General features: G+C 44.9%; 9 protein-coding genes across 10 annotated transcripts in view; 6 read left to right on the forward strand and 3 right to left on the reverse strand.

The window, feature by feature from the left end:
* pvalb9 (parvalbumin 9) overlaps positions 1 to 219 on the forward strand; it is a gene marked incomplete at both ends in the record, with an annotated part of 2,194 nt that extends 1,975 nt beyond the window's left edge. Inside the window, one exon of the mRNA XM_084485721.1 lies at positions 194 to 219. Coding sequence (XP_084341847.1) covers positions 194 to 219 — 26 coding nt within the window. The remainder of the gene's footprint in view (positions 1 to 193) is intronic.
* A 1,791-nt stretch (positions 220 to 2,010) lies between these two features.
* ccz1 (CCZ1 vacuolar protein trafficking and biogenesis associated) lies at positions 2,011 to 12,900 on the forward strand. The gene is made up of 17 exons (XM_084485690.1): positions 2,011 to 2,147; positions 2,538 to 2,609; positions 2,695 to 2,791; positions 4,048 to 4,145; positions 5,207 to 5,300; positions 5,850 to 5,930; positions 6,024 to 6,071; positions 6,612 to 6,695; positions 7,445 to 7,620; positions 7,943 to 8,024; positions 8,217 to 8,278; positions 9,155 to 9,266; positions 9,629 to 9,662; positions 9,879 to 9,996; positions 11,088 to 11,246; positions 12,064 to 12,191; positions 12,377 to 12,900. Exons 2-17 carry the CDS (start codon positions 2,596 to 2,598, stop codon positions 12,430 to 12,432), a joined length of 1,443 nt encoding a protein of 480 aa, XP_084341816.1. The 5' UTR covers positions 2,011 to 2,147; positions 2,538 to 2,595; the 3' UTR covers positions 12,433 to 12,900.
* A 1,972-nt stretch (positions 12,901 to 14,872) lies between these two features.
* Positions 14,873 to 22,395, forward strand: dlgap5 (discs, large homolog-associated protein 5). The gene is made up of 19 exons (XM_084485679.1): positions 14,873 to 14,921; positions 15,249 to 15,502; positions 15,909 to 16,096; positions 16,288 to 16,356; positions 16,470 to 16,518; positions 17,120 to 17,203; positions 17,381 to 17,470; positions 17,599 to 17,676; positions 17,826 to 17,857; positions 17,961 to 18,187; positions 18,346 to 18,510; positions 19,314 to 19,402; positions 19,624 to 19,784; positions 19,896 to 20,000; positions 20,124 to 20,403; positions 20,560 to 21,506; positions 21,692 to 21,872; positions 22,087 to 22,130; positions 22,244 to 22,395. Exons 2-19 carry the CDS (start codon positions 15,268 to 15,270, stop codon positions 22,352 to 22,354), a joined length of 3,135 nt encoding a protein of 1,044 aa, XP_084341805.1. The 5' UTR covers positions 14,873 to 14,921; positions 15,249 to 15,267; the 3' UTR covers positions 22,355 to 22,395.
* A 6,856-nt stretch (positions 22,396 to 29,251) lies between these two features.
* pms2 (PMS1 homolog 2, mismatch repair system component) lies at positions 29,252 to 34,826 on the reverse strand. Its single transcript, XM_084485723.1, has 15 exons — positions 34,686 to 34,826; positions 34,306 to 34,445; positions 34,103 to 34,189; positions 33,907 to 34,009; positions 33,534 to 33,717; positions 33,146 to 33,313; positions 32,681 to 32,778; positions 32,495 to 32,594; positions 32,329 to 32,413; positions 32,081 to 32,236; positions 30,646 to 31,537; positions 30,204 to 30,371; positions 30,007 to 30,107; positions 29,672 to 29,841; positions 29,252 to 29,426 (listed from the first exon to the last, which is right to left on the reverse strand). The coding sequence occupies exons 1-15, from the start codon at positions 34,697 to 34,699 to the stop codon at positions 29,283 to 29,285; spliced, it is 2,610 nt and encodes an 869-aa protein (XP_084341849.1). The 5' UTR covers positions 34,700 to 34,826; the 3' UTR covers positions 29,252 to 29,282.
* Positions 34,827 to 35,364: 538 nt separating this feature from the next.
* Positions 35,365 to 46,522, forward strand: eif2ak1 (eukaryotic translation initiation factor 2-alpha kinase 1). Of its 2 annotated transcripts, none has more exons than XM_084485681.1 (15): positions 35,365 to 35,728; positions 36,766 to 36,933; positions 37,691 to 37,827; positions 38,068 to 38,111; positions 38,204 to 38,303; positions 38,495 to 38,575; positions 38,692 to 38,785; positions 39,010 to 39,058; positions 39,144 to 39,540; positions 40,040 to 40,148; positions 40,396 to 40,502; positions 43,641 to 43,761; positions 43,995 to 44,074; positions 44,657 to 44,890; positions 45,895 to 46,522. In XM_084485681.1, exons 1-15 carry the CDS (start codon positions 35,551 to 35,553, stop codon positions 46,021 to 46,023), a joined length of 2,028 nt encoding a protein of 675 aa, XP_084341807.1. In that variant the 5' UTR covers positions 35,365 to 35,550; the 3' UTR covers positions 46,024 to 46,522. The 2 variants fall into 2 exon arrangements, with proteins under 2 accessions (XP_084341807.1, XP_084341808.1); XM_084485682.1 differs by lacking the exon at positions 35,365 to 35,728 and adding an exon at positions 36,325 to 36,456.
* On the reverse strand, positions 40,588 to 42,997 carry LOC311366922 (ankyrin repeat domain-containing protein 61-like). Its single transcript, XM_084485702.1, is given in 5 exon segments — positions 40,588 to 41,305; positions 41,619 to 41,819; positions 41,904 to 42,075; positions 42,681 to 42,703; positions 42,705 to 42,997. Coding segments are annotated over 5 exon segments (1,182 nt in total). The 5' UTR covers positions 42,876 to 42,997; the 3' UTR covers positions 40,588 to 40,690.
* A 161-nt stretch (positions 46,523 to 46,683) lies between the features above and the next one.
* On the forward strand, positions 46,684 to 60,095 carry usp42 (ubiquitin specific peptidase 42). The gene is made up of 18 exons (XM_084485677.1): positions 46,684 to 46,753; positions 48,579 to 48,828; positions 49,681 to 49,890; positions 50,174 to 50,284; positions 50,538 to 50,637; positions 51,232 to 51,299; positions 51,623 to 51,693; positions 51,860 to 51,942; positions 52,055 to 52,166; positions 52,295 to 52,435; positions 52,831 to 52,931; positions 53,206 to 53,365; positions 53,480 to 54,208; positions 54,336 to 54,409; positions 55,800 to 56,972; positions 57,177 to 57,469; positions 57,717 to 57,817; positions 57,921 to 60,095. The coding sequence occupies exons 2-17, from the start codon at positions 48,588 to 48,590 to the stop codon at positions 57,788 to 57,790; spliced, it is 3,741 nt and encodes a 1,246-aa protein (XP_084341803.1). The 5' UTR covers positions 46,684 to 46,753; positions 48,579 to 48,587; the 3' UTR covers positions 57,791 to 57,817; positions 57,921 to 60,095.
* Positions 60,096 to 63,294: 3,199 nt separating this feature from the next.
* LOC311366919 (tubulin alpha-1A chain-like) lies at positions 63,295 to 66,441 on the forward strand (the record flags this gene model as incomplete). The annotated part of the gene is made up of 3 exons (XM_084485698.1): positions 63,295 to 63,512; positions 65,228 to 65,376; positions 65,461 to 66,441. Exons 1-3 carry the CDS (start codon positions 63,392 to 63,394, stop codon positions 66,439 to 66,441), a joined length of 1,251 nt encoding a protein of 416 aa, XP_084341824.1. The 5' UTR covers positions 63,295 to 63,391.
* A 2,036-nt stretch (positions 66,442 to 68,477) lies between these two features.
* Positions 68,478 to 68,872, reverse strand: part of cyth3a (cytohesin 3a) — a 26,436-nt gene continuing 26,041 nt past the window's right edge. Inside the window, exon 12 of the mRNA XM_084485576.1 lies at positions 68,478 to 68,872. This exon is cut by the window's right edge and continues 1,254 nt beyond it. The gene's annotated coding sequence lies outside the window, so the exon portion shown is untranslated.

A 68,872-nucleotide genomic window follows, 5' to 3' on the forward strand; every position in this document is an offset into this window, starting at 1 on the left:
GTGTTGTACAGACTGTGTCTATTAAATCCTATGAAATACAAAAGTTTAATTACTAAATAATTTTCATGTTTTTAGGAAATGATGGATATACTTTCCATATTTCCATGGTTAATGTTGACACTACATTTTGTTGTACATATGGGGATGCTGCTGTAGATACTTTCAGGCCTAATTGAATGTGTTCGTATTTCAGAGTTCCAGACCATGGTCCAGTCCTGAGGACCCTGAAGACTGATGACCTTGCAACAACCAGCTACTCTTCGCATTCCACTCCGTCAACCTCTACAACCCTTCCCACTTTCATTTATCACACCATCGCAATATGCTTGGAATCTGTTTTAGGTCATTATCTGTCTGTTTAAAAACAAACATCCAGCCACAATGTGCTGTTTTCCTCTATGTTCACATGCCCCCACAATGGTTATAATGAATAAAATTACCAAATAAAAAGGTAAAAATATACTGCCTCTCTCTGATGGTTTATTTGAAGTGCGGTATTAGAACACTAAGTTGTGGTTCCCAATGGTTCCCATTCAGATGCATAGTGGATGGTTTAAAACATTTATAAACACTAGAATATGAACGCTCTTCAAGTGCACATATGACACTTTCTTTTTTTTAGAGGTGAGACGACTCTTTGACACAAATAAGCAGGGGTTAATTGTTTGTGGCCAATCACATACATTCCAAATACAATGCCTTCTGCTACAAAGGACAGTTTAAGAACACTACACTGGCACAGAAAGAACATAAAGCTAACTTTTTGATTGGCGGCTGCTTTCTGCTGTTAAAAACCTCACTGTGCAGCCATAGCGTTGGGTCTGGTTATAGGACTATTAACGCTGATCTGCATCGGTCAGTGTAGAATTATATAAAAAATGTTAAATTAAAGCACTACTTGACCGACTTTCAACCTTTGTATCATTACAACGTTGGTACTATATGCAAATGAACAATGTTAAAACTTTTGTCCAAAACAAACAGGTTGACTTCTGCTGCCAAATGAGTGAGGAGATCTGTTCAGAGGCAACCTGGAGTTAAACAAGTTAAACATTGTTATTTTGTATCTATGAGCCTACCCTCATTGTTCTGTTACAAAGCAAGTTGGAAATCAGGGAAGTTGTCCAGGGAAGTTGTACTATTCTTCCTTTTGGGTACTCACTTACTAAATGTATGAGATGTGTGTCGACATACAGCGCTGCATGACTACCACCATCCACCGGATGGATGAATGGAAGGATGAAAGGAAGGACTGAAGGATGGATTATGGAAGATAAATCAACGGATAAATGATAGATGGATAGATGTATAAGCAAACAGATGGATGGAGAGATGGAGGACATATGGAGAATGGACATCTCAATGACTTGAGTTCCCATAATACAAAACAAATCTCAGTGGGAAATTATCAGAAAATTGTCATAACACATGAGTTTTTTTCTCATCTATGAAAGTGAGGGAATCTGAAAAAGAAGCTATGCACATGGAGTGTGTTACCGTAACAAATGACAGGGGCCTCTCGTGTGGCACAGGGTTATTCCCTCTAGAGTTTCTGTCAGGTGAGCTTCAGGAGCAGTTTGAGATCCAGTTACCATTGAAAAACATAAGGGAACTGTTAGGGAATTTATGAATCTAAGTATACCTATGCAGGCTTTGAACATGTTTTTAGCATACATTTTGAATATTTTTCCATCTACCATCTACTTGATTTTTTTTCTTTGACTGGGGTTAATACTGTGGCTACCCAAAGCGAAATATTTCAGATTTCTTTTAATATCAGACATGAAATCAACAGAATGATTACTACTACTACCTGTCAGTTAAGCAGGTAGTGAATAAAAGTTCCAAAAAATATATAATATTTAAGTATGAATATATCAAACCTGCACTTCGATAAAGACATTTTAAATACTTTAAGTATTTTCTACTGATGTTGATTTTCATCTTTAATTCTCTAACGTGGAACTACAATGCTGTGAAATCAAATTCCATCCGGGTGAAATAGCTTGTTGCACCCGGCTGTCAAAAGCAGGAAGTATACGGAATATGCTACCTCCACAGTGTTATCATTGTTTAAACTTTCAATCTTATGTTTGCAATTTATTATTGTGCGTATATTAATGTCTCATGCTTTCACACACTTTAAGGTGAGTTGAATATGCCGCTCTGTTGTCATTTTCATATCTTGAGAAATGTCGGAAAACGAAACCATACAATGAAAGTACTTCTAGCATAGCTAGCTAGCATCACAAATTGAGAACCGAACGCCGGGTAATTGCTAGCTCCAATTGGTTTTCAATTTCTCGTTTGCATTTTGAAAGATAAAACTGCTCTGTAAAGTCTCCCTGCGCCACCGCCGATGATAGTTTATCTACAGGTTTTAATGCAGGGTTTTGTTTATTGCTTGCACTTTGCTGGGGACATAACAAAAACTAAATGGCGTGTTACGGAGACACTGTTATTGTTCCAAATCATGTGGTCCTATTTCTGTTTTATGCAGCATCTAGTAAAGCGTTTTGTGTGCCTTATCCCCCAAGGCGCACGGCATGCTAACCAGGTTCTTGGAGGTGCAGACAACGATCCCAAGTCACACTAATGCTGATTGTCAGGTAAAGAGACTTCCTTGGATCACACTGGATGTCGTGTTTTAGGGACCGGTTGTATTTTCATTACATGACTCCTTCTGTGTTACAGTCCAAGAATGGCTGCAGTAACGCAAGAGAAACAGTACACTCCTTCTCTTCTTAGCTTTTTCGTATATAATCCTTCGTTTGGACCACGGGAAGGAGAGGTGAGTGCTAATCTCAAACAAGACACATCACCTGTGTTTGCTTTGTTTTTGGTTCAATTCTATCTGCTTTAAGGCGGGCACACACCAAGACGACTGCCCGATCGTCGCCAGAAAATGGAGTCGGGCTATTAATCTCACAGACTCGGTCAAAAGAGTGTGAAATACACACCTAGACAACTACAGGTGACGGCGTACGTTCTGCGCTTGCGCGAGATGTAATGTCTCCAAAACAGCAGGCGGCGCTAATCTGTATTGTGCTCCAAAAAAAGAACGAAAACCGGAAATACCATGACCTCTCTCAGCAACCGCGAACAGCGACGGTCTATCCACCACCATGCTGATGAATTGTTCCTCGATTTCGTCGGTCCACATGGTCAAAGAATTCAATATGAACTATCAAAACGATGCCAAACAATGAGTTGAGAGAGTGTGTCGCCATTGTCTGCGCTTTCACTGTTTGTATGTTTACCATCCTTACTTCTGGGCTTCACTGATTCGCTAGTCAAGGGCTAGCCCTCCACCAATCAGATTGGTAAAGACTGAACGACTGTAGTGGCCGATTACACATGTTGAATCGGCTGAAAAGAATGCCGACAATCTTATCGACGGCCGACTTCACCAAACAGACCAAAGAGACTCATGTCACCGACCTCACCAAGACTCACGACGCCCAGATTTTCGGCGCGGTGTGTGGCCCCCTTTAGGGTTCAGACCAAATCATTTTGTGAACTACATGCACACCCTCAAGGCAGTTTTGTACAGCTCTAGAAAGGGCCAAACGACAGCGATCAGTCTCTCTTCCATCTTCACAGTTGCTCGATAAACAGCGGAATGCTAATGTCACATGGTCGTATACAGATTCTTCTTCCCGCGGTCGTCTTTCGGTCTAATCTCCGGTTTACGTGATTGTCACCACAGCGTGACGTCAGATTGCGTTTCTCCATGAGTAGATTCTGTTTCAACTGTTCACAGCAAACCGGCTGCGTCTTTATTTGCATCCCTGTGCAGCCTTCTCCACTGCCGCAGCTGACACACACTTCCCCCATTCAAATGAATGGTCGAACTGCCGTTTTCACCCGGACGCCTGAACAGATCTGCATGAGCCCTGAGTCTTAAGCGTTGGGGACTAACACAGGACCCCTGCTTTGCCTCCTTAACTTTTCCATTTGCTTAGGTCTTTAACTAAGTTTTAAATTAAGCTTGTATGCTAAGGGATAGCATAGAATGTGACTGTGTCTTATCACTCATGTGTTCAGGAAGAGAAGAAGATCCTGTTCTACCACCCCAGTGAGGTGGAGAAGAACGAGAAGATCCGAAATGTGGGCCTCTGTGAGGCCATTGTACAGTTCACCAGGTAGACAAGGTTTACTTTAAGGATAGACTGAAATGTGGGCCTCTGTGAGGCCATTGTACAGTTCACCAGGTAGACAAGGTTTACTTACGGATAGACTGACCGATCAATTGTACAATTCTAACCCTACTCAGTTTAGTAAACTGTGAGCTGGTGTCTTTGCAGTGTGAGAAGATGGCTTGTTTTGAAGGCAATGGTTTGTTGTGGGGTTGTGGGGTCTTTATGACCGAGGAATTTGTTTCTATATAATGCCCTCTGCAGCTGTTGATTTTAATTTTTAGCTTAATTTAAAGGATAATTCCGGTACTTAGAACATTGAGCCCCATTTCTGGTTTGTCTAGGATGAAATAGAGTGGTTGAAACCGAAATTTTGACTATTGGTCCTGTCTCGGGTATTTGGCTCATTTAGAATCGCCCCTGCCTGCCTCGGTTCTCCGTCTCGACAGTAGTGCTAGATCCGAACGAAAAGACTACAACCAAACGTAAACAGCCCCCCTTTCCGTTTGAGGCCAACGAGCAATGAGCCTTCCAACAGAAATCAATGGGATTTACAAAATGCGATAAATGTGCAATAAAACAGGACAGAAACTGTATTCCGCTACGATACTTGATTTGGAACATCAACAAACACCACTAACCACTTGGTGAGTTGCACATTTCTGAAAAACGTTTAGGGTTGCTTTTAAGGAAATGCACATAGCCAACCATTCTAAAGCAGGCAGGGGCGATTCTAAATTAGCCAAATACCCGAGACAGGACCAATAGTCAAAATTTTGGTGTCAACCACTCTATTTCATCCTAGACAAACCAGAAAGGGGGCTCAATGTTCAAAATACATGAATTGTCCTTTAACATGTCACTTACTATACAGTAAATGTAGCACTCTGCATTTAAAGTCGACTCATTTTTCTCATAAGCAATGGTCTCGAGCAAGATGTTTAACCATTATCTTCTCAAGTAGAGATGTCCTGGTTGCCTGAGTAGTTGCAGCAACTAGACTTTAATAATAAGTCAAATACTCAGTAAACTAATCATTCATAACAACCATCCAATACGTCTGCCAGAACCTTCTGTCCCACGAAGCCGGCTAAATCCCTACATACTCAGAAAAACCGCCAGTTCTTCTTTGAGGCCGAAGACAGCTACTGGATTGTTATGGTATGGAACAACATTTGTGTGTTTGTGTGTAATACTCAATGCTCAACTGAGCATTGCATTAACTCTCCCAGGGTTGGGGGTTTGACTACAGCCACCCATTCTAATGATGTATGCGCAAGGTTGGTTATAGTTATAGTTTAGCAGTTTCATTGGTTTTTCTTTTTATTTATTTTCTGACTTACTTTTCAATTTCACTTTGATCATAATTCGTTTTTAAAGCAGGTTTGCTAGTTTTTGTTTCGTTTTTAGTTTTGGAAAATGCTTAGTTTTACTTTTTTTTGGTAGGTGAGTTTCAAAAGGTCAGAGAGCCTTGTGTAATAAAAAAAACAGAAACAAAACATCATACCATTTCGAAGTGTTCACTGAGGACTAATGAAAAACCATCCATCAAAGATCGCTCATTTTACTGAGGCAACGGCTCCCTTTAACCATAATGTCTGATCTAGTGAATATGAATACTCTAACTCTATTAAAATATTGTGAGTGGGTGATTTAGTTCTCATGTTTTCCTCTAACCCACTATTGCTTTTATTTGCATGGGTCCCTCAGATTGTGAAGAACCCGATGGTAGAAAAACCGAACAAAGACGGAAAACCTCCCACAATAGAATACCAAGAAGAGGAGGTTCTCGTAAGTCTATCTCGATTATAATAACATATTGTAAAATGGTTGTTCTTTGTCTTGGTTTTCAATGATTAATACGTTTCTATTTGTGCCTTGCAGGACACCGTTTATGGTGCAGTGTTGAGGCAATGCTACAGCATGTACAAGGTGAGCACCGTCCTCACATCCTCTTACTTCAACTAATCTCATACGCTCACAGATTTTCTATGCATAGTTTACAGTTCAGATAAATAAGATTGTCGGTGCCAGAAAATAAGTTATGGTTATGGGTTGTTGTATATTGTGGACCTGTCCAGCCCTCAATATTCTTACATTGACTTGACATTCAATATACCAAATTTAATTGATTAAACTGTCAGCCAGAAAGTACTGTGTTTGATAATATATGTCCACCCTGTAGGCACCTTTGAGCAAGATGCCTGACTCCTACCTGCTCCTTAGGAACCTGTAACTGTACCCCCCCATCCTAACCCCTACCTGCACTGTGATGATCTGTATCCATTATCTAATCCCTACATGCCCTGTAATGATTTGTATCTGAACCCACTATCTAACCCCTACATGCCCTGTCATGATCTGTATCTGTACCATCTTTCTAACCAATACCTGCACATAAAAGACCTGTATCATAGGTCCCTTAGGATAAATGTTCACTAAACAACGTGTGCTTATGGTGTTCTTCTGCAGCTATTTAACGGCACCTTTGGCAGAGCCATGGAGGCAGGAGGGGTTGAGCTACTAATCCCGAAACTGGAGAAGTTCTTCTACAGGGTAGGCAGTTCTGTTTGGCTGAATCCATATGTTCTGTGTCCTGCTGGGTAGTTTCCACTGTGCTTACTATATTTATGTTAACATGTATGTTCTCTCCTGGGAGTTCAGGAGAAAACACAAACTGTTGTTAGAGAGGTGTGGATGAACTCACAATGCTTGGAAATTACCAGGCGGGAGTCGTTAATCTACTAATTGCAATTATATAAACATATCTAAATATACATGACTGGTTTAAAGTTAATCCTTCTTTGTCATAATTTTTTAATTTGGACTATTTGTGGCGACTCTATCCGGGGAGCTCGTCATGAGATTAGTTTACTGGTGTAGCTGCAGTGAATAGCGGCCAATATTTAATTTCTAATTAGGACGGAGAGGCTCCGGTGTGGTTATAGGCTCCCGGGGACATCCCCCCTCTCTCTCCTGAATGTAACCCAAAGACAGAAAGAGAAAGCCCCGCCGCCGTCTTATCCCGGGATATGTGTCCTGGCCTCTTCTTGTCTGTCATGACGATGGTGCGTTTCTAGAAGGGTCCGTGCCAGCGTGCACTACTGTTCTGCACTGTCCTTATTGAGTTGTAAGCAAACACTGGCGGGTAAACCGAAACCTTTCTCTTTTCCTTCTCCTGTGTGTGCGTGTGTGGAGGTCATCTCCTATTTTCTGTGCCTGTGTTAATGCCGGGGCCGCAACTAATGTTTGTGTGTGTGTGTGTGTGTCTGTGTGTGTGTGACTGAACCGGCTCGGGTATCCAGTATCTGCAGACGCTCCACCTGCAGTCATGTGACCTGCTTGATGTGTTCGGCGGCATCAGCTTCTTCCCACTGGACAAGATGACCTACCTGAAGATCCAGTCCTTTGTCAACCGCGTGGAAGAGAACCTCCGCTTGGTCAAATACACCGCCTTCCTTTACAATGACCAGCTCATCTGGTAAAGGAGGATTGTACTCAATGTACTTTTATGGTCAGGAGGGGAGAGAGGGACAGGGAAGTGGGTTGAGGGGAGTGACATTTAGTCCCTGACCGCAGCAGTGGGGTATCAAACCTGAGTCGCTACCAGATGTATTGCCTACATGCTTAGGGCACTAAAGTAAAAATGAATTTACTGTCAACTGTGTTGTCATGTTATTTGACTGGCATACAATTGAATTGTATTTGCTTTGTGTATTCTTGTGAAAAATAAGAACTAAGCTACTATGCTAGTGGCTACCATCAACGGGGTATTACTGATGTGTGTTTCTGGTTCTTTCTAGGAGTGGACTAGAGCAGGATGACATGAGGATCTTGTACAAGTATCTCACCACATCCCTCTTCCCCAGGCATTCTGAACCTGAGGTAAGAGGAGAGGGGGACGTGGTGGCCATGTGATCTGCAGTCAGTACTGTATATGCACAGCACTTGGCTATAAGCCAAGTCATCCACTTTAAAAGGGGAAATGTTCACGTGCAAGTTTTACTCGTATCAGTTAACCATTCGAACCTTCGAAAACGTGACCTCCATCCTTTCCTCTGGTCTTGCTCTCCCCAGCTGGCCGGCAGGGACTCTGCTCTCAGGCCAGAGGTCTCAGGGAACTTGCTGCACTATGGACGGTGAGTGCTAGCCCACACCCTCGCCCTGCTTGGACTGGCCCACATTTGGTGCTCTGTGTCTGGGAAGGAATTACCAGAGATGTGGGATCATGACTTGACAGTGGACCCATGACATGCCTCTCGTGTCATGTGATATTGGGACCATGGCATTGATTACAGTGCAGGAAATTACATTTGAACAACGTGAAAGAAATCCTTTTGACGCTATGGCCATAGCATCCAATGTCCAGGTTACCTGTGGCGTATACATGTTGCTGGGTCTGTGCTTCAGCTTGGATCTGTTTTCGCTTGAAAGGTTGTCAGGTTTCATAGTGGGTGGACTGATTCAATTAAAGACATGAGTTTACCTTGAACATACTAAAGGGTCTTTAATTTTGGCCTGGGGCTGACCTTTAATCCTATTTTCTCATAGAAAATCCTTATTGTCCTTGGACAGCTGACAGAAAATCTTCTTTAGACTCACCTCAGTAAAATATACAAGTATCTATACAAGTATCTTTAGTCTAGTATCTCTCGAAGAGGTCAAGAAGCAGTGGAAATCAATGTTTTAGTTTCTGTTTGAAAGTCTTTATGTTTGAGTTGGGCTATTTTGAATAACCTCAGACATGTAAGCTTTGCTTCATGTGCCTGATGTGACTGAACTTCCCACAGTAAATATATCTGAGATCAACTAATACGCTACATCAACATACTGTAAAATCGTGTTATTATGGTGGTCACACACACACACACACACACACACACACACACACACACACACACACACACACACACACACACACACACACACACACACACACACACACACACACACACACACACACACACACAGATTTACAAATGATTTTTCTATTGATCATCCATTATGCTGCACAGGTTCCTTACGGGTCCCGCCAACCTCAAGGATCCAGAGGCCAAATTCCGGTTCCCCAGGATATTTGTCCACACAGAGGACGGCTCGGAGGAGCTGCACCTGATTGTTTACAAGGTGAGGCGCTCAAGTTATTAGGTTTTCCCCAGGGTCACGCAGTCCATTTAATCTGTGGCTTTCACCTGCAGCCAGTGTTTTTAATGCTTTAAACCAGCAGGTGCTAAAGTATTTTTGTATATATTTAATGGATGAGATTTCATAATCTGTCGTGTTTTACGGATTTGCTGTTCAGCCCCTAAACTGCACATTCAGGATGAACGTTTTCCTGCTGCTTTATGAAATTGTATGGATTGTGAGGAATTAAGGGAATGGTGGAATTTTTAAATAATGAGCTATGTTTTGCAATATCAGATGCAATTTCCGTAAATGTAAATGGGTCATGTGTGTATTTAACATGCAAATGTTTCTCCCTGCTCCAGGCGATGAGCGCGGCTGTTTGTTTCATGATCAGTGGTAGGCACACAAAACTATCCCCATTTACTACACCTTATTTAATTTATGTAATTTATTTACCTGTTCAAATATACAAAATACAATTCTTACTCAAACAATAAAAACATATTTTTAAAACATCAAATTCATGTTCAAAGCTTATTATTTGTTTGTTTATGTCTCTCCCCCACCATATCAAATCTGCTCATCCCCCGTAACCTTTTTGTCCTCTCCCAGCTTCGGTGGAGCTGACCCGGGACTTCTGCGAGCGGCTGGACGCGCTGGTGGGACCACAGCTCACCCTGCTGGCGTCAGACATCTGTGAGCAGTTCACCCTCAACCGCCGGATATCAGGGTCAGTGGAGGACAGCCGGGCCGCAGTGTCACCGAGACCACGGCGGCTCTATCGTTACCGGTTCACTATTTAGTTATTTAGCAGACGCTTTTGGCCAAACACGACTGGCCGTGACTTTGGATACGTGGCATTAGGGGGGGGGGGCAGCTGGAGATCAGGCCTCCTGGTCACAGAGGCCTACAGGTTAGGCAACGGGGTCGTCGTGCGAAGGTCAGATTTTTACACAAAGCTACCGCGGTTGTCCTGTGCATGTTGTTGGTGAGAGGAAAACATCGGATTAACATCAGAGTGCTGAGGTCATTTATTTTTTAAGCAAGGTGTTATTCTTTTTTTTTTGTGGTTCATTGATATTGGATGGAATTTGACAAAGGTGGATGCTAGCTCAGTGCATGCCTTATTAACCCTTTCCTTTTGATTAATTTCTCATAGGACCAACATCTAAAATCAAATGTATTCTTGTTTCGCACCACAGAGATGGGAGCCGCCCTATGTGTATAATACCTCCCTGCCTTCCTTATGAGTGTTTGGTTTCTGGCTGGACATGTGCCGAGTGCTCTCCTCCTTGAACAGGAGGAGAGACTCCGTTGCCATCTGATATTGTCATGGTGGCACTGCTTTAGAGAGGAGGGGTAACCCAATAACAGGCTGGGCCACCCGTGTGATACACTGGCACACCTACTCTCTGTTTACCACCGCAGATCGCTCTGAGATTAGCCCACGGCGGTAACCCAAGAGCGAGAGTCTCCGCTCAGTACGTCTTCCTCTGTTTTAATCATGCTCGCTGTGGAGCCAGCATGAGGTCTACTACGTCGCCACCTGTCTATGACCAAGGGCTAAGCCAGCTGTTAAAACGCACACGCACGCATGCACACACGCACCGTAAACGCATACAGGACAACAATGACACTTTTGACTGTTGGCAATGTTGTAGATTTGTTTGTCGACTGTCACTTGTGTGTCAGTGTAGGAGATCTAAAAAGTTGTGCACATTTGTGAGTGCTATTTGTTTGCTGAGTGTCATGTGAATACATTTGTGTAGGCACAGCACCTTCTGTCCTCACCCAACCTGTTTGCGTCCTGCCACCTTTCAGGCCAGACAAGGAGCCACAGTTCAAGTTCATCTACTTCAACCACATGAACCTGGCGGAGAAGAGCACCATCCACATGAGGAAGACGGCCAGCGTGTCCCTCACCTCCGTGCACCCCGACCTCATGAAGATCCTGGGGGACATCAACTGTGACTTCGCCAGGTAGCTTCCTCCCCTTGGAATGCCCTCGCTTCCATTTAGAGCGACGTACTTTACTATTAACATCAAGTCATTTTGCAGGACTGTTTTTCCTGAGGATAGAAGGGGTTGAGATTGTGGAGATTGGGGGAACTTCAAAGCTGGAACTTTTCGGCCAGGGGGTCAAACACCATAATCATCCAATCATTGTAATGAAAAAATCCTTAAAGACTCTGCTGCAAAGCACTATATTCTGGGACATTACCAGATTGGAACTCTCACAGCCATAGCCCCAGTCAGGAGATAGTCCCCATGATTAAATGTTCTTATCTTTTGATTTCGGTTTTTTTTTTTTTGTTAATTTACGTACAGCACTGTGTGAGGCAGTCACCAGACCTACAGAGTCATGGGATAACTACATTTGTTCTGTTTGTGGCTTTCAGCCCCTGCAGCTATTTTTGTAATATGCTACAACATTATACTGAATATACTATGTCATTACAGAATCCATAGTCTTCTATAAGACAGATACAGTAGCAGTAGCAGTGTTGTAAACACAGAAAATTAATATTGAAGACAAATATTTTAAAAACCTCTTAAAATATATCTTTTTGTTGTAGTCCCACTTTATGACGGGTTATCCTCAATCTTATAAATTTAGGTAAAGCATTAATCCAAAGCGACTTACAATAAGTGAAGTTTGTCACATTATCAAATTGCTTCAAATGCTACTTTAGGAACGAGAGATAGGATGTCTATTTAATAATTTAAAAAAATACTCAATTGGAATAAAAATATGCTTAATATAAACCTGTTCACCTTCTTCCCCTTTTCCTCCCAGAGTGGACGAGGATGAGGAGGTCATCGTCAAAGCCATGACTGACTACTGGGTAGTGGGGAAGAAATCGGACCAGAGAGAGCTATACGTCATCCTCAATCAGAAAAACGCCAATCTGATCGAGGTCAACGGTAGGTCTGACATGAAAACACCCAACAGCAGATGTACAATACATCACTCATCTGACCTACACGCAATGTGGACAATTTGTGTTTCATTATTGCAACCACACCACACAATCTGCCCCTAGTAGCCTAACCTTGCTTTTAATCTGCCTTTTCCCCTCCTTTTTTCCCCCTCGCCCATCCCACTATAGAGGAAGTTAAGAGGCTTTGTGCGACACAGTTCAACAATATATTCTTCCTGGACTGAAGGGAGGGATTATGAAGATGAATTCAGGATGCAATGGAGTGCAGGCATTTGGACAGATGCAATGAGCTGTGTCCATGGAGAGACTGGGCCTATCTTTCTGAACTACAGGTGCAGGGTAATGCAATAACTGTTGAAGAAAAAGAAAAAAGGTTTTCACACAATAATTGTTCTTGTCCAGGATTTGTATTGAACTTTTACTGTACACCCTCATTCCCCATTTACTTTCTTTGTACATATGTGTTCCTGCATCCAAGTTGCAAATGTTCATTTTGATTTCTTATGAATGAACTAATTGGTTAATTCCGATTTCTATGTACTTTTATCAGTCAAAGATGTATTTAAAAATAAGAGGCACACAAAATGTGTTTCCTCTAGATCCATTGATTTTTGTATAGTTTTAAATAAAATGGCATGTCAAAAGATATCGTGCTTTGTATAAAGCTGCCCTAACTTTAAATAAATTATGGAATTTAGAATTTTATTCTGTGTACGATTTTTTTTTTTTTTTTTTTTATTGAATACATAATCTCACACCTAGTGACATTCTAGTTATGTAAAAACATCTGTATTCCATGTAGTCCCCGCTTAAATCTGATACAATCTACACAACTACACTGCACATCGGTCTTTGAGGCCCTCTGGTCAGCATCGGCTCATTATATACAGTGCCTTGTGAAAGTATTCATACCCCTTGACCTTTTCCACATTTTGTCACATTACAACCACACTCGTAGATTTATTTTATTGGGTTTTCATGTGACAAACCAACACAAAGGGGCGCATAATTGTGAAGTGGAATGAAAATTAAACATGGTTTTCAACTTTTCTTTTATAAATAAAAAACCGAAAAGTGTGGCTTGCGAAAGTATTGAGCCCCCCCTGAGTCAATACTTTGTAGAACCACCTTCAATGCAATTGTCTTTTGGGATATGTCTCTACCAGCTTTGCACATCTAGAGACTGACATTTTTGTCCATTCTTTGCAAAATAGCTTGAGCTTCAGATTCAGCGTCAGATTAGATGGAGAGAGTTTGTGAACAGCAATTTAAGTCTTTCCAGATATTCTCAATTGTATTTAGGTCTGGACCTTGATTGGGGCATTCTAACACATGACTATGCTTTGGTCTAAACCAATCCATTGTAGATCTGGGTGTATGTTCAGGGTAGTTGTCCTGCTGAAAGGTGAACCTCCGCCCCAGTCTCAAGTCTTTTGCAGACTAACAGGTTTTCTGCCCTGTACTTGGCTCCATCCATCTTCCCATCAACTCTGACCAGCTTCCCTGTCCCTGCTGAAGAAAAGCATTCCCACAGCATGATGCTGCCACCACCATGTTTCATGGTGGAGATGGTGTGTTCAGGGTGATGTGTAGTGTTACATTGCATTTTGCATTAAGGCCAAGTTTGGTCTCATCTGACCTAAGCACCTTCCTCCAACCCTTGCCACAAACCATGCGGGGGACACAGCATAGTCAGATGAGAAGTTTTTGGCCTAAATGCAAAATGCAATGTGTGGCGGAAAACTAATACTACACATGACCCTGAACACACCATCCCCACCATGAAACATGGTGGTGGCAGCATCATGCTGTGGGGATGCTTTTCTTCAGCAGGGACAGGGAAGCTGGTCAGAGTTGATGGGAAGATGGATGGAGCCAAGTACAGGGCAGAAAACCTGTTAGTCTGCAAGACTTGAGACTGGGGTGGAGGTTCACCTTTCATGCACGTCTCGGACAATGAAATTAGGCAATACCCCCTAAACTGGCCTGTTTCATTATACAACGTGAACAACTGCATGAATTATACTTCGTACACGGACCCTTGCAGCTGTAATTGCAGCGATAGGTGTTTCTACAAAGTATTGATTCAGGAAGGCTGAATACTCTTGCACGCAACACTTTTCAGTTTTTTATTTATAAAAAAAATGAAAACCATGTTTCATTTTCATTCCACTTCACAATTATGCGTCCCTTTGTGTTGGTATATCACATGAAATTCCAATAAAATAAATGTACGCAACGTGACAAAATGTGGAAATGTTCAAGGGGTATGAATACTTTTGCAAGGCACTGTAATTGTTTTCAGCTCAAGTTTGCAATGGTTTATGAGTAGTTCCTTCACTCGTACACAAAATAATACAGTCGTGTACCTTTGCCTTTATTCCGTTTTCTATTTTTTTCCCCCCAAATCCAATGTTTTATGGCCACGACTAGCCAGACGGATGATTGGCTTGGTCCAGCCTTAAAACTCTTTATTTAATGATTTTCTGATTAGTCAATGGAGAAAATGAATGGGGAATTTACTTCCATAACAGAACTGTTAAAAAAGGGGGCGGTCACTGCTGCGCTCTATTGGTTTTTGTTTTTGTCACGTGGACTTGCCAGCCAGCCAATCGTACACGAAAATAATTTTGAAAATAACCCGCCATGTTGGTTTTACTCGTTAGAGTGTTGGTGTTGTTGACGTCGCGGTCGTAAGTTTTACAGGTTACAGGTAAGAATGACGATTAAAGTCTTTATACAAATGTTCTGTCTAATTCAATGCTTCTTAATAAACAAACATAAACCCGTTCCAAATATGTTATGTTCCATATAATGTTTTGCGGAGGTTTTGTACCTTGAATAACGATAAACGAGGGAATAAAGCTAAATGCTGTTAGCTTAGCAGGAAACAAAAATAGACATAGACAAAACATAAGTCCCTGTAAATATATGTTAAGATATAGGAATACACTCCACTGTGCAATAGCTTAAACTGAACCAGACATGTGCCATAATATATGGGTATACCACAACTTAACCCTGTTTCATGCTCTTCCAGGTAACGTTAGGTTGTCATCATGGAGTCCCGCTTTGCTACGCTGCGCCAGCGAGACAGCAGCGTGTCCATGCTGAGGGTCAAAGTGTCCCGTAGGCTTTCGCATAGTCAGAAGGAGAACAGGGAAAAGGTTGTTAATTCTCGGAGGCAGATGGAAAAGCTGTCTGAAATGGACCAAAGCAGCATAATGGATGCTTCCGTTGTGACGAGAAACATGTCAGTCATTCAGGAGAAATCGGTCTTGAAAGCTGTGAAAAGTAAGTATTGGTGGGATGTCTCCTCTGGCTCTATAACATTCTTATATATATATATATATTCGTTATATAGGCATTTCCCTTCCATGGAACAATGGTTTGTACTTTAAGTGATGCTTACTTGCTAAAACATGTTTTTCAACATTCTTTGAATTATTGCCTTTGGACTTAGTTTCCCCCCAACTTTCACTTACATAAAATATATTGCTGGATTATAAAAAAGAAAAGCCCTTGTATATCACTTTCAATTTGCTAGGGTCAGTCAGGTTAAGTCTGTATTGGCCGCTGACACTTTTGTACTCTTTGTTGAAGGGTTTCATCTGTCCTTCTGTCTAAAAGGGCAGTTTTCTTCTTCACATTGCAGTATTTCTGTCACCTCAACTCTGCACCTCCTTGGTTCCCCTTTTAGCTGATGCAGGACTGGATCGACTGAAACAGCTGGAGCGCTGGAAGGAGAGGAAAACACTGGAGAAGGAGAAGAGTAAGAGGGAAAAGGAGCGAAAGGACGTCTTCAAAACTGGCGTGTACCATCCAAAGGACACCTTTGCCTGTGTGACTCTGCCTCAGGTCCCGAAGAGCAAAGCAAGACCCAAAGAGGTAGGACAAGGTCCAGGTCCAAGGGGCATTTACAGATGTGGGGACATTCGATCCGGGTTTGGATAACGTTATTAATCCTCGGGGAAAGTAGTTTGTGTTCCAGTCTCTCTGATCAAGATGGAGGACTGTACAAATAGAAAACAAAGTTGTTGTGGTTAACAACAACTTGGTTAATTCTGTCCTTCCTTCAGGTAGTGGTCAACGTGAGCCAGACCTCCAGAGTTACCCGTTCTGGGAAACGCCAGCCGCAGCCTCAAAAGGTACTTGAAGTGTCAGAAGTCAATTTATCCATTCATCATCCTATGATTCATGTGTTTGTAGCACTGGTTGTCACACAATTAAGACTTTTTTTCCTCTTAATTCTTTCCTCCAGACTCTGCCGCCACAGAAAGAACCTGAAAAGGTCCATTCAGTGAAAAAAGGTATATTGTAATAAAGTAATTACATGGGTAATAGAATAGAATAGGTCTTTATTTGTCATTGTCACATGTACAACAAAATTCAAAGTGCTCTCTAGTCAGTGCAACATTTAAGAGTCTATAAAAATATATATAATTTAAAATAATAGTGTTACTAGTTTAAATAACATATAGCAGCATACATAAACACACCCATTTCTACATACCCAGTCACACATAAGAAAAACAGTATGAACACACAGTCAGACTGTGTGTAATGAAGCTCACTTTACAAGTAATCTAGAAGTGTCACTCTCAAAAGTTGAAAAATCCCAGGCCTCTATTTAAGGTGATTTTTATCATGGCTCTTCGTGTAAAACGGTCGTTTTGTACAACATTCAGAAAAAGACCTGCCTATTTGTGTGACATTCAGGGAAAGTAAATGTGCATTAAATAAACATTGTCATTCCTAATTCGGGTGGGAGGAGATGAAATAGTCATAGGTGACGATAATGGAGTAAAAGCATTGATTTAGATTTACAGTAAAGCCAACATCAAATGGTCTTGGGCAGTATTTTTAATAATTCTCAATATATTTCATAAATATCTTCATTTTCTGTCCCAGTGGAGCCTTCTGTGGGGCGGACCACCAGAAGCCGTGTGGCGGGAACACAACCTGTGCCGGTGTCGACCAGAGCTAAAGCCACAGGTAAACGAAAGATCAACGCAGAGTTTGTTAATGTTTAAAAAAGTTTTAAAAAGACATACATCATCATCATCATTCATATTTATTGTGGCTCCAGTTGATCAAAAGAATGATCGTTTTATAATGGCGCATTCTTTGACCGCTTAACTCCTCCTTCCTCTCCATCTCGTGTGCCTGTAGCGGAGCCGGTCGGTCGAGCGATGTCCACCAGGTCAGCCAGGGGCCCACCTGTAGCTTCAATACCCAAGGCTAAAGACAAGCACACTGCCGGTACGGGCTGCATCACTGGAGATGTGGTGCCAGTTTTAAAATCCATGTTTTAACTTGTGGTCTTTATTAAATCTTTTGTTTATAACGTTAACAAAATGATGATGTTTTGTATTCTTTTGTATGTCAAGATGCAAGCCTGGTCAGTGGAACACGGAACATTTTAAAGAAAGCAGAGCTTTTATCTGGGAAAGCAAGTACAAATAAAGGTACTGACTGTTTAACATCACTATCTATACCGCACTTTCTTTAATGGCTATACCACAATATACCTGGAATGTTCTCATTTTCAACCTTGCCCCAATGAACTTTTGGAATGTGATTTGATGTATGATTTGCTGTTTGTTCTTTATTTCAGTGACATTTGAAGAGCAACCCATTTTAACCAAGGTAAGCATTTTGGGTTCCTGCAGTTGCATTTATTAACCTTTTTTCGGTTTTACATTGATTGTCTGGATACCTGGATCCTAGTTTTCCTTCATGTTCCCTATAGGAGTCTGATTCAAGGGAACCAGAACAGGAGGACGGCCCTCCAACCGACATTCCCATGGAGGAGGAAGAGGAGAGGGTGGTGAAGGATGTACCGGCTGGCCCACTTCCTGTCGAGGCCCCGTCTACCTTCGCCCCTCAGGGCTTTTTATTCCAGGCTCCCGTGGGCCTGTCAAGCTTCAAGTTTGAGCCCCTCACTCCACGCTCTGCAGACTCCTTCCTCAGGCCCAGGTCGGTCAGAGTTGGTTAACATGGCAACTCTTTTGTTGCTGTATTGAAGTACAAGTCCTTGCTGCTTCTATTTAGTATTACTTTTTTCCTCTTTTTTTTAAAAATACAATTTCGGTACCTTTTTTTATTTTTTTTAATTTTTCTTCTGTCATCTCCAGTCCCAGCCTTAATTTCCCTCCAGTTCCCGCCTTTAACTTCGAGCTCCAGGCTGAGCCGAGCAGCTTCCTCCCCCTCCACTCCCCGCCTCATACCTCTCCAGCCCTGGCCCCCCAGCCGGACCCCATCAGCCCCCAAGCGCCAGTGCACGATGTGCCCTACTTCCGGTAAGATAATTGTTTATCTTTTTGATGTTATCTGTATACCAGTTTTTTTCTACTATCGTGTTATGCATGGTAGCAGCAGCTAGTTAGTAAACACATATGTAGAGCAAATTAAACATGAGCTCGCTGATTCTTCTACTTCGCAGGCTAGTTATGACGTGCTTTTCAAAAAATGACTGTGAAAGGGGTCTGTTAAGAGCTTGTATTGTACCGCCAGGAAAGGACTTCACGGCTGATGCAGAATAACTTATTTTTGGGACACTTCTTGACAGCAAAATATTTGGTTTGATTTAAGAGTATGTTCATGGGAAGATACAGGCAGCAATTTGCCATGCTTACATTCAATGAGACAATGGGTGTACATGATTACATGATAAACTTTCACATCCTGGGTAGTAGCAACAAAGGAATCAAAGGTGAGGGAGTGACCATCGTTGAGATTTTAGGATTGGCCATGGCTGAAGTCAGCTAAGTTAATTTGCAATACTCTATGGGTGAAGTGGACCTGTCTGGAAGGCTGCAAGGCAGTTAAAATAACATGCACAACAAAGGAGTCAGTCGATTGGCATGGCCTCAGTATCAGTAAAGTAAAACGTCTTTCAACTAGCGAGAGCAAGGGAGGTATCTCTTGGTCAAAGGAGAATGAACCAATTCCTATTCAATTGACTAGTAGTAGTAATAGTATAAACAAGGTTTATTCAATTTGTAAATAATTGTGTATTATTTTTACGATTCAATATTCCTGACTAACATGAATGAAAATGCAACGGTCTTGTTGTTGATCTTTTATCTTTTTAACTTTTAAGACTCCAAATGGTGTTGGAGACCGAAAAGCTGACTGGCCTGTCAGCGCTCTGGGAGCCCAGGGTGCAGGACGAGACCATCCCAGAAGAGAGTATGTCTGACTGCATGCGTTTTCTTTTTAGTGTTCTACCTTTTTTTTTTATTCATCTATCTTTAATTAAATCCCCACATGTCCTTATTGTGTGTGTGTGTGTGTGTGTGTGTGTGTGTGTGTGTGTGTGTGTGTGTGTGTGTGTGTGTGTGTGTGTGTGTGTGTGTGTGTGTGTGTGTGTGTGTGTGTGTGTGTGTGTGTGTGTGTGTGTGTGTGTTTAGTGCGGGACAGCATGCGCACAGTGGTGGGCCAGGCCAGGCTTCTCATGAAGGAGCGTTTCGGCCAGTTCCGTGGACTGGTGGACGACTGCGAGCTGGGCAGAGGGGAGAGGATCACCAGCTGCATGGACCTTGAGGGCTTCTGGGAGATGGTTTATTACCAGGTCAGAGGCCAACGTTTTGACATCACATGGTCTAGTGAAGAAACTACTGCACCATTCTAACGGATTATACTTTTGAAAGCGTGACATGAAGCAATCCTTCCTCTTTCTTAGGTGGTGGATGTAGAGAAAAAGTTTGCTGCCCTCAAGGAGGCGGAGGCCAGGAATTGGGTGGAGGAGCTGAAGCCCGCCGCACCCCGACCGAAAAAAATGGTCAAGGTCAGTAGGGTCTCCCCGAATCCTTCATCGTCACAAAAAAAGCAACCAGCACCCACTTGTTTGGTTGTAAAATATGCAATGTATTGTTACAACTGTGACAATTTCCCGTTTCCCCATGGACAGAAACCCCCCACCACTGCCCCTTCGGCCCCAAAGCCAGCGGGAGCCATGGCAGCGGGCAGGTCGCGCCTGGCCGCCGCAAAGGCCGCCATGAAGGCCGCCATGATGGCAAAGAAGCAGGCCGCAGAGGCAGCCAACACCTCACAGTCTGCTGGGAACGCCGTAGAGGATGAGGGCTCCCTCCCCCAGGAAGCCAAACCCCAGGCCGCCGAGCCCCCGGGGCCGGAGACGGTGCTTTTCCACGGGGGCTTCTTCCAGGTGGAGAGCCCCGCCAAGCTTCCAGGTAACGTGCCGCTTGAACTCGGATGTACACCTCACTGTTGAGGGAATGCCGGGTCAGTTCTCCCCTGTCCTGTGCCTCCCCTCCATTCTGCTCCACATTTGAGAATGTCCGAAGCCTTATCAACCATTCTCTTCTTTATTCCGGTCCGTCCTGCAGGCTCAACCAAGAAACCCCTCCGTCTGAGTTGTGCGGTCCCGCCTCGGCCCTCCTCTCAGCACTTTATGCTCAAGTGCGCCACCCCCACCAGAGCCACCAACTCCACCCCCGCCAGAGCCACCAACTCCACCCCCGCCAGAGCCACTAACTCCACCCCTGCAAGAGCCACTACCACCACCACCAACACCAGTCCTGTCAGAGACACCACCACCCCTGTCAGAGCCACCAGAGCCATCACCAGCCCTGCCAGAGACGCCATCACCAGCCCTGCCAGAGACGCCACCACCAGCCCTGCCAGAGACGCCACCTCTACCCCAGCCAGAGCCAGCAGAGCCGCCACCAGAGCCACCCCAGCCAGAGCCGCCACCACCCCAGCCAGAGACACCACCTCTACCCCAGCCAGAGCCAGCAGAGCCGCCACCAGAGCCACCCCTGCAAGGGACACCACCGCCCCAGCCAGTAACACCAACACCACCCCTGCCAGAGAAACCCCAGCCAGAGCCACCCCTGCCAGAACCACTACCACCACCCCTGCCAGAGCCACCCCATCCAGAGCCACTACCTCCACCCCCGCCAGAACCACCACCACCACCCCAGCCAGAGTCACCCGCAGAACACAGTTAACCTCCTGCTCAACCCCCGCCGACTTACTCCCCTGCAGCCCCCCCGGGGCGCAGAGCCAAGACGAACCTCTGGAAGCTAACGTCATAGCTAGCGCAGCGCATTCCCCAGCTAGCGCAGCGCAATCCCCAGCTAGTGCACCGTCATCTCCAGTGAGCCATGTCCTCGAGGGCCGCTCTCTGAGCTTCAGCCTCTCCCCCTGCTCAGGTGACACCACCACAGTGTTGGCTACAGACCCCAGCCACCCTTCTCTTTCATCCCTCCAAAGGATCCACATTGAGGGGCAGGAATCTATATGTGACACTCCGGACAACTCTGTTTTGGAGGTAAATGGTGTATAAAATATGTATTCATGTTATTGACCCTATATGGGATATCTATTGGGAATCTGGAACGTCTTTCCCTTCAGCTTCAGTCCTGTGTCTAATAAGGGTTCTCTCGGCTGTTTATTTTGCTGGGAAATGATCTTGTGTGGATTTTCTTCTTTTTTTCTCTTTTCATTTCTTTCCAGAATGTTCCTGGGCTGGACTTTGAGCGCTACCTCCAGCCCAGTGAGGAATGCAGCCCGTTTCCCGGGCCCGTCGCCATGGAGACGTTATCACCCATGGCGGTAGACATGGAGATGGGCAGTCCCATGGCGGCCGGCTCCGGGGACCTGCTCCCTCAGAAGGAAGCTTTGTCGACCCCTGCAGGTAACCGCTGGTAACGGGCCCGCCTGGCACCTGAACTTTACAGCTCTGTCACACAAGAGTAGGACATTTTAAAATGGAATCTAATGGGTTTATTTGTATTCATTTTTTTTTTTAAGAACCTTATTGTTTAGAGAACGTTTCGGAGAGCCATTCTATGTCCACTCTGTGTCTCTGACTGGCTTACCCCTTGTTGGGATCTTCACTCTCCCTACAGGCCTGCACGCGGTGACTTCAGATCTCACCCCACAGTATAAACAGGTTAATGTCCGCTCCACTGTGCTTTCACTGGTTTTCATTGTCCTCTTAAGATGTATGTTGGGAAAGGTGATGAGTGTCCTGACTGGTTTGGTTTGTTGTGGTTGTTTTCCCAGGCCCTGCCGGCCCAGTCAGACCTGCTCCTCTTCACCCCTGACCTCCGGGACAGAATTAGGGCATCCATGTGTCCCAGGGATCTCATGGTCTTTACTCCTCCCAAGGCATGAGCAAAAAGATTTTTTTTTTATGGGTGATTTTATGTTTTATTTTATTTGTATACCCAACATATTTTATTACTTTTTTGTTTCAATAAAATATCACAACTTTTAACTGAGTGATCACTGGTCTTTATTTGTTTAGTTATATTCAAGCACATTTTGAGTATTTCATGGCAGGGGAAACATGGTGCATAGAATAAGATACAGATGTAATGTAACTAAAGACCCTCTTTGAATATGAGCTGCTTGTTCTTCTTGCCTGTGGCTGTGGGGGCCAGAGATGAGCTGGAGCCCACTGGGGTCAGGGCCCCTGGGGAGGGGCCGTTCACCTCGTCCTCATCCTCTTCCTCCCTTTGCCTCTTCTCTTCCTCCCTTTGCCTCTTCTCTTCCTCCCTTCGCCTTCTCTCCTCCTCTTCTGCCTTGAGCTCTTTTATTTGCCTGGAGGACAGGAGTTTAAAATGGGCTTTTATATAGAAGTAGGTATTTTTTGATGTGATATGGAGGATTTATGTGGTTCCTAATGGCTACTAAAAACTTGATTAAGTTGTGGTTATACTGCCATCTTTAAACTAAATCAGTGTATTCAACCCTTTTACTATTAAAGTAATTTACTGGGTGTTTCATCCAAAGTGACTTGCTCTGAATTAAGTTAATGTCACTCAGGAGCAGGTAGTGGGTTAAGGAATCTAACCTCAAGCATTCCCACAGGTTAAGCTGTGCTCATTGGGATCCAAATAGTACTTTCCTGCTGCCTAGCCACTCCTGCAACCTCCGTCCGCCTTAGTTGGATCCTGCTACGTTTGCAGTAACTGCAGAAAGTACCTGGCTCTCTCTTGGGCCTTGGCCAAGGCGATGCGTTGCCGGGCCTTCTGGCGACACCTCTCGTCCTGTACCTCCTGGTCCAGGCGCTGGCCGTGCTCATAGGCAGGGAAAAACAGCTGGCTGAAGAACAGGTGAGTCCTCTGAATCCACATGTCCAGCTCACTCTCCTCTGCCTCCTTCTCAATGACCCCGGTCTGTCTGGTGGCCTCTGTGTGATTATAAATATATAAACAGTTCACTACCGCCCACTTATCGAGGAAGCTGGAATTCAGTGGAACAGATGGAAGACCGAAGACCAGGCTGTGTACCGCTAGTGTTCAGATGGAAGCTTTTGCTCTCCAGTGCGGAGGCCTGCTGCATGGACACACTGACGTATGCAGAGGACACCAGGTCGTCTGGGTCTGGCCCCTGCTGGCCACTGTGTCTACTAACTGTTGAAAGATCTATAAAAAAAAATACAAAATACAATTTTTATATGATTTCTTTTATCAGCAATATATGGTGGTGGAATAAGGAAAAATAACAAACCCGTCGTGGGATCTTTGACACCAACTTCAGATTTCTCAAAACTGGAGGAATTCAGAGCCTCCATCGATTTCTCCATCTAGTCATTAAAATAATTTTTGTTTTTGGCCTTCAGCTTGATCAAATGTGTTAGAGCTCAGGGAATACAATCATTGTATCCATTTTTAGATGTAAATGTGAGAGTGAAGATCAGAAAACATTTGGAAATGCTACTTTTAATGAATCCAGAGTGATTATGCATTTTCCTGTTCCTTATCGGAGCCTTGGTTGGCTTGGTTCAAGACAGACCCACCTCTGACTTGGAGCTGGAGTCTTCAGTGCCGCTCAGTGATTTGACTTTCGCTGCATCCTGAATAACCAATGTTTTAATATAAATAAATACAGAGGAGAGAGTAAAATTCTTACACAAATAGCATTGTTTGTTTTCTCAAGGATTGCACTAAAAAGCAGAGGGGGAATCCGGATTCAGGAAGTCTGCGTACTTTCCGAAAACCGGATTTCTCGACCACTGCTAAAAAGTGATAGTACTGGATCAACGGGACAACTCTTAGCCGGACCCGCTGTGGATCAGACAGGGAGGAGGGGCTGACCGTCTGGGAGAGGAGGGTTGTCGTCGATGGGGGGCTGTCCCCTGCTAGAGAGGCCCTCTGGTTGGGAGGGCCGGGCTGGCCCCCCTGGGGTGGGTGGTCTCTAGCTTCTTCATCCCGCTCCACATCTGCACAACCAAGGAGCACCTCGAAGAACTCCAGGAATGTAACCTGGGCGAGGGTGAGTGATGGTCTGTGTGAGAGGTGCTTAGCTGCTTTCAAACTGAAAGATGTACTGGTTTGTGTTAATTAAACATTAGGTGATTAAGATATACCAATCTTAATTTTCATCAGACTAATGTACAGAGAGAAGAAACACTGTTAGTCAGTGCAGTATTAACCTCTTGCTCCAGGTTGCAGCAGGACAGGATGCTGGGGTCTTGGTGCATTGCAGCAATGATCTCCAGTAGCTTCCTCGCGGTCAGTTTAGTGTCCAACACATTGAGATCCTGGTGAGATAACAGTGACAAACACTAATAGTGAGAAACGTCTTCTGCTTGTAACTTCTAATACCTGGAAGAGAGGTGGATTTAGCTTTGCTATATATTCTATCTTATAACTGTGCCTTGCAACTGTGGTTATAATAATCATTCACACCGGAATGTGTATCATCCTAAAGCAATTGTATTTGTATAGCCCTCACAATTAATCAATTAGTCTAATAGGGCTTCACAGGCCACCTTTTATTACACCCCCCTCCCACTATCCCTCCAAAGAGCAAGAAAGAATAGCAAGCTCCCTTGGTTATCAATGAAGAAACTTTGAGAAGGAACATAGCATAGTGGGGGTTTCCTCCTTCCATGGATGATGGATAATGAGCAGGCATAAGGGAAGCATAACAAGCTCAACCTTTAAGTACAATCAAACTGCCTCAGGTATACCTTGAACATCAACAGCAGCTGCCGGTAAGTCATGGCGTGGAGGGGGGAGGCCGTGTGGCTGTCCTTTCTCATAGCCTGATAGATCCTCCAGCAGGTCTCCATGTAGCTCATGGCGATGTGAACTCGTTCCACATTACAGAACAGAAAACCTGTTTGAAATCCACAAGAGAGAAGGCATAGTCGATAACAGAGGTACCGATAGTGGTTGAGAGACTGTGATAGTCCATAAGAGACAGCGTAATTGTTAAGCTGAGAGAGGGCTTATTCCCTGTAAAATGCTGTCAAATCTGTGTGTGCAAATCGCTCCTGTACCTTTAACAATCATTGCATTAGGAAGAACGTTGTCTTTCATGAGTTTGGAGAAGCACTCTGCTAAAATGTTCTTCTGAGACCTGTGATGGGATGAGATTGATGAGATTTCTGTGTGTGTGTGTGTGTGTGCGTATGTATGTGTCACCATGGAATGGCTTTCCCATTCATTTCCTTATTGATAGTGTGGATCGGTACCCCAGGGCCTGGTGGTAGGTGTGGTAAGCTACGGACACCAGGGAGCTGATGAGACAGGGGAGCAGGATGCCAGTGTAGGGAGAGACGATTTCCCCTGGTGGTGTGAAAAGAAAGAGAGCATATATAACACACTCACACTCACACAAAACAAAGTTCAACATGCAGTTACAGGAGAACACATGGTTGGTTAATATAACTGCTTTGAAGTCTGTAACAGCTTACAAGTTTCTGTCTTGTTCGGTAGAGATACCCCGGCTGGGACTCAAACCACATGACCACCTGTTCATGACAGATTGATCACATCCACATCTGTACGACTGCAGGCTCACCTGGCACTAGGCGGTCCAGCTGAGCCAGAGAGGAGCCATGGAGGTGGACCTTACAGTCCAGGAGCAGGCGCCAGTACTGCAGGCGTGACAGCAGGAACACGTTATCGGGCGACTCGGCGTGGCCCAGGCTGCTGTAGAAGCTGTAGATGGACCGGAGCTCCGTCACGTGCCTGAGCACCACATACTCCACCTGCAGGATCAGAGTTTCTGAGTAAAGTAGAGTCTGGGGGCAGGCTCTGTCCGGAGCTGTTGGGCGTTCACGGGATCAGGTACCTGTTTGTGCTCCGAGGGCCTGCTGCTCGCGGGGAGTTTATCCAGCAGGAAGTCGATATCGAGCTCCATGTACGGGCCCAGCACGGAGGTAAAGCCCTGGCCGGGCAGCCTGTGGGTCGGTCCGCCTACGATGGAACATAACACCACATTGGTCCACCAAACTCAGCTGTGTTCAAGGAAACCAAAAACCGTGGCAGCCCTGTTGCTCCTCCAGGTTATGCAGATTCCCGTACAACAGTGATGATAATGAGGACTGTCTGAATCCAAAGAGCTCCGTGAAGCTCACCACAGGGGCTGTGGTGGGGATCGGAGCTGGTCCAATCGTCCGGACCCGACTGAGGAGACTCCACCATGTGGTCGTCCACAAACTCTCTTTCAATGCTGCGACCGTTTGTAAACGTATACTTTCCCTAAAACGAGAAAAAAAAAATCACAACGGCGAGGTCACTTTAACTTGGAACACACCTTGTCGTCTCATTTCAATTTAAACTCATTTAAAACATGTGATGATGTTGGAGTATGAGGTCAAATGTCGCCCACCGGGGTAGCATGGCCTATGTGTTAGTGTTTTACCCGTCCATGTTTTTCGTTTTTCTTCCACTCTCCTTGGTAACACTCCCCACTGGCGTAGCAGAAGGAGCCGTGGCCGTGCCTCTGCCCCAGGACGAAAGCCCCCTGGTATTCGTTCCTCTTGGGGTACTGGGACCCGGGCACCCGCCAAATGAACCAGGTGTGGGTGCCCTGCCCATGCTGCAGAAGAACTCACCAGTGACTACTTGGCCCCACTCCATCATTTGTAGCAGTCTGATTAGACCGACTTATGTGAGACTAAATGAGGGTGGATGTATTGTGCGGCCTTATCATTTCAGTATCAGGGAGATCATTTTTTCAATAAAGAACTAAGGGGTTTCTCGTTTTGGGTACGTCTTGTTACATCCACCGTGTGAAAGCCAGAGAGGGAGTCAGAATCATGGTATGTTATTGACCTGAACACCGTTGCTCCATGTCCCAATGTAACGCTCCCCCAGTGTCAGCCACTTCATGGTGCCTTCCCCATGCCTGGCGTTGTCCGACCACTCCCCCTCATACACGTTGCCGGAAGGATAACTGCAAAGGGCACACATTATGAACGATCTACCTATCTAGTCTCACTGTTTTACCATCTGTCATTGAGCAGATACTTTTACCCAAACGGACATAGTTGCCTCAAGAGGCCTACAGTAAAGATAGACTGTGGACATGAGGTACGGACCACATACCCTTATGGTAGGACATCGAACACCACTGCCCACTGACTAGCCTGTCCGGCCCTCCTCTTTATAACTAAACCAACTTTATTTAGTGACTGTCTGGCTGGTGCTGTTGTCCATACCGTCTCACTCCCCAACCTTCTCTCTTGTTCCCCTTCCAGTGACCATCGTACCAGGAGGTCTCTTCCTGATTGTAATAGATCACACCCTAGTAATAAACAAACAGAATATTAAACAGCACAGGTTTAACACGGCTTTACTGTCTCTATATTAATCCAGATGTGCCTCATTCTTCATTCACCTTGCCATGTCTTTTCCCACGGTGCCACTGGCCTCTGTACAGCACAGGTGTGTTGGCACATCTGTGGGTTCCGATCCCATGACGTATGGCGTTGTAAATATCCCCCTCGTAGGAACTGCCGTCCAGCCAGGTGTACTTTCCATGGCCCATGGGCACGTTGGCTACAAACTGGCCCTGTGGCCATCAGAAAGTTTAGAAGTTCAACAAATATTATTTCATTATTTTGTAGGACATATTTCTATGCAAAGTCTCAAAATATTTACCTCGTATTTCACTCCATCTGACCACGTGAAGAGACCAGATCCCTGAATGAGACCCTCAGAAAATGTACCCTTTAGTGAGGAATACAATGGATTTCAATACTAATTCAGATCTTAGATGTTGAATACAGCTTTAATGTTGTCAGTAGGGGTACCTTGTACACATGACCACTTTGGAAATGGGCAACACCCTCTCCATGCATTTTGTTTTTGTACATTTCCCCTTCATACCTGCCAATGCCGGGGGAAAACGATTAATAATATTGCATTCATTATCATTAAGCACAATTGTTTCCCTATTATGATAATGAGGACTATGCCTGCATGAAAAAAATGTTATTTAACTGGATATGAGGGTCATTTTCTCCACTGTTCACCTCTGAACGATAATATCAGAAACGGCAGGAGGTTCATATATTTCTTCCTTCTTGTGCTGTTGATCTACGACACGTCCGTGTCGCGACCACTCAGACGTCTCCACCGCTGGGTCCGCCGCCTGCCCCACACCTGGGGACCCCGACACGGAAGGAGCCGGAGAGTCATCCAATAGCTTATGTTCTGTTGCGTCGGATGATCTTCTGCCAGTTTTATTCTTCCTCTCTCCTTTTCCCATTTCGTAGTATCGATGTTTTACTCACTCACACTCAGAAAGCGTTGACACAATCTCCATAGCAACCAAGGCAAACTAAAAAGTACGGAAACTTTACTGGTCCAAAATGTGCCCTCTTCAAACTACATTAAAACGGGTACTGGGTATGTCAATTCATATATGGCAGTGATTTATCATGAAATCGTGTTTTGTAATTTCATTACAGGCAAACTGACTGTAATTATCCCTCTAGTACTTTTATTGTACCACTGGTATGCATATGCCTATTTATTGGCCAAAGAAAAGTTTGTAGGCTATTGAGGTTCATCGTGATTTTACAGTAAAAAACATTTTTGTTGGGGTACATTTTTTGACATAATTCTCCCGGCTTCAATAATATTATACACTATATATATCTGGGAAATCGTTCATTAATGTGCCTTACTTTATTGCAGACTAGGCACAGCATTACTTCATATTCAACAAAATAAATAAATAATAATGAAACAAAACATTCAAAAACATTCTCACTTTATTAAAACAAACACATAAAAAAAAAATAACTCAGTGGAAATACACAATCTAGAATTTCTTTTGCGCTAAAGTGTTTGGTTCAGTCCTGTGAGAGGACGTCCAGGTTGACCAGGTGTCTCATGGTTGGCCGGCCGTGGGGACAGTTCCAGGGCTGCTCTATCTCTCCCATGTGGACCACCAGTTTCTTCATCTCGGAGACATTGAGGGCCGTACCGATCATCACCTTGGGATGCCAACACAGGGGTTACACAGGAAGGACGGTTGAGAACTGTTAATGGTTCTCCTCCACTTAAATGTATATTTAATAAGTTAGGCATTAAATCTTAAGTAACATGTTGTTGCAAGCATTCGTTTGCACTTCACATCCAGTATGGACGTGGTTTCATTCGCAAGATTTAAAAAATAACTGCTCCAACGATTAAAATGTCCTCACTCAAGCCACACATGCACGCACACGCACACACTCACAGATTTCCGACAGGCGCGGGAAGCGAACATTTGTCTGACACGTGACGGCCGACACATGACCCCCGGGCTGTCACTCAGCATGAAGATCAGCTCCTCGATGTCCGCAGGCCCAAACGTCCAGTTCTTACTGGTGGGCAGAGACACTAGCTTCACCCGCTCCATCACCTGGGCTACAGCGGCACACCACAAACATGCAGGAGTCTTTAGTCACAATTCTACATTCAACACCTACTGTGAAACGTACTACAGTTCACTCTGAAGTAAAGGATCAATTTTGCATTTCTTTGAATTTCTTTGGCAGTCGTGAGGCGTCTCTCTCAAGGTCTTTTTCATACCATCCTCATCGATTAGGAAATCGAAACCATTCTTCTGGAAAATGTCAACATTCTCCATGAGGACATTCTCGCTGACTGCCGGTAGATGAAGCTTCTGTGGTCTAAAAGAAATGTACAAAAAAAAAAAGCCATTGCTTAGTGAGATTGCTTAGCGAAAAACCTTGAGTCATATGTTCATGCAGGGTTGTTCTTCTTACGCAATGAGTCTCTGCCCTTGGAGGGTGGTGTGCTGTTGCAGCATCTCAAAGTTGTACTTCTCGTCCGAGGCGTGCTGGTCGATCATGAAGATGTCAGAGTTCAGCTTGGTGATGATGAATCCCAGGTTGAACTGGCCGATGATCTCCATGTCCTTGAATGTGTCTTTACTGTGGAAATGCGGAAAGGGAAAGCTCAGAAGTACGACGGACGAAAACAAAAGCAGTCACAAGCTGCAATATCATTGTAAACCTTTTAGATTTGTGCCTTTCAAAACTTTCCAAATGATAATTATTGTTATGACCTGTAGTAACTATTCAAAAATACAATAGAAGTCAAACTATTGGTATAATGGATTTGTATGTCCATGCATGAAAGGAAAATCCAGTTGGCAGTTGTTAAATGAGCAGGCGGTTCATACACAACTGTTTAAGGAGGTCTTACCTGATCTCCTTCCTCAGTTCATCCTCAGCACTCTGGTTCTCCCCCGGGCTGATCTTGGCCCTGAAGCGCCTGTACTTCAAGCGGTCGCTGTCCATCTGCCTCTGCCGCTCGTGCAGCCTCCCCAGCCGCCTGGCCAGCTCCTGGAAGCAGAACTGCAGCGGTGCCGTCCTCTTCTGGAGGCTGACCGGAGCGTCTACCGTTGAGAGGGAGGATCTGGATCTGTCCCGCTGGGTTGGTTCAGGTCCGGCGGCTGAACCGACTGAGTCCTGGCTCTCCTGGGTCCTGGCTCTCTTGGAGTCAGGGATCGGGGCGGTGTCCTCCTCACGGGAGGCAGACGGCTCCGTCTTCGTCCCCTGGGCTTCAGGGGACAGGGGCCAGTCTAAGGGTTCTTCCGACGCCACGACGTCTGCGATGCAGGGTTGTTCATCGGCCGAGGGTCCTTCCAAATCGCACCGTGGGCTCTCGGGCGTGGCGGTGGTCTGGGAGTCGCACTCAGACAGAGAGCTGCCTTTGCCAGAGTCTTCTACGTCGCTGTCTTGAGTCTTCCCGTACCGGAACGCATCGAGTGAGGACCTCCCCGCTGGGGAGGATCTCGTCGCCTCTCTGAGAGGTTTCACGGGCGACTGGATGTGGACGTGAGTGACGGCCCTCTCCGAGCCCTTGAAAAAGGACTGCAGGGTCTTCTGTTTTGAGCCACCGCTCTCAGGACTCTCCTGGCCTGGTTTGGTGTGGCTGGAGAAGGCAGCCCTCAGCCCCGCCAGGTTGAGCGAGGACCTGGGCCTTTGGACCTTGTGTTCATCCTCTCCTCGAGGCTCTATGACCACCTCACCATCGGATGGATCCTCCTGACGTCGTTCCAAACCGGGCCTTGGGTGCACAGATTTAAGGCTATCTACAAAGAGACAAATATACTGCATGAATGAAATACTCTTTACATCAAGTGATCAAATGTAATGAAATGTTTAAAGGACTGTTTTACTGCCAGATGTGAGGCTGGTTAGTTATAACAAACAACTTATATTTACATTTAGGGCATTTAGCAGACGCTTTTATCCAAAGCGATTTACATTAAGTACATTTGTCAGAAGAAACAGAAACAACAATATACGCCGTCTGTACAGTAAAGATGTTCATAGAAACAAGTGCCAAGCACTTACAGTTGCTAGGTTAACTGATTCTCCATATGCAACAAAGATAGATAGCATCATGAGGCATCTTATCCTAAGTACTATTTTTGAGTGCCAGGACGTGCAACATGCAATAAGTGTGAAAAGTGGATAGATGTAGGATAGTTAGATCAACTCCAGTCTCCAGCCTAGTTGATTAAGTCCACCAGGGAGATGACCAGGGACTCGAAGGAACTCTGTATCTATGCATCTAGGTAGACACCAGTGATGTTGGATTTTGAAATAGCTCAGGGTGGTGTTCTGCTTACTGCTGCTGAGAGTGGAGGGGTTGTGGTTGAGGCTGATCTTGTTGACCCCTGATTCATACATGGCCATCAGGGAGGTCTTCAGGATGGCCAGAAGGAGCTTCTCTTCTTGCAGGAAGATCTGTCGCTTGTCTGGGGTGACGTTCACGTCGACACACTCTGAAACGACACCATCAGAAATCAGGTTTTTAATAAGGCTTACTTCAGCTTCCTCTGTAGAGAGGCCCACTCATCGCACACGGTTTCCTTACCTGAAGCCACTGCGATGTTCAATGCAACGAAGGGATACTGGTGGCGGTTGTACATGTGGTACACCTCATTTACAAGCTTGGTCACCTAGAAGAAGAAAAGAGTTGAACCACAGGGTAGTCTTTTTGGACACAGAGAAACCCTATACACACCGAGGGTCAGGATTACCTTGGTAGGATCACACGGCCGTTTGTTGATGAAGAAGAACTGCCTGTCAGTGGCACTCCTTCCAACGCCGTGGTCTCCTCTCGACACAAACCCAGTGATCCTACAACCATTTATTATGTATATACGATTTATATAGTGCAGAGGGGACACATATACACACAGCATTTATTCAATAGCCTCCCTCACGTGAAAAGCTCTTTGGGAAGTTCTGCGTTGGTGAGTCCATAGTCTTCTTTGACACCGTCCGTAGGGCTTAGCTGCTGGAATTGTAGCAGACTTTGCAGCTGTAAGAAATAATATATTGATTCATACTTCATAATCAATCATTTAAAAATTGCATTTACATGACATAAAACTGACATGTATGTCGATGGACTGCAATATCAATAATGTCAATACATAAAGTGATTGATTATATTTACATCAGTGTCAGATGTAATTCCCAGGCTATGCTATTTTGTGACAATGCCTCACATGTAAAACTTAACCAAACATCATATTTCAATTCAGTGTTTATAAACGATTCAAGATGCAGATCTTCCATGATAAAACTAGTTTAGTCCAAATTAGTTTACATGCAATAGTGCACTGTAGGTGTATGCAACTGTAGTTTATGAATTCAAATGATCAAATTGAAAGAGGTGTTCTAACCTGTTTGGGTCCGTAAATAGCCCCTATGTTGTCCCTCATGCAGGGGCTTCCACTGGTGTTGAGCACCGGACTCCTTTTCCCCTGTCCTGTCTGGTTGGAGCAGGTTATCCTCACCCCAGTAGAGATGATACAATAGGACTGGAGGACATGGATCATCTTGGTGAATTCCTGAAAAAAAAGACAAAAGTACACAATTGCCGTCGAGGATGAAGAAAATATATTTTCAGCAGGCTGTTACAGATTTCAATCGACTTAATAAAATAAATAAATAAATAAAGTAAATAAAATAATTTAATTTTTTTTTATATTGGTGCTAAAATCTGGTGACTTACAGAGAGTGGAACATCCTTACCACCATGACTATTCCAGATTCCGCTCCCCCACCCACCTTTTTGATATTGCGCTGGAACTCTTTGTGACGGACGGGCAGGGTGTAGAAGAGCTGCCCCAGGCTGACAGTGGAGCCCTGCTGGCGGGGGTGAGGACAGCGCTGGACCAAGTGACCATTGTGGTCAAACACCAGCTTGGTGCCCACCTGGGCAGACTCATGGCAGGTCACCACACTGAGGTCACTAGCGGTTGGGAGGGGACGTGTGTGTGTGAGGGAAAATGTTAAAATTACTCCTTGAGTATTATCATTATAATTGGGTGTGCTCAGGCTTAGCCACTACACTATATGCATATGTTAATGTATTTTCTGTTTTAATTCACAAATATTTAGATCTTATGTATGTTGTTGATTACTGATTTGTGTCTCATACCTCAGAGCACATAATGAGCTGAGGGCTTCACCTCTGAAGCCAAATGTTTCCACATGAATGAGGTCAGAGAATTCTCGTATCTTCGAAGTGTGATGTTTTAATGCTGTGAAACAGAGGATGAGGATTAGAAACGTCATCGGGAATAAAAGTGATAGCACCCTTTGCATAGTTACAGAGAGCAAAATAATAAACTTACTCAGTCCTTCAAAGTTGGCCTCCTCTACTCCTTTGCCATTGTCTGACACTTCTACAAGTTCAGCTCCATTATCTTTCAGTCTAACATCTAGATCACACAAAGGCACAAGCATTATGTAAATTACAAGCTTTAAAGAAAGAGTACAGTGATTTGTAAACTGAGATGCATTGTAATATGTATTGCTACAAGTGATTTTCACGCACCAACATTGGTAGAGCCCGCATCAATGCTGTTCTCAACCAGCTCTTTGACAGCAGTAGCCAGGGTTAGCACCACCTGCCCTGAGCATATCTGGTGCACGGAGTGCCTGTCAATAGCTTTGATAGCTCCAGCGGGTTCCGAGCTGACCAAGACAAAGAACAGCAGGGAATAGTGAGAGAAACACAAAAGTATCTAATTATGCATTTATTGCAGAGAGAGGTAACAGTAAACAGTTTGACTGCTAGAATAAAATACCTCCTATCGATTCGTTCTACACTGAAGATGAAACAAACTAGTCTGATGAAATTAAGTTGAGTGCCGTTTTAAAGGACCAAATGTGCAGGGAACAATAACATACATATGTAATAACGTGCTATCTTACCACTCTTCATTCATTTCTATCCGTTGAAAATAGTCAAAGCAAATTTTGAATTATGTGAAGTCAGCTACCGGGGGAGACGGACAATGTAGCGAACACCAAGCTTTATAGTTTCTATAAGTGCACTTGAGTTTTCATTTCTTTACAGGCATGGCTACAGTCACGTTTTGCATTGGTAAACACTCGTCCTGCATGAATCATATGACGGCGTTTAGCGCGCGGCAGTCGAGAATTCTTCGCCTGTTTACGAGCATCAATTGTGCGTCAAGTTGCGCATAGTTGTAATACATAAAGTACTATTTTGTTGACAACGCACAATGGTGTATTACTTAGAAAATATGCGTTGTTTAAGTTCAGCAAATATAATTAGTGTATGGCCATAGATATACCTCTTAAAAATTCGAATCATTGCATCATTTAATGGTAAAGGCTCAGATAATAGGAAGTGTCTAGCAATTCATGGAGCTCGTGAAAACGAAAATTAAGTATCTTTCGGTGTTTTCATAGCCCAAAGTATTACTAAATATTTTTTTTTTCAGGAAGCACAATTATTCTTTAGTTTTTGGTGTATTATTTTTGAGGAGGAAAGAAGAAAGAACTGTTTCAATTTCGCCCTTGCAGTTTTGCTGGCAATTTATTTTTGACGATCCCTCTTTTTGACCTGTCATGGCTGATCGTTGAATTACCATGTGTGGTGCTTTTGGACCTATATTTATATTCTCTTTGATACTCAACTTCAAAGACATGTACACATCGGAAAATATGGCTAATTTAAGGACCCGGACTTAAGCATACATGGGTGATGGTGATGGTTGATGACTTGGTCAAGTTAAATAATCAAAACCCCGCAAGTGGTCCTTCGTAGGCAATGTCAACAATGCTTAGTTCGAAATACACAGAGCTAAATATGGAGGAATGCTCCAGCTCCAGCGGCAGTAGTGTGAGCAATCTCCTAATTCTCCGCAATCACACAAGCTACCGAGGACTCGACAAAAGTTTATTCAGTCTGACAAGCGAACAGGACGACGATGACGTCCAGTTTGATAGTAAGCAGCCTTTTACAACATTGTTTTTGCCTGCACTGTGCTGCCCTTTTCAATGAGTTTCTCTTTTCGGTCGAACCCAACTACCAGCTCACTATGTATCATGGCATTTCCACGTCCATGGTTTACCTTACCAAATAAAATATTCAAGTTTATTCTTTTATTCTTTGATGTATAAAATAAGAAGCATATTTCTGACTTGGCAAAGAGCTGGATCCACCCAGTGTCTGTTGTAAAACAAGATGCCTACATATATACAAAAATATATTCAAGTCCCCATGGCTAATTGAGTCCCTGCTCTGAGAAGCAATTATGCATGTCCACAATCAAATAATCCTTGGTGTTAACACTTCACTCACTTTGAACCAAAACTGTTTTGTTGACCAACTAACTGGTCGAAAGACAGCTGCTTTCCAGTGTGATAGACCTGCCCTTGACTTGCATTCTCATGACTCATGTGTTGACTATATTGAAGACAAGAGGAGGTAGAAGGGGACTGGTGTGTACTGGCCTAGGAAGATAAGCACTACAGCGCAGCACACTCCCAATTGCCTGCATATGACGGGCTTATTCACTGCCCTGGGGACGTCACAGTCTCCGGAGTGTCCGAAATTATTCAATAGTGTTCGGTGTGGCTCTATCCCACACACACACACACACACACATACAGGGTAAAATGGAGCAAGACAGAGTGATCATCGCTGAGTTGATAGCAAGATTTATAGCAGAAGGTAAGCCCTGTCATTAGGGCAGTTAGTGGTAAACATGCTAACCGGCCAGTGGAATTGTGGTAACCGGTGGGGCTTCATTATGGGGATCAGGAAAAACCACACCAAATACTAGTACTACTAGGGGTTAGGCATTCTTGAGCAAGGGTGCCTACAGGTTAGCAGTGGACATGGGGAAGGGAACCCAGTACCTTTGGGAGTCAGACACCCTAACCAACCAGTCCCTATTTTACAAAAAACAAACAGATCCTTTTCTGACTTCATTCATCTTAACGGCTGTTTGTCTGTCCCTGGTTGTCTCCTTCCTTCTAGCGTCTGACTCTGATAAGAACCAGGAGGTGCTTTCGGCTGGTAAGCAGTACCCGTCCATCCAGGAGTTTGCCTCGGCCATCCCGAACCACCTGCTGTTGGGCTCACTTCTGGAGCATCTGTGCTTTGTCTACGAGAGTGACCCCACGCGCTCTCGCATGCTCTTCAAAGGTATCCGTGGACTTTTGTATGTCTCATTAAGGTGATCATGACTAGGGCCCTATATTCATGTTCTGAATTGAACAGACATTTAAGTCTCCTTAATTATTAAATGACTAATAAAAGGCACCATGCCTATTATTGAGGACCAAATGGGACATCATAGAATATACATAAATGTGTTATAAATAAATGAATGAATAAACTTGACAATTTAAATAAATAGGCACAGAGATGTCGAAAGTAATTAAAATATATTTATCTGTTTATTTTATGTATGTCCCTTTCAATTATTGCAGTAGGGTAATTATTAATTTTTATTGTCACATATATTTTTGTTACTTATTTAGTCAATTTTAAAATAGAAATGGCGGTGCATAAATTAAGCAATCTACAGATACATCGAAAAAGTTTTATTCTAAATGGACTGAATACATGTTAAAAGTATAACAGCATCTTCACGGAAGGCTTTTCTCAGAGGTATGTTTTTTTTAGATTACACTACACTTGATTCAGCAAGAACACCACATCGTTTTTTTTTATCTGATTGGGTTTTTTTGAATATCATAATGCCCTGCCCATACTTGGAAATCGATTGCCGCCCAGCCAAGGCCAGACTGAAATTCATTGCTAAACGTAAACTTGCATATCTGAATTATCTCAAGAGGATATCTCATTTGCCATGTTTTTCATTCTTGATATTCCCAATTCCTGACATTTTTGGGCCTTTTTGCTCTTTGCTCTCCTTTTATTAACCCTTGTTTAACAGTCATTGGCCAGCGTTTAGCCACCATGAACCTCCTCTCGCCATTGGCCGTCAGCGATGAGTTCAGTACCGTCAGACTCCAACACAACCGGGCCTTCACGGAGCTGCTCCACGCCGCTAGCTCCTCCCTATTCCCCCAGGTAGGCGGAAACAGACAGGACAGCACGGCCAATCAGACCTAGGGTCTTATTCTTGGGCTCTCCCCTGAAACCAGATTTTTTTTTTTTATGTTGACTACTTTATCTAGCAAAATGTTTCAGGAACTTTTTACAATAAATGGCAAATATGTGTAAATAAATAGCAATATCTTTAGCAATTGTCTGTTGATCTGTTGATCTTAGTATTGACAGACGTGTTATGTGCTCACCGTCCTCCAACAGAGTCAGCAGCTTCTAAGTGCAGACTCGCTCGGCCTTCCTGCAAGGTAGGAGCCACTCTGACTTTAATATGAAGTATATATCAATACGGTGAATCAACTTGCATTAAACTACATCTACAATTCTTCTTTTCTTACAGGCCGAGAGAGGGTTTATTTCAGGCACAGACATCGCGATACCTTAGCGAGTTTGAAGAAGTCAGTAGACTGGGAAAAGGATCATATGGCAAGGTTTTCAAGGTACTGTTTCCTAAAAACACTAGCCTAAAGCAGAATAAAGTATTAAGTGTGAAACTGAACAAGCAATGTGATTGGGTGGCAACTTTTTTTTTTTTATCATAATTTTTTAAGCAGCATCAAGAATGTTCTGGGTTATATCCCCATATGATATGTTCCGAACAAAAAAGATGTTTCCCTGCCCCATTTCGTAGGTCATAAACAAGCTAGACAGTCAGAGTTACGCCGTGAAGAAGATTCTCATCAAGAACGTCTCAAGGAATGACTGCATGAAGGTGAGGGCAGGTTGAGGGGGCACCATGGATTAATTTGATTGTTTTACTATTCTTTTATGATAATTGTTGCCATGGTAACCTGTGACTAACCAATGGTGGTCGCTGTCCACCACCAGGTGCTAAGAGAGGTCAAATTGCTGTCAAGCCTGCAGCATGTCTCCGTGGTGGGCTACCACACGGCTTGGATGGAGCACGTCCAACCCCCAGCCTGTGAGTTGCCCTCAAACTGTGGCCGTCCGTAGTGAGCTATATATAGGGATCATAGCATTATTAGTGTTGCTGACTGCAACAATACGTCTGATCAGTCAATAAGGTCATTGTGTTGCCATATCAGTTGAGTGTGATTTTCTATATTAATATATATATACTATCATACGATAGAACAAATAGTAAACAAACAAAATATTCAAATGTATTTGTGCCTATTTATGCAGACCCCAATACTCTTCTGCCTGCACTGGAATCCCCTGCTCCACAGTTTAGGTAACTATCGTTTTTTCAAGAACATATTCATGAAGGTTCAATTCCGACATCACCAAGAACTCCGCCTCCCTCTTGTCCGTTGCAGCGGCGACGAAAGCCTGGACTGCAGCAGCACCGGCTCCTCCATCGTCTTCCAGAGCGGCAGCTGCGTCCAGCCGGACCCCTCCTCGCGGGGCAAGGACGCTCCCGGGTCGCTCCGATCGATCACAGCCCTGCTCCCCTCCTCCTCCTCCTCCTCCCCGTGTCCCAAGCTGGCGCGCCGCCTCCCGGAGAGCTACGTGCCGTGCGTGTTCCTGGGTCAGAAGGCGGCGGCGGCGGCCAAGGCGGCGGCGGCGGCGGCTAAGGCCTGCCCCGCGCTGGCCTGGGACGGCTCGGCTCTGGAGAGGGAGTGGGCGGGATCCAGCGGACCGGCCCGCCAGCCAGAGTCCGGCGTGGCCACGGCGGCGCCGCAGCAGCCGGTCGACAAGAAAGGGCTCAAGGAGGTACGGGTGTCCACATTTATTTGTGTGTGAGTGATTGTGCACTCGACCATAACCAAGTGCAGATACAGAGTTACATCAAGATTTGAAACTCTGGTGCTGTTAGGAAAATAAATAAATAATAAATAAAATAAACTCCAGATGGACTGAATTAATATATATATATATATATATATATATAAATCTCTTTTGTAATATATTAATAAATTGTATAATTAATATATATTATATTATATTGAAATATTTTATATTTGTCTGTTCCCCCAATTCATACTGTATTTAAAACCAAAATGAGAGAAGCAATGTGGTCTAGTGATAAGGAACTTTCTTCTCTGTTCCTCAAAAAAAAAGGAAGTATTGTCTTTCATTTCCGGATTCGTGTGTGTGTGTGTGTGTGTGTGTGTGTGTGTGTGTGTGTGTGTGTGTGTGTGTGTGTGTGTGTGTGTGTGTGTGTGTGTGTGTGTGTGTGTGTGTGTGTGTGTGTCTGTGTGTGTGTGTGTAGGTACAGTTCCACCTGATGCTCTACATACAGATGCAGCTCTGTGAGCGATCTTTGAAGGACTGGATATATGAGAGGAATTCTCGGCCTGCAGAGGAGCTCTCCTCAAAATGTAACTCACAGGCACAAATACCTCAACTCACTCAGTCACTCACTCACTCAGTCACGCACGCCCACTCACTCACTCACTCACTTGCTCAAACATGATCTGTTTGAACAAACGTGACTCAGGCACAAAATGTGATTTCTACTCATTTGAATTGAGTTGGTACACAAACAGGTTTTAATGGTTTAATACATTTAGCATCACTGATGTGGTATGTATGTGTGCGTGTGCATGTGTGGATTTGCATCCTCAGGTCCCTATGCCTCGGTGGATGCGGAACAAACACTCTGCTTGCTTCGGAAAACACTGGAAGGCGTGGAATACATTCACTCCAAGGGAATCATGCACAGAGACCTCAAGGTAATACTCCCCCTGGAAAGAACCCCCCCCCCCCCCGCTCCTAAAAGTAGGAGTAAAGTTCGTTCTTTGGAACGAGGTGGAAGGTCAGACGCGTGCTTTCATCCATGTGCACAGCGCTGGGGGCTCAGTAGGCAATGGTTTTTCATAGCAGTTATTTAGTGGTTAGGCTGTAGAAGCGCAGTGGCCAACTACCCGAGGCACTCGCCGTCGTCCTCCACGCTGAATGAGATGTCGCCGGGAGCGTCCCAGCGTTTGAATACAAAATCGAAAATCGCCTCGGGCAGGACGTCCTCCAGTTTCTCTCTGCCGCCGTGCGCGGGGCTCAGATACACCTGGTTCTTGCACAGGTCCTTGAGGCTCCTGGGCTGCAGGCTCAGGGCCAGCAGGCGATCTCGCTGCGGGGCGCGGCGCGGCCTCGCCAGCACGGCGGGCAGGCGTCCGTGGCGGTCCCTCACGGAGAGGCCCGGTAGGGTCAGGCAGAGGAGCTTTGACAGCAGGCTCCCCGCCCGCCACACGTTCACCGGGCGGTCCAGGAACAGGAAGACGCAGCCCTCGCCGGCGCCGGTCTTCCGGGTGACGTCGGCGCCGTGCGACAGCAGCACGTCCACCAGCTCCTCCTGCCCGTGGCAGCAGGCCTCTTGCAGCGCCGTCAGGTCGGCCCGGTTTGCCACCTCGGGGTCGGCGCTGTGACGCAGGAGCTCCGAGACGCAGCCCAGGCCGGGGGACTCCGGCCCACTGTTATGCCGTACAGCTACAGCCGTGGTGGCCAGGTGCAAAGGGGTGTTCCCTGTCCATCTAATTACCTGGATTATGGAGCAGTAGATTAAAAAAACGACAAGATGCATCTGTGATTCATGGACGGCCGTTTTCCCCATCCGGTTGATTTTCTATTTCTAGCCATATCGCCTCTCTTACTTGGGAAATCCTTTTCAGAATATATATATTTTAGTTTTTTCTGTGTGAAACCCCCTGAACGTTATTTCAAACATATGGTGACAGGGGTGCTCTCATCAGTCACAGATTGTAGGTTTAAAGGGCCACTATTTTACCCATAGCAATCTGTAAAATAATCCTACAAAGTCTTACAAAGTGAAATTTAAAGGATACAAAACGTACAGCGTTGACGTCGGCTCCCAGCTTAATGAGGCTAGATACGATGTCTTTCTGGAGAGTCCCGCAGGCCATGTGCAGCGGGGTCCTCCCATTACTGTCCTCTGCGTTGACATCAGCACCGTAGCGGGCCAGGATGGCTACTGCAGGCAGCACCCCGTAGCGAACAGCCAGGTGGAGGGCAGTCTGACTGCTGCTGTCGCTCAGCTGTAGAAACGGGATCAAAACCGCATTTAAAAAAGCAATCATAATATATTTTTTTATATTTGAGTTGAATCTACAAAGTTATACCGTAGCGTTGACGTTGACGCCCTGATCACAGAGTGTGCATAGGCAGAGCTCAGCCCGGGCCAAAACGTCACTCAGGGTAGTCTTGACTCCAGGATGTGGTTTGGGGCAATTTCTGAGGTAGTGGCCCCAAGTTAAAATGGCTGAATGCAGGGCGTGGTATCCTTTGCTGTCTCTTATGGGGAGTGAGAGAGAGAGAGAAATGCTTAGTATGTCTGGAAGTCAACAAAGCCTCTTTGCTATTTGTCTCAGAAAGCACTAAAAAGTATTTTTTTGTCACATATGTCATATATAATCACATACGTGTGATCTATGACTGTAGGTTACTAGGGCATGCCGTCATTTAACACTTTTGGTGCTACGATTACGATTTTTTTTCAGACGTTCCACGTTAATAGCAGATACAGCGGCATGCAGCTGTGTAATAGCACCTGAGGAGAGTGCAGGTTGAAACAGGGTAGACATTGAGATGTCTGCTTAGAAAGAATTCAAATTCTTATTACTTGTCATAATGTTGGCAAACTTTTATTTTCTCTTGGTTTACCATCACTAGTTTCCCTCGAGCGCAAGCACTGTTTATTTATGTACGTACAGTATATGTATAATCTTAATAACTTCATGTATAATCTTTGATAACTGCAGTTATCAAACAATGTACATTATTATTATGTCTTTATTATTCTGATGTAAGTCTCTACAAATACACTATGTATTTTTATTGTCATTAGTTTAATATAGTTTCTGGTTTCCTCTTAAAGACTCAAACTATACTTTGTTTACCTTTCTGAAAACCGGTCCAGATCCGCTGTCCCTAATTGATATCCCGACACGGCTACCATCTCCCGGGGTAAAAGAGTAGCCGTTGCGTTGCGTGTCTTGGGCCATTGTTTCATGGCGTAAAAATAACGAGTGCCTGGGTTTGTCTTCGGATTTTTTCTCCAGGCCTGCCTCAACAAGGAAAACATTTGCGCACATTCAGCTTCTGAAGCCACAGGTTGTTAGTGCAAGGTATCACGCAAGGTAGACAGGTTTTTCTGGTCTTAAGTGCATATCCTGTCATGACAGGATATGAGATGATACAAAAAGCGATCCCAATGTCTGCCTACCTTCTCTGCTTGTCTATTTGTGTTGTTTTCTAATGTGTTTGTGGTTTAACACTGCTGTGGTTTTTCAATGCAGAAGTGTGACATGTGATGCATGTGTCGCAACTGATAACTTTTTGGGCCGTGTTATACTAATGGGGACGATAAGATATTTCAGTGATGTCAAGCAGCCAAATAGTTGTAACATGACCATATAAGTTGACAGCGTAGAGGCATTCACTGACTCTTTTGAACTACAATTTTGAACATGACAAGATAGCACATTTCAGGGATTTCAAGTAGCCAAGTAGTTGTACATGAACGTGTGTCATGATAAAGATAATAAAGATTCCCTAACCTCTTCAGAAAAAAATATTATGAACTGGAATGTGAAGTGGTTCCATCTGCATGAATATACTGGATACTTGTATCCACTAAGTTGGTTTGGTTCATGTGTTGGTTCTACATTGCGATTCACTTCTGCATATTATAGGACATTAGAACTCAGGGCTGCCTGGTCTCACAGGTCCTTTATTTGGATATTGCCTTTTTTTTATATGAACATTTACTTGTGAATGTTTATTTTATTTATATTGCAAATATAAGGATCTCATCTGCGAGATGAATTTATTTAAGAAAATCATATTTTATTTTACAGCCACGGAATATCTTCCTTCATGGTCATGACAGTCAAGTCAGGATTGGAGACTTTGGTCTGGCCTGCAAGGATATATTAGTGAATGATCATGATCCATTGCCGTCTACCTCCAACAGTAACGGTAAATACTACTTATCCAGCACTTACAGTAATGTCATTTGAGTTTTTTGTATGTTGAGCATTATATATGTTCATTATATTGTTTGCCAGGAACCCAGAATAACTACATTAACATGTTTCCCCATTAATAGTGTATTGTATGTATTTGTAGAGCGTTTTTGTAACCTCATGACATTACCAGTAGATGGCGATGTTTTCGTTCAACATAACTATTTTTCTCATTTATTTTTACAGGTTCTCCGCATACAACAGGTGTGGGGACATTTGTGTATGCTGCCCCAGAGCAACTAGAGGGCTCTTACTACGATTCAAAGGTAAATGTATTCTCACTCTGAGCTTTGCTATCATCCTTAGCACATCCTTTAGCACCCACAGTTACTTCCAGGGAATTCAGATACATGCCATTAAGGAGGTGGTAGGGGTTAGGTGTGTTGCACAAGGATGCCTACCTGGTAGGGTGGTTTGATATGGGGGGGAGGATTCAATCTAGCGCCTTTCACCTGGGAGTCTGAAGACTCTTACCACGACACTATCCTCCCTCCGGGAGACTTTTAGAATTCAAAGAACTGAATCACAGTGTTCTGTCTGCTCTACGTGGCTGTGCTACTGTGTGATGCAAACTAGCGTAGCTCGGCTAACTGGGTGGTGTGAGAGAAAGGGGCTGATCGTAAGATTCTTGTCTACAAAAAGAAAGGCACTGGCTGGCCAGCATTTTTCTTATTTGTAAAAATCTGTTAAAGGAAGTGATTTTATTGATGACATGATTGAAGTCGTTGTCGATCAGTATTGAGTACAGATTTATCCAGGGAAGTTTAAGCTACGAGTTGTGAAATGTCACAAATTGCGTCATTAACTCTTTTTCGTTGTTTTATGGTACTTTCTGTGTCTGCATGCAGTCAGACATGTACAGCATAGGTGTGCTGGCCCTGGAGCTGTTTCAACCCTTCGGGACGGAGATGGAGCGAGTGCGCACCCTGGAGAACCTTCGAGAAGGAACAGTCCCCGACTCCTTCGGCTGTCGGTGGCCAATCCTGGCCAAGTACGTCACGCAGCTAACCAGCAGAGACCCCGGCATCCGGCCCACTGCCAGCCAGCTCCTGCAAAGCGAGCTCTTCAATAGTAAAGATTTGGTACGTATGGAGAGGTTGGAGGACTAGCAGCGAGGGCACTAGACCAAGTAGCCATATTGGTCGGGTGGGTAAACCTTGCAGACTCTTAAGTTAAACTATCAAAAAGAGGAATCAAAATATTTTTTTTTTTTTTTTGCTGGAATCAAAAGATTATACAAAGTTTAACCACCCAACTAATAAACATGGCCACTAGGTGATTAGGTACATGATGATGAAACAAACATGTCCAGCAGCTGTCTCGGATGTAATCAGCGTAAAATGTTCCCATTGCTTCAAATGGAACAAACTTATACAGCATTATTTATTACTTCAAAGGTTATTTGAACACAGTGGGACTAAACTTGATTTGATTGAATACACTTCATTAATATCCATGGGGAATGTCAGTGTTAAAATAGTAAGACTTTTAAAGGTACACTGTGTAGGATTCAGCAGCATCTAGCGGTAAGGTTGTAAATTGTGAACAACCATTCCCTTTCCAACGATGTAGGAGAGGCTACACGGTCTGTACTGTTCCAAAATGATGTCATTGTCCACAACAGCATCAAGTAGTCAAGTGTCAAGTGAGGAGATTCCTTGATAGATTTATGAATTATAGTTAGTTAATAAGATATATTAAGTTATAAAGTAAGAATGCCATTATGTTAAACAAATTTAAACGCGTCCTCTCTGTAGCCGCTTGTCCGTTCTGGGCTGCTGTAGAAACATGGCTGTGCCACATGGCGAGCTCCATGGGAAAGCTGTATATAAAGTTTATTATTATTTATTATAAGGTAACAAAAAAACAACAATTCTTATTTTCAGGGGGTTATACACTTTAAAACATACTTGAAACATACATGAATATTATATTCCATTTCTGAAATGTCTGTTCCGCTAAAGCACCAAATACTAAACACTGTGGCTTTAAAAAACAACAACAGGGCTACCCAAGCCTGAATGATATAATTTAAGTCTGGAGTTTCCAATCACAATACAAGTTTGTAACTATGATCTTTGTCCAGGTGATACATGGGCTGCAACGGCGGGTGGAGCAGCAGGAAGAAGAGATCAGTGCGCTCCGGAGACAAATCAGTGCGCTCCAGATCTCACAAAGCTCTCCTGGTGGTTCTGACACCATCACTGGACATTGACAAACAACCACGACTCAACGGACAAATCAAAGTATATTTATTTATGGCTCAAAATATTCAGCAACCTGGACCTTGCATTGTCTCAGAATTGGTGGTGTAAAACAAATGTAAACCTAATAACCTATATGAAACTGTGTGTGTTTGTGTGCGAGTGACAGGATGCTTAATCTTTACCCACAAAAAGGTATAATGGTTTTAGATTTATAATAAAACCCTTTAAATTCACATGTGGTGTTGTTGGGGGGCGGGGAAGTAGGCATTTTGTTGTGAAATGAATGTAGTGGCTGGATTCTTGGGTGCTTACAAAGTGAATAATCAAAATGATCTTCAAGATTTTATGCTTGAAGATCAATATTTTCCTAATATGTATAGTTTGTAGCCTATGTTTTTTCACAAGATTATACTTGGGGAGATTTAGCGACTGGATATATCAATCAAGTCCAGTGAGTGATGTATTCTTCTGTATACTGCTGTAATGAATAAAACAACCCGAAATGTATTTTATATAACGCAAGTGACACAGTGTACCGAGAGCTGAAGCGAAAGAACACAGTATTTCTCTGCGCACGTTCGTGACGGTAAAATAAGCCAATCAGAATTCGTCTTTCATCGCAGACACCCGGATGTACCCGTGGGGCAACTGTCTACGTCATTGTTCACCGCCGGACGCCCGCTCGAAATAAGGGAATGGATTTACAACGACTATCAACACGTTTATAAAATGCGATAGGTGAGTTTATTTACGTTCCCACCATCAACCGATAGTACCGTAATGCAAATGTGTTATTGTAGAGTGCTCCGCGCGTTCAGATTGGCTGCGGTTGCCTTTCACCGGCTACCAGTCACAGAGTGTCATGTCGGAGGGAGCAGCGCAGCGAGCGCCACACAACACACCGGCGACGAGCCCCTCCTTGTGGAGGCGACTCATTCCGCACCGTGCCACCCCTTCATCCACTCCATTTCTGTCGTTCGGTGTTATTTTCGTAAGGAAGCGGGCCCCGTATCCTCGTGTTGGCGTATCACATCGGGTACCGTCCGGTAGCTTCGCTCCATGGCGTACCAACAGCACTTCACATTGCACAATGGCAAGGTTAGCTCTGCCCCCACCGCCGCGCTAGCATTGTTCGCCGTTACCATGGTGTTTGTGGCAACGCACACAGCACACCTCGCCTACTCAGTTGCGACCAAAAACGCCAGAAGGTGCACTTGAACACCCCTCTCCTTGTCTGTGCAGCGCCAGGGCAATGATTCTTTCATTATGTATGAATAATTCACAGCGTTGCGTGCCGAGGCCTAGCGGTAGTAGCTAGCTGTGAAGCCCTAGTAGCCGATGTGGGCCAGTCTGCTACGGCAGGTGGGAGGGGACAGCTGCCGTAAAGGGGAGGCTATTCAAAGCACTGCCGGATGCTGCACGAGCAGGGCTGCAGTTCTAGGACCCTCGTTTTTCAATGCCTTCGGGAAGCGAGTTTTTGTTGGAAGCACAATACATAGCTAACCCGATGCCTATATGGACATTATGGAAGAATACTTAACTTAACCATGTATAACCTAATACCTTGACCTCACCATCCTTCTCCTAAACGTAACCATCTCTAACCTAATACCTTAACCAAACCAGCTCAAATGTGCAATGTTTTAAATGAACCCATTACCGTTTCGTATTTTTCAACGCCATAATAAGAATAAATAATTCGCCTTCAAGTCATAGACACCTGAACCATAAAACAAGGGTCCTATAAATGCGGTCCTGAAACTGCAGCGATTTTGCAGGAACATACTATTGGCCGTAAACGTTTTTCTGTCTCCGGCATACTACTGCAATTGAATTACAAACCGAAATCCAACGTTGCTTCTTGGTTAGTGGGAAAGAAAACAAATTCAGACAAATATTACATGTTTGTTTCAACACGCGAAGGTTACGTTGTTGGGTTATTCAACTGCAGTACTATTGTCTTACATTGGCACATAGTAGATTGTCACCAGTAGTGGTAAACTCTGCTGTGCTGGTTCACTTTCCTGTACTATATATTTTTTTTTATTATTGTTAATCAAGTATCCAAATCATGTATGCTACATTATCAACAGTTTATTATCGATAGGTTAATGATTGAGTGTCCTATAAACTTGGTCACACTCCGGCCTTGTTTTTGACATCCACGTCTGAAAGGAAACTGTTCTGCTCAGTTAAGCAAATTAAAAGCAAATCATACCGTAGATTAGTTTGCCTTGATACAATGGTGACACCTGTATTATACAACGATATGGTATATGACAGGAATGTGACTAATATCTCATTATAAACCATGTCTTCTTTTGCATCTTTAGACATGTCAATCATTCCAAACTGTAAACCTCTAAGTTGTTTATTTTAAGTATTTTAGACGAAAGACGTTCTTTCCACTAATTTCCAATTCGATTTGTAAAGGATTATAATGTGTGTTTACAAGAAACACACACTCAATTATACTGTACAGCATCATAGCGTTAGTACATGTCTTGAAGTCCATAAAACCATATGAATTTTTCCGCGTCTATGTTTCTCTCCCCCTTTCCAGCGATGAACAATGACCATAGTTGACAGGTCCTCAGAGAAGTCTGACCTTGAGTCAGTCGGGGTCAAGCACGCCGCCTTCACCAGTGGAGACGTGGGGATGGACGGCAGCTGTTCCAGCAGCTGGGGAGTCGGCCCCGCCATGCCCGGTGACTCCCCCAGGGGCAAGGCCACGGTGGGCTGCCGGGGGCCCACGCCGGGGGCCACGGTCTTCAGCAGCAGCCCCCACTCCATGGAGCGGCCCAAGGAGCCGGGTAAGAGCTGGTTGTTACCCGCAGCCGTACACATGGCCGTGCATGTAGATTATAAATACAATATGAATGTCATTCAAACTTGTTGAAGAAGACATGGAAATATGTCATTTGACTCAACTCAATATATGTCGATACGTCAATGTTGAGTTCCATTGCGACTCTTTCAACGGATCCGTTTTGTCATCAGCAGTTGGCATGCAGGTTGTGACAGTGAAGTTGGCTATAAGTCCTTCTAATTTTGGTACAGCATTAAGGCACACGGAACAGACCTGCTGAGGCAAGCAAGGTAGCATGGCATCCCCCTTTTAGACAGAACATTGAATACAGACAGATGGACTGATGCGCTACCAGGACTTATGCACTGTTGTTAATGCAGACAGACCTTAGACCGTAGTAACTGGTTGAGCTCATTATCTAATTACCACTCCCAGGCTGACCCTGTTATGTAACCAGGCTGGGCCCTGATTGAAGGACAAGGATCAATTGGTCAAACGCATGACCGGAAAGGAGTTTTGATTCTACACGTTCGCACTCTTCCCCCAGGGTGATTGCTTTATAGGTGATATCAGGGGACGAACATAATGATTTTTTTTAGCAGGAAATGATTCAGAACTACCTTGTTTCTCCCCCAATGGGTATTCCTGTTCATGGATTAGGCAGTGCTACACCACAGTCTACTCGTAAAACATGGGTGATGTATGAGAATTCATCTCAGCCGTCTGTCATCCTGCCGCCGTCGCTGCTGCTAGGCCGTCAACAAGGCGGCATTCATGTGTTGCTTGATCTGCATGTAAAGCGACGGTTCTGACAATGGTGCGGGTGTCTGTCGGCGGTTGTTGTGGCTGCAAGCAGTGGTGATGACCAGCGGGGATGGCATCGCCCTGCCCCAGAAGGTCCTCTTCCCCCCCGAGCGCCTCAGCCTGCGGTGGAGCCAGGCGCAGCGCGTGGGCGCCGGCCTCCAGAACATGGGCAACACCTGCTTCCTCAACGCAGCGCTGCAGTGTCTCTCCTACACCCCGCCGCTGGCCAACTACATGCTGACGCAGGAGCATTCAAAAACATGTAAGTGCTCCGCCGTACTCAGTTCCTCACGGGGGCCTCCCCGAACTCTTTCTGGTGTCGGGGGTGTAGGAACCCAAGGGAGGCTAGAAAAAAGCAGGATAAGAGATAAGATGTACTTTATTAATCCGGGACTGGAAAGTGGGCTTAATTTGACTGATTGTGATCATTGTTATGCCTCTCTGTTGAGACATGTTTACTTCTCTGCTATATCTAGAGACATGTTCTCTGTACTACTGTGTTAATAATTCATTTGATTTTAATACTCTGCCTGTTCCTGTGGTAGGTCATGAGCCCGGGTTCTGTATGATGTGCACCATGCAAAACCACATCATTCAGGCCTTTGCCAATACTGGAAACGTCATCAAGCCTATCGTGGTCCTCAATGAGCTGAAAAGTAAGCAGCGGTCGGTTGTTTTGCAAGGCACTGAAATGCCACGCCTTTATTAATAATTAACATCTAAAAACAAGAATGAAAATCCTTGCAAAATTTATTTGGGTCGTTATTCTATCTATTCTGTTCTAGTCTTCTCAACCACTTTGTTTCTTACTTTGTTTTCATGTTTCTGTAAACCACGACTTGTTTCCAAACATGAGTGGATAGTTATATTTGCAGTGGGCGTGTCTCTAATGTTGTGTGCTCTTGGCAGGGATTGCAAAGCATTTTCGCTATGGGAGTCAGGAGGATGCCCATGAGTTCCTGCGGTACACAGTGGATGCTATGCAAAAGTCCTGCCTGCCTGGAACAAAGTACGTACTGGCCCTGTTCTATGCTGCGCTGCAGGAAGAGTGTAGAGACATGTGATCATTGTTTATACATGTATGCAAACATACAGTGTGTGGACATGACATAGTTTGAATATACCTTTGGTTGAGCGGCATGCATTTTTTAACAACTCTAATGGGAGGCATATGCTCAACATGGTTTTTAATCTGCCCATATTGAAGCCTTTTAGATCCCCACATATGAGGGCAGATTCGTGATTCTGTCCTAACTGGTTGGTTAAGGTACTGGGCAGATTCTTCAAGACCAGAGGTTAATTGTTGACTATTTTAATTGTTGTCTATGGAGATCTGCAATGATTTTTGTTCAACTCACCCTCTCTTGTGGTGTACACTGTTCTGAAATTGGGCATTTGTAGCAGTGTTTGTAGTTGTAGTTGCGCCTTAACAATTACTCTGACACTGTAAAACTCTACTGCCCTGTTATTGCCTAATTAAAGCACAACATTTAAATAAACCATTAACAGATTTAATGAATGGGTCCATTTTGTCCCAGGTATTCCAAGGTTTGTTGTTGCCTTGATAATACAGAGACATACTAATGTTATCAATCTCTTCCAGGCTGGACAGGCAAACACAGGCAACCAGTTTCGTCCATCAAGTCTTTGGAGGTTACTTAAGGTCCAGAGGTGAGCTGTTTGCTGATGCTTTTTCTTCAATGATAATTAAACGAGCAGGTCTCCAGCGGAAGGCTGTCGGTTGTTTTTGGGCTAGGTTGCTGCACCATAGGCTAGTATCAGTGTACAGCTGAGCATGGTTCTAAGCCTAGCAATGAACACGATGGCCGCTGTGGCAAGGGAACTGTCTCAAATAATGTTTAGTCAATATATTAAAAGCATTCATACAGATATAGGCTATAAATATACAGTATATCATTGTTTAGTCTAGTTGTTTTTCTAGTTGTCATTGGCAGCCATGCACTAACGAAACACCCCTGCTTTTTCCTCAACAGTGAAATGTTTAAACTGCAAAGCAGTCTCTGACACGTTTGACCCTTTCTTGGACATTACTCTGGAGATCAAGGTATGCCATTGCGCTCTAAAACCTGGTTCTCTGCAACCTATGCAATAGAACTGTATTGCATCTGTCGGGTCTCTAAAACCCTGTTCTCTACAACCCATGCAATGAACCTGTATTGCATCTGTCGGGGACGCTTGTGTTTATATTCCCCTGTATTCTCTCCCTGCAGACCGCTCCCAGTGTGGGCAAGGCCCTGGAGCAGTTTGTCAAGCCGGAACAGCTGGAAGGGGAGAATGCCTACAAATGCACCAAGTAAGCCGCCAGACAGTCCTTCCACCATCCACTCTTCCATCTTTACCTCCACGACACATCCTCTTTTAGGAGCAGAGACAGACGTCCGGTCTTAACGTGTACTTTCTTTCAGGTGCAAGAAGATGGTCACGGCCTCCAAGAGATTCACCATCCACCGCAGCTCCAACGTGCTCACCATCTCACTCAAGCGCTTCGCCAACTTCAGCGGGGGCAAAATCACCAAGGTGGGCGCCCGTTGTGAAATCCCAATCCTGGTTGTGGATGAGGTGGTGTTTGACCGCAGTCTGTATGGCCCTTAACACCATTGAGGCGAGTGTCTCTAAGTGTGTGTGTGTTCCTTCTCTTTCTCCAGGACGTCAGGTACCCAGAATACCTTGACATGCGGCCCTTCATGTCCCAGAGCCAGGGCGAGCCTCAGGTGTACGGTCTGTACGCCGTGCTGGTCCACTCTGGCTTCAGCTGCCACGCAGGACACTACTTCTGCTACATTAAGGTATGGAGGCGCTTTTACTTTCACTTTTATTGGGAGGCTTTTACTGCATGCTGAAATTCTTTCTGTTAAGCCGTCATCACAAATCGAATGAGGGATGCCTACATTAAAGTTATAAATGCCCATCAAGTGAGGTTCATACAGGGAAAAAAAAGTCAGTGTTGTTGGCCAAATACCTTATCAGCAATGTCTGAATGTGGTGTTAAAATTTTGTATATAGTGATCATGGAGTCTTTGTGTGTGTGTGTGTGTGTGTGTGTGTGTGTGTGTGTGTGTGTGTGTGTGTGTGTGTGTGTGTGTGTGTGTGTGTGTGTGTGTGTGTGTGTGTGTGTGTGTGTGTGTGTGTGTGTGGTACTGCAGCTAACCTTACCACTCTGCTCTCTCCTGTCTCTCTCCAGGCCAGCAACGGTCAATGGTATCAGATGAACGACTCCTCGGTGTCCATCAGTGACATCAGGTCGGTGCTGAACCAGCAGGCCTACATCCTGTTCTACGTCAGGTGAGCAAAGCCTGGCCAACTGTCTGCCACCACCCCGTACGGAGACTTAAGCGTTGGGGTTATTGAAAAACCATACAATATTTAACATGTATTCGACATTTTCACTGCAGCCGTCACTTCAGAGTATTTCAGGGGGGGAACAACAGCGTTGATTGGGCCATGGGTGGATGGGTTTTCACATCGTTGCTTCGTCTATAACAATGATAGTGAACAGGTTAGCACGTCAATGCGGGCCCTGGCTCTGACCCGAGGGTCCGTGGTCTGTGCTCACCAGGTCAGGCGAGGCCAAGAGCGGAGGGGACTACTCTCACGCGACCGTGGGTAACCCCGGCCAGTCATCTCCCCGACCGGTGGTCGTACCGCGCATCAACACCGCCCCCCGGCACTCGTCCACAGGCTTCATCGGCCCGCAGCTGCCTCCGCACATGGCCAAGGTACGGCCGACCGCTCACTGTGCAGTGTGGCTCAGGATTGCAGTGTGGCTCAGAACACATGCACATGTACGATACGATGCATTACCATGTGTAATTGTTGAATGTGCTCCTCAGAACTCCCTCCACCTCAATGGCAACGGATTGCTGAGGGAGTACCCGTCGAGCTCCAAGCTAATCACCAGCAGCGGTGGCATGGGGAAACCCGCCCACTGCCCATCTTCCTCCTCCTCCTCCTCTTCCTCCTCCTCCTCGACGTCTTCCCACACGCTAACCCGGCCCACGGTGATCCCTGACTCGGACAAGAGGCAGAAGCTCTCCTTCTTCATCGGCCAAGGCAAACAGGCCCGTCCCTCCTCGTCAATCTACGGCCAGCCGGCCTCCTCCTCCTCCTCCTCCTCCGCCACCGCCTCTTCCTCCACCGCCGCCTCTTCCTCCACCTCGGTGCAGTCTACCTCAGACGCCCCCCGCTCGGACCTCCACTTCGTGCCGCGGCAGCTCCACCACGCCAACGGCTCGTCGTCCGGCAACGGCGACTACCACCATCGCCGCGGCAACGGCAGCGGCCCGGCGTCTTTCCTCGTGCCCTACGACCACGAGTCGTCCGAGGAGTCGGACCAGGAGACTGCCGCGGCCGCACTGGAGAACGGCGGCGCGGCCCAGGCCCGCCTCAACGGGCGGGGCGGGGCGGGGCGCTCCGTCTACGGCGCGGCGCCGCGGCCCACCAACGGGGAGGCGGGGGCGCCGCACCACAACGGGCAGACCAACGGCGTGGCCAAACCCGGCCACAACGGGCATCACAACGGACACCCGAAGGTCAACGGGAACGACGACGCCGCGCACACGGTAGCGTTGGCGTGCTTTGGTGGCTGATGTTTAGGCAGGGTCTCCTAGGTTACGGGACGTCCTGTGCAGGTGTGGTTACAATAACCTGAATGGAATTGTGAAATGTGTCATGTTTTGTGTGTTTTAGACCAAAGCCGTGAATAATGGCAGTTCGTCCCATGCGGCCACCAACGGCTCGAAGTGCGACCACAGTCAGCCAAGGTGAGACCACCCCTTCCATCACTGGACTCAGTAATGGAGGCTTTTCCACCGCTGCCTATAAGCGAGGCACGGCGCTTTTTAAACGTAAATGGCTGTTAAAAGAAAATACGCTGACTGTGCACTTCTGTTCATGGCATCTTCTGCATTCCATTTGACAGAACACGCAGCCTACTTTTAGCCTAATATACTTTACTTTAGGGTAGTATAATATACCGTAGTTAATACACTACATTGAAACCAAACCGTGGCTGGCCTTAGAGATGGAGAGCCCCTTCTGTCTGACTATGCACCGTATTCAAAGCGGATCATTCATCCTCGAACCATGAGGCTCCTATCGATAAAGAGTTCACACGTATTAAAAACGTGTGACGACGCATATTGGCGTATATAGAACAATGAAAATACACTACCGACAGGGAATAACTTGCACTAACGTGATTGGGTGTACGAGTAAGCCCTACCTGTTTTGAGTTGTGTTTTTTGTGTACGTACCCTAAAGCACACAAACTTCACAATAGAAAACCAAAGTCCACAATCAGTGCTCCGCAGTAAAGCGATTGAAAGCAGGAAAGGGAAGACACAAGTCACTGTTGGTTTAGCGGTCTACTGCCGGTACCTAAACGGGTAGTCCAGTTATTACCACGGGTGATAATAACTGCTGGAGCCTGACCGGCGATCGCCTCTCTTTTGGCCCCGGATTGATGCCAATGTTTAGGCTTTTTAGTTTTTAGGGTTAAGGCTATTTTAACCCTTATTTTCTCTTACTCATGGTTTAAATGTAAGCTTAATGTAATTTCTGTAGGCCTATTTAAGGTGCCGTAGGTTAGATCTAAACAAACATGATCTAGGTGCTTTTATTTGAGTGAAATGTGTTCAAAATGCAATAGCAATGCAATACCAATCTGCTAAATCAGTGAGTGAAATGTGTGAATATCTGTTTCTTGACTGCTGTGTGATAAAATGTAGCTTCATGACCGCTCCCCCCCCTAATTTCTGACCAATCAGGGCATCTCTTCTCTTCTCTAATTGGTTTGGAGAATCCATCTTCTCAATCACATGCTCGCACACAGCGTTAACATAGCTTCACCAAAGGTGCGTGAATGCAACACTTTACAACGACAGAGAAACATAGGGAGGGAGGGATTGATTTTTTTTTGGTTGTTCATTTTAAAAATCATGTCCGCTTTTGCTCTCGTTTTCCTACTCCTTAAATATTGCCCACAGCCTGACACCTCTATATCCTGCTTTATACAATATTAAAAATGCACAGGTTTTTTATGTTATGATTGTTTCACAGAGAATTTGTGAAACTAAACTAAACTTTATTTTACCAGTAACACTGGTAGTGTTAACCGACTGACTAACTGTTGTCTTTCCCTTGATTCTCCAGCCAAGAGAGCCATAGCGCTGCCCCTGCCACCACCACCACCGCCACCCAGGGAAACTCTTCTCGGACCCCACCGGCCGCCTGTGAAATCCAGCCCCTCGCGCCGCTGGACCCCACGCCCAAACATACCGCAGCCTTTGATGCTGGCCCTCCGTCAGCAGCCCTTGAGGCCCAGAGCCACCCACTGGCTCCCAGATCCTCTGCTGCCTCCTCCTCGCTCTCCTCCGCATCCTCTTCCTCCTCCTCGTCCTCCTCCTCCACACACCAGGAGACACCTCCCTCGGAGTTACCTGCTCTGCCTCCTCCTCCACCTCCAGCCACCCCGGGGCCCCCCGCGGCCCCACACAGGGTGAGCAGCGCAGGGGGGAAAGAGCAGCAGCAGCAGCAGCAGCAGCAGCAGCCAGGGCCATCGCCGACCAACGGCCAGGACCGGAGTCCCACCGGGAGGCCCGAGGGCATGGAGCACCAGAACCCAGCCAAGGCCGGGTCCAGAGGCGAGGAGCGGGACTGGCGTTCCCGGGACAGGGAGCGGGACCGGCGGTACTCGTCGGACCTGGGAGGGCGAGACTGGGACCGCCGCGGCCGCAGCCGGGAGAGGGACTCGGACGGCGACCACCGCTACAAACGGGACCACCGCAACCTTCACCACCACCACCACCACCATCATCATCATCATCGGTCCTACCGAGAGCGCTCGCCCGTGCGGGACCGCCACTACCGGGAGCGGGACTGGGAGTCCGAGCGGCGGTGGGAGCGCACGGCACACCACCCCCGGGAGCGGGACCGCGACCGCTGCTCGCACCACTATCACCGCCAGCGCTCCAGGGGGGAGGAGCGGGAGCGGCGGGGGCGCGAGGAGCCGCCGCGCCGGAGGAGCCGGGAGGGGAGGAGCCGGGAGGGGAGGAGCCGGGAGGCGAGGAGCCCCGGGCGGGACAGGGAGCGCGACGTCGCGGCCGAGGCCCCCGCCAAGACCAGGGCTTCCCCGACGCCGCCGCCGCCGCCTACCCCCTCTCCTCCCAGACGGGCCCCCAGCAGGGAGGGCCCCGGGCGCCGGGGCGACGCGCCTCCTCCGGGCGAGGACCGGGAGGACAGCCAGGAGGCGCAGCGGGCGAAGAAACACAAGAAGAGCAAGAAGAAGAAGAAGTCGAAGGACAAAGAGAGACACCGTGACAGCGGGTAAGTGCCCGTTAAGTTTACCTGTAATGTGGAGCCCTTCCCGGGAACACTTGGCAACATTCATCTGCCGTTTCCCCGCGGCTCGACTCCGCTGAATCGAGTCGCGGACGTGCGAGTGTGACAACGTCTCATTTGTTTGTTTGCCGCCCTTGTTGGCAATACTTTTAGTCCCAAAAATGACCCGTTCCTGTCGGCCCTCCACAGGAACTCTGGGGAGGAGTCCGACAAGGAGGGCCGGTCCTCCAAACACAAGAAGAAGAAGAGGAAGAGGAGGCACGACAGCGACAGCGAGGCGGAGCGTACGCCCGGCGGCCAGCGCAAGGCTCGCCGGGTCGATGGTGAGGAGGAGAGAGCCGAGGGCGACGGAAGGCGTTGTCACGGCGACGACGGCCACAGAGGCCATTCTCCGGAGAAGCGACGGCGCGTCAATGACGGCGCCAACGACTCCCTCGACCGACGACTCGGGTCTTCGTCGCAGAACCACAACGGACACGCAGGTACGACCGCCGTGCTGCACCGAAAACGTAGCTGCCACACTCAACCAACCGCTTTACTTAGAAATCTGAAAACGTAATTAAATCCGGGTTTTGTGTTGATTTTTACCGAAATGATGCAAAAGAAATTCACACATTGCATCATTTGTAGTTAGAAATCTTGTCCATTTATCATCCACTTTTGGTGTTGTGTAATTGATTTGATTGTAACAGTTGATCAATTGTTTTTGATGTCATTCATTTCTTTAAGCTAATGGTTGCAACAGAGTAAACGGAGGTTCCCAGTCCTCCTCCAGCAGCCTGTGCAGCTCCACACACCTCTAACGCAGCCCCCCTGCTGCCACGGCTCGAGTAAGTAGCTTTCCCTCTGGGTCTGGAAACTAAGGATTCACCGTTGATCTTCTGCTCCACAGCCGCCCTGCAAAATCTCTCAATCGTCTCCTCTTTCTTTCAGACCTGGGAAATACTGTACAATACTTCTATGATGGGGTGACAGAAAGAAACAAACTGTCAACAGCAAAGGAATGAAACTAAATCACTCCACCCCCCCACCCTCCCTCACACTTTTTTTTGGACGTGGTGCTTAATCAATGGGAACACACTGAACTTGACCCACCGATTTTTTGCCCAAATTCTGTACACTTCTGGTTCACACGCTGTCACTAAAGAAATATATACGATGGGAAATAAAAGATTAATATATACTTGTATAAATGCAAACAAAGGACAAAAAGAACCCAATACACCGACGCTTACACATCTCAGCTGCTGCTCAGTGGAAGACTCAGGAATATATATATATATATATATATATATATATGTATGTATATATATATATATATATAAATTACACACATGCATAACCATGGTAACATCCATCTACTTCAGTCAAACAACACCTATAATACGGGGAAAATAAACTAACAAACAAACAAAGCTAGCAAATACTGATGCGTCGCCTTGGAGATAAACTGCTGTACCGTTGCAAGGTGGCATGCAAGTTTTTTTTTTTTTTTTTTGAAAGATGTCACCATATCTACATATCTATACTGGCACCCGAAGGATATCCAGTTTTTATTGTTTTTGTATTTAATTTAATCGCTATGGCAACAGACTCATGGATGGAGACTTTTGGGGTGCTGAGAGGGACAAATTAAGGATACCGCCACATATTACCCTGGACACACTTGACGGCCATTCCCTGCCCTTTGTTTGGTTTTTCTCCCTTAAAGCTTTTTTGGTTTCCCCTCTACTGCCTAAGTTTCCATTGTATTGGATTTTCGTCTCAGTCGTGGAGGTGTTCTTGAATTGTTGTTGTTGTCCCTTCTCCCTGCCGTCATTTTTTCTTCTTCTTTCTTTATACTATATTTCAAGCATCAAAAAAAAAAGCATAACAAAAAAAAATCTTTTACTATATCCTGGATGTGGAGATTTTGTTTTCTTTTTTGGGTGTTTGATTTTACACGTAAAATACAGTTTTGTTTCTTCTAGCACCTCTTGAGAAAGAATACTGTGAATTAATGTCTGAACTGTACTATCAGTTGTTTTTATACATTACTAGTCCTGTATCAGGATTATCAATAGGTTATCTTTGTTGATGTCATTGCTTGGTTTGTTTTTAGAATAACCACACCATCATTTATTCCACATTCTATAGACGCAAGTCAACTATAGGTATGTTTTGATTTTTTCTGTTTTTTTCTGTTTACTCGAGAAAAAAAAAAGTCATGGTAATGTCATACCCTACATTCAACAATAGCATGTCAAGATTTATACATTGTACATGGTATATAAAAATGCCTTAAAATACATTTGTTAATATCAGAAATTGTAATTGTCCTTCTCTGACTTTGTCTCCAAAATCAAAGTGAAAGTACTGACTTATGTCAACAGTTTCAAAGTGCTCTTGGCTCCATTTGTGTCGCAGCTTAATTCAAGCCCCCCATTTTGACAATAACTTGACACTATTGGTATGCAAAACTTGAGTAACCTCTTGATTGTGGTCTTTCTGTAGGGGTTCCTGTTGGACACATACAATGACTATAGTTGATGTTCAATTGGAAGAAATAAATGATGATTCTTTCTTTTAATTGTCCAGAATGAATACAGGTCTGATAGACAAACGATTTAGTCTACTTTGAGTTTCCGAAACAACCAAATCAATATCTGTAGTCTTTACATTGGCAAAACCTCAGGTGAAACAATCACAACAGGCATTCTTGTCTGTTCTACATTTGTATATATTATATGATCTACATCACACCTGGTGGTGTAAACGGGAGCCCTTTGATGCTGACAGATATTAATGTTTTACATCCTCTCTCCATGGTACACAGTGCAAGAGGCTATTAAAGACCACCGCCAGGTTTGGTTTGTTGGTGTTGTCATGATAATGGAGACTTGGATTGATTCTGGACGGCGGCCGCCTGGTTGTCTCTGATTCAAAACAGGATATTTATTAGTGTAAACCTATCAAACAAAACCAGAAATGGAACAAAGTGGGAGGGCTACCACCATTACTATTGTGCTTAAGTCATTATTAATCACAAACAAAAAATGCAAACTACCATATGTACATATTATATACATGACATGTAAAATAAAAGAAAAACTTAATTACCTTAAATAAATACTGAAAATAAATTTACTTGGGTGTTCAGTATATGAAATAAACTTAAGATGACTGTACAGATATATACATGGTGTAACAGCTTTTATTTTATTTTTAAGTAAAGCCACTTTAGAGAAACGGTTCATATATATCATAGATTCTTATTATCCAGCCCTGGTTCAGTTCCAATGGTTTTTGTGGAAATAAGTATGGGAAAACTCTTGTATCCAAAGTAAAGTATGCATACTTAATGTCGATGTTGAGGAGCTCAAACTCTTATGAGGCCTGCCACCAAAATATGCATTTGTTGCTTTATTTTTTCCACTCTCTTGGTTGTACTCCACGGTCTTCACTAGATGGCGATAGATCCGCAGCAGGTCAAAGAAAGACATTGCCGAAGAACGAATGTCTCCAATTAGTGATGGGAGTTTTGGCACTTTTTAGTGACAAAGTCACCAACAAGAGCTGGCTCTTTCGGCTCCCAAACGGCTCTTCATATTACCGCTTACTGTATACCTTTTATAATGGTGGCATGCCATAATTCCGACGCTCATTTTGACACGTGCGTGCTAGTTGACCTTTGTGTTCTCACACTGATCAAAATGCATCCAAATGCTGCTTCTTTTCCTTGTCTCATTCTTGTACTCAAACGCTCGCACTCGTCTCTCTCCTCTTTACCTCCTGTCAGTCACAGGCAACGTGTATCGCACATCGAAATCCCCCGCCCCTCGCTGCTTGTTCTCGTGATTGGTTGCTGGCTGCCATGCATGCGCCGTGACACGCATAGCACGCGTAGAATTAATCTCTTTGAGCCGACTCGTTCGTGAACGACCCATCACTATCTCCAATGCCTTCTGTCTGATAACTAGAAAATGCATTTCCTGCAGAAAATGCGGTGAGTGCTGCAGTGCAAAGTGAAAATATTATTATATATAAAAATGTATATATAGAATGAATAAAGACACATCGTTTAAGACGTAAAGAAATGTTAAATAGCTTAAATCAAATGAAGGGATTTGAATAAAATTTCAAAAGTCTAAATGGAATGTTCCCCAGGTCCTATGTTCCCCACTTTGTATGTGACCGGGGAGCGAATGTGTTTTTCGTAGGCGGAATCCGGAAGAATCATGAATATTAGGGTTAGGGTTAGGAGTCAGCGTGCGAGTTTGTCGTGACCGGGGAACATAGGACCCGGGGAACATAGGTACGCTCCCGCTAAAAATGCAGAAATGTAAAATGAATTGAATTGAAGAATCTGAAAGGTCAAATGTATTGCCCCTCACTGCTGAAACATCTGAAAGGTAAAATGTATTGCAGTGCACCTGGAAGCTGAAATTGAAAACTGACTGACGCTGAATTACATTACTTGAAGAAGCAAAGTGCTGAAATACATGGTTACAAAAGCTGGAAGCTAAACTAATACTGTCAAAGCTGGAAGGTAGTAGTTGTAGTAGGCCTAGTAGTAGGGTAGTAGTAGTACAAACGATATGCCTTATGAAAGGTGTGGTATTGATTGATGTTTGTAGAAAGAATTAGTAGTTACAAGTTGTAAGTTACGTAAGTTACATAAGTAACAAGTCACAACAAGTCGTAAGTTACAAGTTACGTAAGTTACAAGTTACGTAGGCCTAAGTCACGTTAGTTACAAGTAAGTTACCTAAGTTACAAGTTGTAAGTTACGTAAGTTACAAGTTGTAAGTTACGCAAGTTACAAGTGTTGTACACTTCTTTGTTATGGGGATGCCAGCGATGATGGTGACGATGAAGGGACCTTTGAAAACAGCGCGCATGCACACTTTCTATCTCATTATTATGACTTTTTATCTCATAATTATGACTTTTTAGCTCATTCTTTCGACTTTATTATCTCATAATTATGACTTTCAATGGGGATTTCTTTCATCTTTTCAACTTTTTTTTATTTTTTACTGGCGGGAATGGGCTTCCATAAGATGCAGCAGAGTGAAATGTAAATGTAAACAGACATTACATGTCGATAGATACACAGCGGAATAACAATATAGGACTGCCTGTATTCAGGGGCTCAGGCCACGTCCATATATATATATATATATATATATATATATATATATATATATATATATATATAAATTAATAGAAATATAAATATTAAAATTCTCTCTCTCTCTATACATATACATATATATATATATATATATATAATTTTGAATTTCCAATTTGAACCAGGAGCCCTACATTAATTGTTGACGGGGTGGACGGACGGACGCGTGTTTTTTTTGTCGGAAAGAAAGTGGATGTAGCGTGCGCGCGTGTGTAAGCAGGCAAAAACGTGTGGCACACCGTGAAACCGTGAGAGTTGGCAGCTCTGTATAAATAGAGCCTCTAGAGTTGCATCCATCCATCCATGTGGGATCCAGCACACGCATTGGAAGCTCCTGTTTTGTGTTGTAGTAAAATGCGTAAGGGAACGACAGCTATGCGAAAGTAGCATTCCGTTGTTGTTTTTTTGGCCCGGTCGTAGGGGTGGCCAGCGTGGTGGCCGAAGTTTGACCAATGGTGGCCACGGCCACCCCTGGCCACCACGTGGCTCCGCCACTCACCGGTCGCCTGGCAACGCGGCCGGTATGCCGCCGGTTGCCTGGCGATGAGGCCAGTATAAAGACGCTCCCCTGCCTCCGTCTATAAATTCAAACCGCGCCGGACCCTAACAGACAAACGTAACGGACAAACAAGCACTACTTCTCCTTCTCCTCTTCGTCTCAGCGTATACGTAATCATGGTAAGGAACGATTTAGGTACTTTAAAACGAACTTTCAAACGTTTTGTGCGCGCAATTTCGGCGTTTTGTTCGGTGGAGAACCGCCAACGTCGTTCTGAATAACGGTCGACGTCAAACTTTTTTGGCATCAAAATCGCAGCTCTGTTCGTTAACTTTGAACTTTTCGAAATCATTTTTTAAACGAATTATAATTATAAAACGTGCGTGTTTTCTTTATTGTTCAGAAATGTGGGAAGAGTAGTAACGTTAATATTAATAATGGATAAGTTAGTCATTAAACGTGATAGGCCTACAATGCCGCAAGGCGTACACAAGTTTGACGTCAACCGTTATTCAGAACGACGGCTGTTATCTACCGAACTGTGGCTCCGAATTACACGGAAAAAAATAAATTAAAAAGTTTGTTTAAAAGTACAACAATTGTTCATGGTCTTGAATCAAACTTCCCCAGCGTGAGTGCATCTCCGTCCACGTCGGCCAGGCCGGCTGCCAGATCGGCAATGCATGCTGGGAGCTGTACTGCCTGGAGCACGGCATCCAGCCCGACGGCCAGATGCCCTCCGACAAGACCATCGGCGGGGGAGACGACTCCTTCAACACCTTCTTCAGCGAGACGGGGGCCGGGAAGCACGTCCCCCGGGCGGTGTTCGTGGACCTGGAGCCCACCGTCATCGGTATGATGGGGTCGGCTAGTTGAAGTCACCCAAGTGACTGTGCGTTCACACCAAGACACATTTTTCGGTTGTTAGCCGTCGGAATGCCCGTCGTTTATGGGTTAATAATATAATCCGGAGGCACACACCGCTTTGTGCCGTGATATTATATATATCGTATATATAATATAATATAGATATTTATATATTCTATATATAATATCATATAATATTATATATAGAGCTCCGGGAGTCGCAAACGGCAACAATCACTTTCTCCTCCAAGCTGCGGTTCACTGCGGAATGCAGGGAACGGTTGGCCCAGCCGGTTGAACGCTGATTGGCTGTTTTACGTTACTTCACCCACGTTACCCACAGGGAGTGAACGCTGATTGGCTGTCTCACGCGAATGCCGCGAAGTTCAAATATTTCAACTTCTGCAAAATTTTGCAAATCCACGTGAACGCGCTCGCCCGTGACTGGGAAAACTGTCGCCCCGTCAATCAAATCTTGTCACAGGTTTTTGCTGCGACAAATTTCGCCCGATACGCGTCTCTACGTTCACTTTGCGGTGTGAACGCGCAGCAATGGTTCACTAGGTGGTTGGTTTAATATGGTTAAACATTGCAGTGTGTTTTCTCCCCACAAACGGGTAATATGTATTTAGGGAGTATTTATAAATCTTATTAAGTCATTACCTTATTATAACTTTAAATATCTCCATTATTCAAAATATTTACAGTTAATAAATGCATTTACATGTATATTATAGCAGCAAGTAAGTAAGTAATTAGGGTCAGGATTAAGGTATTTATAATGACATTATAACTTGACATATCTACATTATTGTGAAATATTTACAGTTAATACATGCATTCACATATACATAGAGGTGAAGATAAAGTTAGATTAAGTTTGACAAAATTGCATTTAGATATTTAATAATGCCTACCAGAACTAAATATTACAATAATAGTTAAATCTGAATATGATGTATCATCCTTTGGCACAAGTTAAATATCTAATCTAAATAGAACATAACATGATGTGCAACACATTCTGCATTGTCACTGTGTTGAAGGGGATTTTTCCACCTGCACCCTATTTTCCGATCATTTAGTGTCTAGGGTGTAGAGCTACAAGGTTATCCTTTGGGACAACGGTTCCACGTCAATATACGTCCTCTAAAGGTGCTTGTTTTTGTCCCTGACCGGCTTAGATTACAGATTACAGTTTTCATTGTGGAAATGATCACTACTGTGAAATAAATTTGTGTCTTTGGTTTTCGTTTGATCCGGTCTGTTTGTTATTGTGTCCAACCAAGTCTTGCTCATGGAGAAGTCTCGCTCTGAATGAGTTTGTAGTCTGAACACAACAAACTCCTCTCTCCCGCTCTCATGCTTCTATCTGCAATGCTTCTTGCAAACATCTCAACTCTTGTGAGACTTCCGATAGAGCGAGACTTGGTTTGACACAATAACAAACAGACCGTGATCAATTCAAAGATAAAGAAACAAGTTTAGGGGGATCCTTTCCATGATGTATTATAATATGAGGCTGTCAGTGGCAGAGACTAGAGACTGTACATTGACGGTCTGCTATGGCCCCAAAGGATAACATCGCATTTTTCGTGGATTACAGCTGCAGTATTCTTACTCAAGCCATGAGTTCTCGCCCAATCTCTTTATTTCCTTTACGGCGTCTTCATGTGTTTTTGCTTATTTTGCGACGTACAGACGAGGTTCGTACCGGGACCTACCGCCAGCTGTTCCACCCCGAGCAGCTGATCACAGGGAAGGAAGACGCAGCCAATAACTACGCCCGCGGCCACTACACCATCGGCAAGGAGATCATCGACCTTGTGCTGGACAGAACTCGCAAGCTGGTAATATTCATGAGTCATTCAGGGTATATTAGGGTCATGCACCAAAGTGAATGTCACTGATGGCTGGATGCTGATTTGATCCAGGCGGACCAGTGCACAGGTCTCCAGGGCTTCCTCATCTTCCACTCATTCGGTGGAGGAACGGGCTCCGGCTTCACCTCCCTGCTGATGGAGAGGCTCTCCGTCGACTACGGCAAGAAGTCCAAGCTGGAGTTTGCGGTTTACCCTGCTCCCCAGGTGTCCACCGCCGTGGTGGAGCCCTACAACTCCATCCTGACCACCCACACCACCCTGGAGCACTCCGACTGCGCCTTCATGGTCGACAACGAGGCCATCTACGACATCTGCCGCAGGAACCTGGACATTGAGCGCCCCACCTACACCAACCTCAACAGGCTGATCGCTCAGATCGTCTCCTCCATCACCGCCTCGCTGCGCTTCGACGGTGCCCTGAACGTCGACCTGACGGAGTTCCAGACCAACTTGGTGCCATACCCCCGTATCCACTTCCCCCTGGTCACCTACGCCCCCGTCATCTCCGCCGAGAAGGCCTACCACGAGCAGCTCTCGGTAGCAGAGATCACAAACGCCTGCTTCGAGCCGGCCAACCAGATGGTGAAGTGCGACCCTCGCCACGGCAAGTACATGGCGTGCTGCCTGCTGTACCGCGGCGACGTGGTGCCCAAAGACGTCAACTCGGCCATCGCTACCATCAAGACCAAGCGCACCATCCAGTTTGTGGACTGGTGCCCCACCGGCTTCAAGGTGGGCATCAACTACCAGCCCCCCACCGTGGTGCCGGGAGGAGATCTGGCCAAGGTGCAGAGGGCCGTGTGCATGCTGAGCAACACCACAGCCATCGCCGAGGCCTGGGCGCGCCTGGACCACAAGTTTGACCTGATGTACGCCAAGAGGGCCTTCGTCCACTGGTACGTCGGGGAGGGCATGGAGGAGGGCGAGTTCTCCGAGGCCAGGGAGGACATGGCCGCCCTGGAGAAGGATTACGAAGAGGTGGGCACCGACACTGTTGGCGATGAAGGGGAGGAAGAAGGGGAAGAATATTAAGTCATGATGAACTCCAAATATACTACAAAATATTGACGTTTGGCTTCACCTTTGTTAAAGAGTAGGAGATGTTAGATATTTTGTTGTCTTTATTATTGTTACGGCTGTAACACGTTCATCGTTTTGTTAACCAAAGTTAACCTGATTCTTTTGTAGTTCAAAGTTCACATCAAACTTCCTGGCATAAAACCAATGCTGTTTGTTTGAAAAAAAACCATGACAAATTCAGACAAATGTAATAATTAAAGAGGTTTCCACAAAGGGGAAGGTCTGAATTTGATCGCTGACTAGAAAGGAACTTCTTTCAAAGACACAACGGAATTGTACTGTACAGTCGCGATCTGGAAAGTAGTACGTGACTTGATTGAACATGCCCCCTCCCTCTCTTTTCTCAGTTACGTATGACGCAAGCGCGTTAGGGCGAGCCCCCCCGAAACCCATAGAGAACCTACTAGGTGCGATATTTCCAGAGCCAAAAACCATGAAATTCAACAACACTGATTGGCGAAATCTGTACTTTTTTGCATAACAACGGGCTTAACAATTAACCATTGGCTTAAATTACAGTACGGAAGGGCTGAGCGAACTGGAGCCCCGGGAAGCAGAATTTTTAATCCTACCATGGCCACGCCAATATCCCGAAAAGACACGCCCGCCTCTATTTCTGATTGGTCCGTCATACTCGCTTTTACTGGCTTGATATTAGCTGTTATGGTTAGGGTTAGGTTTAGGGGTTATGGTTAGGATTAGGTTTAAGGGTTAGGGTTAGGGCTCTTTTGTGACGCTCTCGAATGCTCACAGCGAGGGTACCGTAGCGTCCCGTTGAGTTGCATGCAACCCTCTATGGACGAGCCGCCACTGCTGAGAGGCAACACTTCTCAACGGTAGAAAACAATTAGAAAACAATTTTTTTTGTGGAGACACATTCCTGTTCCCCGCTTGTATTGGAGTGAACGGGGATATCTACTTCTAGGCCCCATGAATCAAACCATGAAGGGACCCCGTCCACAGCCAGCCAAAACAACTGCATTACCAGGCTTGGCCACTGAGCACTGGTGGATTGCGGAAGTAGGCACTGCTCCTGGGGGCCTGGTAAGGCCAGGCCGGGCTTCAGGGCCAGCTTCCCAGCGGTCGGCAGGGACACATTCGGTCGCTACAGACCCTTCAGCCACATCAGGCCCATCAGCGTACCTGAGCGGTCCTAGGGGTACATCTCATAAGGGATCAGCACTAAAGGGCCGGGCAAACCTACCATTATGCACCGCAAAGGACCACGTAGATATAGACCACCTTTTCAAGACTGGGTAGGATTCGTATTCATTTCAAGAAGAAGCACTGGGTAGTGATGGGTCGTTTGCGACCTCGGCCTGGGCAACAACATCCCGATTCCGAACATGAAGCGCTCCTCAGCTGAAAGAAACTTAGTTGTAATGTTGTGTGTTGATTGATGACCGTTTGCACCATCGTTTGAGAACGAGGGAGGAGCTGATTCTGACTGATTCAGCTGAGAACCGTGCATTCCATGATTCCGGAAACGCGACTGAACGAATGAACAAACAATTCTGAATGATTCTTCTTGGCGAACTGACCGACGCGAACTGAATCAAGGAAAAGAATCATAAAATCCATCACTAGCACTGGGCCTTATTTAACATGCCCCGATACCTGTTTTCTTTAATGTTGGAATAAACCTTTTATTTTTGGACAGAGATGTGGTCACTATGTGGACTATTACATTACGACGTCAGGGTGAAATTGTAAATTTGATTAATTTCAAAATTTCTAATTTAATTTAACTCAAAATGTGATGGAGTCCGAATACTTTCTGAAACTGACACGCACACGCACACACACAAACACACGTCTTTCCTTCAAAGCTTCATCTTTTCCTCCATCACTGGTGAATCATTTTCAACAATTCCCATGAAGCCATTCAGTGAGTTAGTGGTGTTAACAAAACAGTAACCTTTATTCATCTCTATACAGAAAACATGGAAGATGCACTAAAACATGAAGATACAAATTATTATGTAAAGCTTGGTCATTAATAAACAATTACCAAAAGTAATTGAAAAATAGAAAATTAAATCGGGTAGTATTATTACGACAACATCAGTATTAAATTTGTAGAATATCATGATACAACCTATTAATGAATGTAAACAGTTTTGAATGTAAATGTATGCCAGAAGTCTTACATTTCCAAACATGCTAAAACATGGGGCAGGGGGATAGCTTATATCTTTCATGCCAGCCAGCCTGTCAGTCATGAGTTGTAATGGAATCAATGACCACTTCATGCACGTGTGTGTGTATAGATTTAGAACATTATGCACTGAGAATATAATTTACTGAACCTATACTGTGCTGGTTAAATGAAAATAATAAATGCTGTTCAAATCAAACAATCACTTATCTCACAATGCTTATG

The sequence above is a fragment of the Micromesistius poutassou genome (genome assembly GCF_964030765.1).
Source record: "Micromesistius poutassou genome assembly, chromosome: 21".
Classification (NCBI taxonomy): Eukaryota; Metazoa; Chordata; class Actinopteri; order Gadiformes; family Gadidae; genus Micromesistius; species Micromesistius poutassou.

Coding starts and splice junctions, on each gene's coding strand:
- ccz1 (XM_084485690.1), top strand. Junction 5,931..6,023: donor ACCAAGAAGAGGAGGTTCTC/GTAAGTCTATCT, acceptor TGTGCCTTGCAG/GACACCGTTTATGGTGCAGT. Junction 12,192..12,376: donor CAATCTGATCGAGGTCAACG/GTAGGTCTGACA, acceptor ATCCCACTATAG/AGGAAGTTAAGAGGCTTTGT.
- dlgap5 (XM_084485679.1), top strand. CDS start 15,268: ATGGAGTCCCGCTTTGCTACGCTGCGCCAGCGAGACAGCAGCGTGTCC. Junction 16,357..16,469: donor GCCAGCCGCAGCCTCAAAAG/GTACTTGAAGTG, acceptor TCTTTCCTCCAG/ACTCTGCCGCCACAGAAAGA. Junction 18,188..18,345: donor GACTCCTTCCTCAGGCCCAG/GTCGGTCAGAGT, acceptor TGTCATCTCCAG/TCCCAGCCTTAATTTCCCTC.
- pms2 (XM_084485723.1), bottom strand. Junction 31,538..32,080: donor CCCCTCCACTCTCAGCAGCA/GTAAGCAGAACA, acceptor GTCTCTTTGTAG/ATAGCCTTAAATCTGTGCAC. Junction 29,427..29,671: donor CCCGCGCCTGTCGGAAATCT/GTGAGTGTGTGC, acceptor TGGCATCCCAAG/GTGATGATCGGTACGGCCCT.
- eif2ak1 (XM_084485681.1), top strand. CDS start 35,551: ATGTCAACAATGCTTAGTTCGAAATACACAGAGCTAAATATGGAGGAA. Junction 36,934..37,690: donor CTCTCGCATGCTCTTCAAAG/GTATCCGTGGAC, acceptor CTTGTTTAACAG/TCATTGGCCAGCGTTTAGCC. Junction 40,503..43,640: donor TCATGCACAGAGACCTCAAG/GTAATACTCCCC, acceptor TTTATTTTACAG/CCACGGAATATCTTCCTTCA.
- usp42 (XM_084485677.1), top strand. CDS start 48,588: ATGACCATAGTTGACAGGTCCTCAGAGAAGTCTGACCTTGAGTCAGTC. Junction 49,891..50,173: donor GCAGGAGCATTCAAAAACAT/GTAAGTGCTCCG, acceptor TTCCTGTGGTAG/GTCATGAGCCCGGGTTCTGT. Junction 54,410..55,799: donor TGCGACCACAGTCAGCCAAG/GTGAGACCACCC, acceptor TTGATTCTCCAG/CCAAGAGAGCCATAGCGCTG.